This window comes from Strongylocentrotus purpuratus, unplaced genomic scaffold, assembly GCF_000002235.5.
Source record: "Strongylocentrotus purpuratus isolate Spur 01 unplaced genomic scaffold, Spur_5.0 spur5_scaffold_13, whole genome shotgun sequence".
Classification (NCBI taxonomy): domain Eukaryota; kingdom Metazoa; phylum Echinodermata; class Echinoidea; order Camarodonta; family Strongylocentrotidae; genus Strongylocentrotus; species Strongylocentrotus purpuratus.
In genome coordinates this window covers 23,603,842-23,675,930 of record NW_022145598.1, presented here as the reverse complement: position 1 = coordinate 23,675,930, position 72,089 = coordinate 23,603,842, and the positions used below count along the sequence as shown (strand labels likewise).

Genomic DNA, 72,089 nt, shown 5'->3' with positions numbered 1-72,089 from the left:
AGCTTCGATTCAAGTAATTTAATCAACTGAAATCTGCTTTATTATTTCATTCTCATTCTTAACATACTTCAACATTATCTTTCACTTTTTCTATTTTCGAAGATTAAAAGCTATTCGAATTCTCCAAACCTTATATTTTCTTTTTGTTAATCTTTCTTTCTTTTTTCCTTTTCTTTTTCATTTTTTGAGTAATCAACACAAATTCGAGCTTTTATGCTTTTTAGTGGAGTTCCTAATTTCCTTTACAATTCTACTTTAGTTATGATAATATTATGCTCATGTATCTTGTATCGTGAAATGCTTTGATCACTGATCGATATTGATATTGTATACTTACAAATATGTTTAATTTGTTATGTTATATTGCAAATATGTCATTTGATATTAGTTTCATGTTAGCATTTTTCATGTTTTGATTGAGTTATGTTATACAATTTTTTTTAGTTGAATGTTAATTTGATCTTACATAATTATCAAAAAAAGTAAAATTCTATGTTATGTTAGGTTATTAAAGCCTATCTGCACTAGTTTGGCCAGGAGGGATTATACCTCCTTGCATGGTCATTGACAGGTGGTCATCTCATCAAATCAGCTCTCAATTATCATTGAAAAAAGAGGATCATGGGGGACCGCTGGTCACCGCTTACGAATTGTTTGCTATATAGAGGGCGCAAGTAGCTACAAGCAGTGCAGTCCTACTTTAAATGGAACAGTGTCATCTGGACGAACTTGTTGGAGTAATTAATTTCTTCCGGTCAAAACTAGAACAGGCATGGGATCGGATGTTGTTAACAGGTTATCGAAGTGACGTATGATGACGTATGTCTTGGCCAGGGGTAGCCGTTATGATTATCACGATTACGAGTGATACTCCGTGGGATTCTTCTTATTGAGAGAGAGAGAGAGAGAGAGAGAGAGAGAGAGAGAGAGAGAGAGAGAGAGAGGGAGAGGCGAAGGGAGAGAAGGTGAGAGGAGGAGCGGGGAGGGAGGGGGGGGGGGGGGGTAATTAATGAGAAAAATTGGATAGGCAAAAGAGAACGTTTTGTATAAAGAATTCTCTCTCTTTTTTTTAATCCCATGAAGCCTAGAAGAAATCTTGGTAGAAATGTCCCTTGGAAAGGATCGTTCTTGAAGCAAAGAAGAAAAAATATTGAAAAAAAAATTAACTCTGCTGATGCCACATGCAACGTACAGTCTCTGTTTCCTGTGCTTTTTAATTATTATTTTTTTTAACTTAAGCAAGATTTACTTGATTTACCAATCATTGTTATAATTGAAATAATTCCGTAATCTCGCGACACTCAATAAATAGTCCTATATTTACAACATAATCATGCTACATAGTGTCTAGACAGTCTCTTTCACAATGATATCCCATGGCAACTGCTGAACATTATTTTAATTAAATCCAAAGCTATCACTGGCATGGAGTATATAACAAAAACATTCAACTCCACTGACCACAATACCAATATATCCCTATGTTATATGATTCTAAGAATAATACTTGTTGCTAATTTTGGACGGGATGGACTCATTATGTATCAATAATTTTGACAGCCTTCTCAATTCAGGCGCTGTCATTTCCAATATTTTTCTGTATCTCAATTTTTTCCATTCGCTCTCATGCCCTGATGTCCATGTACACAGGGGCGCTGCTAGAATATTATTGATGGGATAGGCGGTAGGAGATGTCGAACCAAAGTCCCCGATAAGTTAGTTAAGAATTATTGTGCAATAAGCTTTAGTAAAGTGAAGGGAATTTTCCTCACATCTTTAATCCTGCAAGCACGGACAAAAACGTATTACAAAAAAAGTTTTAAAAAGTCCTCTAACTTACTTTTTATCAAATATATAATTTTTAAATTGTAATTTTCACGTCTGTACGCCGGAGAAGAATATGAAGCTAAAGCTTAGCTATGATATGAGTTATATTTGTATTACTCCCTAGAATGTTGCATAGAATCAATTGGCTTTCATTTGTATTGTCTATAAAGTGCAAAGAGTGTAAACAAGAACTAAAATATTTACGCTAAAGAAAACAAAATCGCAAATCTTATCATTTCGTGCTTTCAACAATGCTTATCTGCTGGCAAAAATTAAATTATTACCCTTAAATCCCCACTGTCCTACATGTAGCTACTTGCTCCCTCTATATAGAAAACTTCCCCAATCGGTGCCTGTTGGTCCCCCATGATCCTCTTTTTCTTATGTTAGTTGAGAGCTGAGTTAATGAGATAGCCACCTGTCAGTGACCTCGCTGTGTGGTCTAATTCCCTCTGGCCCAGTAGTATTGACGGTCTTTATTCAATTCAATTCAATAATGGTTTTATTAAAAAAACAATGCCTCGCAGCCAAAATGCTGAATTGTGCATGTTTACATGTATACATGAGCTTCATTACATAACATTATATTTCATTTGTTACAATCATTCATTCAAACAGTATTGGTAACATTTAACAGTATTCATGTGTAGCATTTAAAACCAATCACTATATATTATTTACATTTCTAAAATCTATTAAACTTCACAATAGTAATAACAACAATTAATCAAAAGCAATACAATACATAACATACAAATAAGTAAAAAGCTAATACTGAAATTATTGCACCTGTGTCTTTAACATTAAAAGTCAGCAAAATAATGCTCTATGTTGCCTGTTCATCAACGGTAAGTACATAATTATAAATTGATGTCTCTGTAAAAAGATAAATATATTCCAGAGTGGGTTGTAAAACATGGTTTCCTACGTTAAAACTAAATCATAGTTGGGTATGTATTAAAACATTAGATAATAAACATATTTATCAAATATTGTTAATATATATATATATATACATTGTGTAAAAATACATTTCAATTATTCATTATTTAGAAGATCTATAAGGTATGGTATTGCACTCTTTCTAAATCTGTTAGTTTTGCACTTGTACTGGGTGTACTTTGTTGTTCTCCTCAAGCAGTAGCGACTTTCCTGTTTTTTAACTAGCCAATTCAATGAAAAGGGATTTTCTTCCAGATTATGAGCAAATGTAAGACATAGTTGTTTTCTTCTTTCCTCAAGAGTCACTAAGTTACATATTTCTAATGCAACATTGTATGAAGTATAACTACTACCCAGAATTATTCTACATGCTCTCTTTTGAATTGATTCAAGTGCATAGATGTGCTGTTTTGTAAGAGCTCCGTTGAACACAGGGGCACAGTACTCTACAATCGGTCTTATATATCCTCTAAATATGGTGATAAGATCTACAATAGGAAGTTTGAATGATTTCAGTCTCCTGAGTATGTACAACTTCTTGTTACTTCTCTTCAAGAGATCAGTTACGTGTTTATTCCATTTTAGGTCACTCTGTACGATCAAACCCAATATTTTGGGAGATTCTACATTGCATAGTTGGGTATCATCAATAAACAAGGCCGTCTGTTGTACAGGTTGCTTACAAAAGGAGATTTGCATAACTGAACATTTAGAGGCATTTAGTTTCATATCATTCCTATTAGACCATTCCTGTAGTTTGCGAAGTTCATCTTGTAATTTTGAAGCTTTACATATACTCCTGCTTTCTACCATTGACAAATCGTCTACGTATTTGAAATACGGTATAATGGAATCTTGGCATGCATCATTCATTAGTATCAAAAATAATAAAGGTCCAAGTTTTGTTCCTTGTGGAACTCCTGTATTTATGACATTCCAGTTTGATTTTGTTCCATTATATTTCACACACTGCAATCGATTATCCAAAAAGCTCATTATCCAGTTTATAAGGCATGGTCTGACATCAAAATTGAGAAGTTTTTGAACTAAAACATTGTGGTTTATTCTATCGAAGGCTTTCGAATAATCTGTAGTCAATATCGTTGATGTAAATTTCACCTTTTCTGCATTCTCCAATATCTGGTGTATCAAACCAATGAGGTAATGTGTCGTCGATAAGCCTTTACGATTTCCAAACTGATTAGGATCAAGATTTTTTGTTATATCTTCTAACAGCCACTTGGCAATAAACGATTCGGCTATCTTAGCAAAATAGCTTGTCAGGGCTATTGGTCTAAGGTCCAAAAGTGTCGGTGGGTGCACCTTAGGAACAGGAACTACTTCTGCTTGTTTCCATTGTAATGGAACCTCAGATTTTTGGAATGATACATTAAGAATATCTGTAAGTGGGACTGACAATTCATAGGCAAATTCGCGAATGATCCGAACAGGAATATCCCCAGTAATTCCGGATTTACCTTGACTAAGAGAACGTAGGTATGTGTACACTTGCCATGGTTGTACTAGGGGACAATTGTATTGGGCAGGCAAAAATGCAGGTAAGTGTGATCTCTGAAGCTTTGGTAAGTCTGCCGCTATAGTACAGAAATGTTCATTAATGAGGTTTGCAATTTCAAATGAACTAAAATTGTTATGTTCCACTCCCGGTATCGTAATTGGGACATGATTTTTGCAACTGTTGGTAAGTATCTTGATTCTCCTATACCAAGCTGCGGGATCGTTAGCCTTGAGGTTGCGAACTCTTGTGTTGTAGTACTGCTTCTTGGCTGCAGCTATGGATCGGATAATCTTGTTCCTCAGATAACGCCAAAGATTTTCCTTCTTATCTGTAAAAGCCCGTTGTCTTTGACGTATAAGTGACTTGATCTCACCATTAATCCACGGTTTGTCGCTTTCGTGGAAACGGATAATCTTGGGTGGGAGATGTAATTCAAGATGGGATTGGATCTCCTTCAGGAACATATCACACTTCGTAGATGGGTTATCAGCTTGAAGGACATCTTCCCAAGTATGATTAGTTATCCAACTACCGAATGCCCGGAGGCCGCTATCTGGTAAGGGTCTTACAATTTTCTTCCGAATAGTATTGCGAGTTTCTGTATTTTTCACAGGTATCCACATTACACAATTATGGTCACTGGAGGCGATGGGTGGTAGAATTATTGTGCTTGCATAGACCCTAGGAAAAAGGGAAATCGTAAAACTTACAATTTCGTGCTTCAAACAAGCCTTGGTAAAAAAAAAATCATTTAGACATATACATGGGAACTCAGCTGACATCCCAGCGGATAAATAATAGAGAAAATAATTGAGTGTAAGCTAATTGTATTGCCTGTAACTAGTGGTTTTGGAGGGCTATTAATATCCAAACTGTCAATCCCTTTTTAGAATACAAGTATTTTTAGTTGGTCAAGGCCTGATTGGTACCGAACAGTGACAGATGTATTAATTTTTGTCGAGGAATTAATTGAATTCGTCTAATTTTGGCAAGAGGAAACGTTTGAAGTATCCCGAGCTGAGTCCGACCTCCATAGTATCCTATATATTCCTATTGATATTTATATAGCGCCTTTACATAATCATGCTCAAAGCGCTTTACATTAGTATAATATAATGTAATAAAAAAACTGTGATGTCCTTTACATTAGGTCCGAAAAGGACCTGTACTACTTTATATTTTAACATAATACAGCATCCAGTGAATACAAAATGATGTTTATCTCCCTCACTATAAATATATTTGTTCAATCTCTCTTCCTGATCCTGTTCTCTCTCTCTCTCTCTCTCTTTCTCTCTCTCGCTCTCTCTTTCTCTCTCTCTCTCTCTTGCTCCTCATATTTGTATGTATATCTATCTATTCTATTTAATCTTACTTTAAAACTTGCTCATTTTCTTTTTTTCTGTAAGTGTCTTTTTTTCTATTTCGTACTATTGCTTTATCCTCCCGTCTTTAAAAAAAAAAAAAAAAAAAAAATCCCTTCAATTTCCCCCTTTTCACACTGTCTCTCTATGTCTCTCTCTCTCTCTGTCTCTCTATGTCTCTCTCTGTCTCTCTGTGTCTCTCTCTGTCTCTCTCTTTTCGCGCTCTCCCTCCCCTCTTTCTCTCTCCTTCTCTCTCTTTCTCTCTCTCTCTCTCTCTTCCCTCTATCCTTCTCTCTCTCTCTCTCTCTCTCTCTCTCTCTCTTCCCTCTATCCTTCTCTCTCTCTCTCTCTCTCTCTCTCTCTCTCCCTCTCTCTCTCACCCTCTCCCTCCCCCTCTCTCTTTCCATTTATCCCTCTCAGACCCTGACCATTTGTTTTTTAATCATTTTTAATCATTATAATCATTATAATCATTATTATCATTATCATCATTATTATCATTATCATCATCATCATTATAATCATCATTATCATCATAATTGATATTATTATCACCATTATTATTATCACTATCATTATTATTGCAACATGAAAAGCTCAATATAGGCATATTTATTGGATGAAAAGAGTATACTTTCATCTATAATTCATATAAAAAATGGTAATTGATGATATCACGCCTAGCATCCATCGAAACAAGTCTCTCTGTAAACAGAGGTTAAAATGAGTGTGAAGGGTCGCATTTATGGGGCAGGAATCCTCGAAACCTAGCACCTCGATGGATATTTTTAGAAGAAAAGGGATGTAAGACCAGACAAGCACGTACTACATTGTCTGTCAAAACTTTCTCCTACTGTGGCCTTGAGCTGGATGACGAGGTAACGGCACTTTATTACGTGATTCACTGTTTTCAACCATGCTTTAATCGATGAAAATACATAAACAGTGTAATCATACAAATATAGCGATACAGCAATGTATCTATTCAAATTTGTGTTAAACTATGTGAAAAGGAACCGCATATAATCAATATCATCATCATCACACATCTACAAATAAATCATTTAGAGAGGCATTCAGATATTGTACACGGTCTTTCTGGGCAGCAGTTGGTTTTTATGGAGAGGGAGCTGAGGAAAGCTTGGAGACAAGATTCAAGATTCAAGATTCATTGTCAGTATTATAATGATACAGAATTATGCTCACCACTTTTGTTACATACAAAGATAACATTCAAGATTCCAAATTTCAGTTTTATTGTGCATATAATTTTATAGTTATACAGAATTTCGTTTCCCATTGGTGTTATATACAATATAAACATAGGCATAAACATGATTATTGTATGCTGACGGCCAGAAGGGTATTCAAGTGGAAGTCCACCCTGATATTAAAGTTGCTCATGCGGTGGGTATATAGAGGGCAGCACAACTTGTTACGCACGGGAGCGCAATACCCGTTGGCTCAGTGTTATGTATAGTGATCGCCAACTTGCCTATTTTACGAACGACTATATAACTACGCATGAACATCTTTAAGTTGGTTTTAATAGAAGCGGAAACGTGAGAGTAACAGGTGGGAAAAAGTTTGAGCAAAAAATGATTAAAATTAAGACCGTTATGATTTGTTAAAGGTGCAACCAATCAAACACAAATTGGCTACTTTGTGACGCATCTTGCGAGCTCCCCTCCCATTTGCCCTGTAATAAACAAACTTCAAAAAGTCTATATTATCCCTTGATAGAATTTTCGATCATACATTTCCCCTACATATAATGATTGCAAATATGTTTTTACAGAGCCACTATAGGAAACAAGTCTATTCCGTCATCAATAACTACGATAAATGTAAGTTGAAGAATTGTCTGTACGGAGCAAATTGGAAAGGAGCTCGCACGCTACGTCACAGTGTTGCCAATTTGTCTTTCACTGATGATAACTTCACAAATTCATAACTTTCCTTTTTTTTTAAAATCGGACTTAGCTCAAACTTTCACTAACTTGTTTCTCTAAATTTCTGCTACAATTAAAACTAACTTTATATCAGGGTGGATGTCCCCGTTAAATTAAAGTTGAACACGAATGAGTCAACACCGTTCCAGATCTTGATCAGCAGACAATACATAATAAGAGCATTAACCTGAGTCACATCATGAAAGCATTCATACATAAAAAGCAAACCGATATGGATACCAAACAGAAAGATATATATATTTTTAAGTTGAAGCATCAGATATCAAATATTTCACATACAGGTATCCATCGAAAGTTCTGAAGATACTTTTACTATTTACATGACTGTTATATGCTGGCGAGAATACTCCCCATCTCCCTAACTGTACACAATAAAATCAAAATAGATAAACCACTTAAAAAACATCTTGTTCAAAAACTTTCGAGGGATTCTAAACAAGGCAGCGTGAAGGCCGATGGTACTCTCTTTGTGCTGGAGTATATGAAAAAAATGTTGTTATAAACATTTTAAAACGTACCTTTTCATAACCATACAAACATATCAGTAGAAATAATATTCCAGAAGCCCCATTGCGAAAATCCATTTGGACCCAATACGCTTTACATGAATAATGACATTGAAGTTATGAAGAGAAATACACAGATAGGCACAGTAGCGGAAACCGACCGGTTCGCTGCGCCTGTAATAGCAAATATGGCCTCATAGCGTTCGCGTGATCCGTTGTTTGGAGCTGGGTGGAGCGAAAGGATCTCGCATATCATCGAGTAAATGTCGACCTGCAAGTATGAATTATCGAGAAAAATGATCAAAAAACATTTTGGTGAAGATGGTGCATTTGTCCTACTTCGGAGCATATCCTGTTTATGAATAAAACACTGGGACAGTGTTCAATAAACGACATTTTTTCTTTTTCTTAAGAAAAATGTCTTAAAAGTTTACTGAATACGGGCCCTGTTATGTAATGCCCGAGGCAGAAGAGTTGTCATGTCGAGCGCGTGATTACCTACGCTAAAATAAACCTCTGTGTCTATAATTAATAGGACAATTAAAGTCTAATACTTTTTTGTTGAAGTTTAAGAAAATGTCTTAGAAGTTTACTAATTACGGCCCTGGTAATTACTGCATACGCTGGTACTGTCTATTTTGCATTCACATTTGAATACGATGTCACTGTCAATTAATGACGCGTCGAATATCGCGCATGCGCAAGTCATTGACGCAATCCTACGTCAATAAGAGACGCCTAACGTGCAAAGGGCATTGTTGAGTCAGTTTTTCATACCGATTCGAAAGGTGTGGCGCGGTGGTTCTTCTTGAAGTGCGGACCCTGGGCATAGAAAGAGGATTTCATCACCATCCATTTGTTATCGTAGCCATGGTCGGAGATAAGGAATGTATCGTTGCCTTGGATTGTCTAAGAGAGATGAAAATGAAGAAGAAAAAAATAGGACATTTTTTTTAATCGATAAATAATCAATGAAATTAGGCTCATTGCGATAACTTGAATGAATTCAGAGATTAACCAAAACAATCAGTTGTGACAATATTTGAGGAGAAAGGACGACTTAGCGAGTCATCATCATTACAAGGATTGTGTTAAGAAATAATGCAAGGTGGAAAGGTTGCATGATGTAGGACATACGAATTTGTGTATATTGTGAAGTTTTATAATGAACTAAACGAAATGAAAAACTGACAAGAAATTGACTTAGTCTTGCTTAGAATATCATGCACTGCACACAGAAAAGGGTATATGGAACTAGGACTACACTTAGATTAATGTTTAGGATACACAGGCGATGTTTTAAGGGTAATCCTCTTCAAAGAACATTTCTACTTTGATATTCTTAAAAAACCATGAGAAATCTCATAAATTTGTTTTTCTTTACTATAAAACTCATCCTTCTCTTTTATAACTGGATGGCTTCCCCCAAACAATTGTCATGGAATTTACCGTATGAAGATGCCAGCCCGGATCAACGCAGCCGAAGATATCGAGAACACGTTCGTTGTTGCCATAGTGATACCTCTCAGGTAGCTCCTCCTTCTTGTACACAGTGAGTGCTGGGTGGGCGCTCTTCAGAGTGGTGTAAACCTGGTGGAAGGATGGAATGAGAAAGAGAAAGAGACAGGGACAGAGGCAGAGAGACAGGGATAAGGGGAGGGGAGAAGGAAGAAGAGGAGGGGAGATGGGGAGAGGGAGAAGGGTAATGTGCAAGGGTGTGGGGGAAGGGGACATAAAAGGATGTGGATCGAGAAGGGAGGGAGATACAGACAATTTTAGACAGAGAGAGGAAGGTTGGGAAGAAGGGAAGGGGAAGAGGGGTAATGAGCAAGGGTGTAGACAGGAGAAAGAAAGACATGTGGATCGAGAAGGGAAGAAGATTCATTCATTTTAAGACAGAGGGAGGGATGGAGGGCGAACGTGTAGGAATATGGGAAGGATAGCAGATGGATAGAACGAGAGTGGAGAGTTGAGAGAGAGAGAAAGAGAGAGAGAGAAAAAAAAAGAGAGATAGAGGGAGAGAAAGAGAAAGAGAGAGAGAGAGAGAGAGAGAGAGAGAGAGAGAGAGAGAGAGAGACAGAGATGATTAGGGGAAGGGAGAGTTGAAAAATATACCTCTTTGTCGAATTCACGATTATATCAAAAATGTATGTTCACAAGTTCAGAAGATGGCGCTGTAACATTTTCTGGGGACCACTCATGAAGTAAACATCAATTTTGATCGTCACTCAAGACAATTTTACCAGCTTTGCCAGTAAGGAGCCTGTATATGAAAGTACTCTCTGAGCTTGTTTGTTGGTCTGTTAGTTCGTTCGTTTGTTTGTCTGTCTGCTTGTTTGCTTGTTTTTTCTCAAATTTTATTTACTTTTGTAATTTACCTCATCTTGCTTTCCATCGACCGGGTTGAGCTGAAAGCATGGACCATAGTCAGCCACAATGAACTCGACATCCGAACTGTTGATGTAGTCGTACAGCAGGACATGTTTCCCAACCTCCGAATTGATGTGCCCGTGGTCGCTGGCGATGATGACGTTGACGATGTCGGTCAGGCCTTCTTCGTCAATGCGATCGAAGAGGTAGCCGATGGCCTCGTCGACCTCGTGCAGGGTATCGAAGGTGCGCTGGTCCTCGGTACCGTAGCTGTGGAGGTTGAAGTCGGGCAGGTTGAAGTAGATGACCACGATGTCGAAATCTTCGTCCGTCATCCATGACAACGCCGTATCGATGCGATCCCCCATTGGTAATCCAAAGCTATACGACATCGGAAAAGAAAAAAGGCAATTAGCAGATTTTTACAGTAGTAGGGATGTCCCTCGACCAGTTTTGATCAAGGAAGGGTATCCGTTGCACGCGAGGCACTAGGGACTTTTCGATTTGCACGTCGACATAGTGGACTGCTACGTGTGACGTCCTTTTATTGGACTGCGCTTTAAAAGGACGTCACACGTAGCAGTCCACTATGTCGACGTGCAAATCGGAAGGTCCCTAGTTTCACTGACGTATGACTGCGTCCATCCAAGAAGGGCAAGGTCTTTGACATACCACGGCAGAGTGATAACGTACATGAAGCGAATGAACAAATGAACAGTGCAAGCATTGCGTTGGATTATTGGTGCTTACACCAATCAACTGCATACGTTTGGTTAGCGTAGCTGTGCGTCAAACGCTGCAGCCCAATTTCAGCAAAAGACACGTCGTGTATTATGAGCTTTAAAACAGCAAAATGAGAAGAAGAAGAAGAACAACAATAACAACAACAACAACAACAAAAACAAGAACAACATCAACAAAAAATAATAATTATAATATGGTTATTATTTATATAGCGCCGGTATCCGCCAGACTCTGACGCTCATGGCGCTTTACACATATTACCCTGGCTATAGCCGAGCTGCCAAAGTAACTAGCGCTCAAGCATATCAGGTACCCATTTACACCTGGGTGGAGAGTGGCAAATGTAGAACAAAAGCAACAACACGAAGAAGAAGAAGAAGAAGAAGAAGAAGAAGAAGAAGAAGAAGCTATATACCCACCATGATCCTGATAGATTAATTGGTATATTTTTTGTCGGCTGCACTCCCTTGATAGGCACATTACTCCCCGTGTACAGAATGGTACCGGCCTTGCCACCTTGCAGGATAGTCGTCACCCAAATCGGCTCTGCGCCTGTGTCAAACCACTCCGTGTAGTTCATGGTCGCCATGAATGACGGCGACTTCTCGCCTGACGTAGCGTTGAAGAACAGGTTGTGTACTGCACCATGGCTCTCAGGATACAAACCTAGAATATGACGAACATGATGATGCGTTAATATCATTGCGTCAGTACCTAGGCTAAACAATCAACGACCTCGATAGGGCGTAAATATCCCTACATAAATGAAACATGCCAATAAAAACTAAAACAACAACAACATCAACTAGTACGAAAGCCAGTAATTCAGCAAATTTTACGCACTGCCCACTATATAATCTCATGACGCATCAAACATCACATCAGGCACTGACGCATTCATAAGTCAGGCAAATGACGCATCACCTGCAACGGTCATAACAAATGAATATAAACACTTATAACGTATGGAAGAAAGTATAATGCGCCATCAATGATAGTGATTTCCTGCCTGACGTAGCATTGAAGAACAGCTTGTGTATTGCACCATGCATGGCTTTCAAGTTACAACCCTGGGGGTGTTTCATAAAGCTGTTCGTAAAGTTACGCATGACTTTACGAACGACCTGAATATGAAGTGCCAGATAGCATGCCCAAAGTATTTCCAGATGTTTTCACAACATGTGACTACATTTCCAATAACCTCAATTAAGTTATGGCAAAAAATATACTTTGTATTAACAATGTTTGTTATAATAAGAATGTTAATCTACATCTGCACAGTTCAACTTTAGTTGATGCAGTTAAAAACATTGAGCTTTCCATTTCGCGTTTCATATATAAGTCGTTCGTAAATTCATGCGTAGCTTTACGAACGGCTTTATGAAACACCCCCCTGATAATTATGATACAAAATATAATTAGGGCCCATGATAAATGAGTATGGTAAAACCGTTCACTCAAAGATCTTTTACTCTATTGGGGCACTTTATGATTATTTTTAATCGCCATTTTTTGTCTTATGGCTTCGATATTTATATCACAGACACTGATAACACGTAGGGACATAATGTATCTCAGATTTGTAAAACTGAAAACATTGTTAAGCAATGCCTTTAAAGGGCAGCTGAACATCCTTTTCGAGTACTATAACATTCCAAATATGATATTCTTTCAAATAGGAAAAAGATCAGCGTATTGGAAAGCTCTCAAATTAATCTTCACCTTTACTGACCAGGTAACACGACCTTCTCTTCAATACAATATACTTTTGAAATGATTTATCAGCAAGAGCTTCCTCCATCACTTCCTTCAACAATAGGCCTGTCATCATCAGACCGAAGTTGCAAAATAATCCGCTATTTTATCAGACTCGGGATATTCTCCCGAAGCTCGAAATTGCTCACAAACTAGCTCGGACGGGCGCCAATTAACCCGCTATTTCCCAAATATCGGGTTATTTTGGAAACAAGACCAAGATTTCTCGGGATACTTTCTCGACCAAATAGCCCGCTAATTGCAACTGCGGGCAGATGAGGACGCATATTAGCTGGCTAATTTTAGATCGGGCTAGTTAAAATAGCGGGTTATTTTTGCCACTTCGGTCTGATGAGAACAGGCCTAAAGTCATTTGATACGAGAATCATGGTCGTATCGAATGCCATGTCAATCTCAAGAGTACTATAAGGTTATTGTCCAAGGGTTGGGCGAAGGGATAAACTGTGATATTTCCCGGTGTTCAGCATACAGCCTACCCTCATCTTGATGCGAGATTACCGTTATGACAATCTATATGAAGCTTACAATAAGGTTTTTCCCTTTCTTATTGGCATTTATAAAGATGATGTGGATCCTTATCAAGTGATTGGTTGTGAGCGTACACGTGACCAGGCATTCATTTTGCCTAACACGTAATTTTACTAATGACCAAAACATCATTTTATAAAACAAATAAAACATCATCTTATAAAACAATAATACAATTCATTTTGTTCGGGCATTAATAGTATAATTACCCACACTAGGTACCTTCGAAACGGTCCAAACACCCTCGGCTATCGCCTCGGGCGTGTTAGACTGTTCCAAAGGTACCTTGTGTGGGTAATTCTTACTAATGCCGTCACCACTGTGTATTATTTGTTTAATAACACGACGGGTAACTGTTGATATGGTTAAGGCAATTTATCCAAAATTTGTTAAGGACCTTACGTACCGGACACGGATACCGGATGAAGGCATACTAACTGAAATCTGAAAAATGTATGAATCCTTATTGAGGGATCGAGGGTTTCCCATTTGCCATTTGAATATTGATAGCGAAATCAGAGGGATTTTTCAGCCTTCTCTTTTTTACGAAATAGCCTAAAATTATCTGCAAATCGTATACACGACGAACCAACATCCTATGGCCGATGTGGTCTCTTATCCCACTCAGTGTCATATCTAGGGATTGGCGCCTGAGGTAAAAAAAGAATGCGACCCCCCCCCCCCCCCAATGATTAAGAAAACTTTTACCAATTAGGCCTAATTATGATATTGGTGAAAGTTATTGACTCTGATACGAAGGGTTTCTGGGTTCGATCCTTGCCGGATGTGTGCATTTGCATTTTACCCACATTTGGACCGAGATGCATTAAACGAGTGCCTGGTAATGATTGGGTATAAATAGTTGTACAGCCCGCATGAGTAGTTGTACATAATTATGATGCGGTTACCCTCACTCGGTAGAGCAGTGGTCTCGATGCGCTAGTGCCCTCTGGTAAGGCATTAATCCTCATTACCAGGTCCCTCGGAGAGGACCTAAAGCCGTCGGCTGTCTGGTTGCTTACAAGAATGTATGCTTTCTTAGCAGTCAGGTAAAAAAGAACAACCCACCACCACCATAAATAAACCCAAATAGTTACTATTGTTATTTAGACACATTCAGGTACCCACCTGTAGCGATAGAGAACGTGCTAGGAATAGTCATGGTCATGAAGACGCCATTCAACCAATCAGCTTTTACTCCATTCTCCTCCATCTTGATGAAGTTTGGTAGGGCCTGACCGAACCGATCCCATCTTAGACCGTCAGCAAGGATGAAGATGACCTTCTCCTGGTATATTAAGAAAAAGAAGATTCTTATTTAAAGCCCAATTGCACTACCTATTGCTATACTTGCGCCCTATATATCAAACAATGCCTAAGTGGTGACCGTTGTTCCCCCATGGTCCCCTTTTCCTTATAATAATAATAAATAATAATGTAACTTATATCGCGCCAAATCCACTCTGTGGAGTGCTCAAGGCGCGTGTAATGTTAATCGAGAGCTGATTTGATGAGATAACCACCTGTCAGTGACCATGCAGGGAGGTCTAATCCCTCCTGGCCAAACTAGTGCAGATAGGATTTAAGATGAATTGACAATATCAGGTTCTTGAATAGCGCTCAGGTCTATTAGAAGTGCCACTTCTAGCGCTCCAAAATGATTGCCCCGGTTTAAACATGGCTGCCATTATGGCGCCCGAGCATTTCAAGGAATTAATTCGTGCCAGGTACCCATTTAGCTCACCTCGATCGAGTGTGGTAAATATAGATTAATGTCTTGCTAAAATGGCATTTGTTCCACAGCAGGACTGGAGCCGCGAACCACCTGGGACCCGTTTCACAAAGCCTTTTTTCAATGACAAATGAGAAATACCAGTGACAAATCTGCTGATAACCAATCAGAAGCAAGTATTTCAGTAGCTTTTAACAAAAACTGTCATTTGTTACTGATGACAAGTTCTGTGAAACACCCCCTGATCAACAGTGCGATGACATGTCCACTACATCACGACACCTCCAACTGTTTCCTTACTAAATGCGATTAAATTTCCATAATCTATTTACAAAATCGAATTGTTTATAGCAGATACCAATTGCCCTTAAAGGTACTATGTCCCATTTGCAGGCCAAAAAAAATGAAAAAGTTAAATTCCAACTGCATTTGAAAGATAATACTAATTTAGAACTCCCCTAAAAAAGGTGGGGCTTGAAAATGTCTTCAAGTGGGAAAATAACGATTATTAGTTGTCAAATCGACTTTAGGGCTATAGAGCCCAAAAGTAATAGTCTTGATTTTCAGACAATTGTACCGAATGGTCATACTTTTTATGCTGCGCAAAGATTCAATCAGTTTAATCTTGGCCATCACAAGAAGTGGGTTATTGATGTAGACAAATGATCATGTACTCTTTACAGCTCATTTTATGTATGTTATTACCAAAGAAGAAAAAGCCAGTCAGTCACTCAATAGTGTCTGACAGTGAAGTCTAGCAAGTAAACGGGTTTCCTTGCATAATTTGAATATGAGGACACTGCTAACGTTTAAATTTCACAGATAGGACATACATGACATATTCATAATTCCTGCAAAGTTCTACAGCATTTGAGGTTGGCTGCAAAAGGGACATAGTACCTTTAAGATAACGTGGACATTGATAAAACACATAGAGTGTGATGTGAATATGCATTTGCGTTTACAATGGGTTTTTCTTCCAATATTGGTTTTAATACATTATTTAATTTGAAGTTGAAGTTGAACGAATCGATTCCTTCTTATGAGAATTAAAAGGACTTTCATCCTTTCACTCCTATATCGATCATGCCTTTAGGATGTATAATTCATCTACTAGATTTTCTATATCCCCTGCAACTATAAAATGTGTTACCTCGGAAACAGACTTTTGTTTTAGATTGTAAAATGAGTACACGATGAGGTTCTCATTTCAAATTACACTTGACCATAAATATGCAGGTAGGTAAGAGGAGTTAGCATTCCTGCCAACTTTTCACAGCAAAAAGTGATCGAGGAGCATTTTATTGCCGGACCATAATTATGCCATATACAGCCTCTGGGGGGGGGGGGGTGTTACTTATCTTTATCATAAGCTAAGTCTGCTTTTTTTTAATTTTTTTTTTTTTAACTAACATTCATCGTTAAATTAGACATCTTTTTGTCACGGTCATTGTTAAGATAATTCATGAGCGATTTCCAAGATTCAAAATAACTACTTATCAAACGGACATTCCTCAGGATTCCGAATTACTGACCACTCCATAATGACATAGTACCGAAGTGTGACGTCATACTGGCAAAGTTGTCAATAAAATGTTGCCTGTTCCCGATAATTTTGTGCTAAACAATGGCGTGGTTTTCACACCAGTCCCAATTACTCTATACTTTCCCCGCTCCGGCCCGTTTTTTGAATTATTTCGCAGTAAACCTCATGCGCAGGACCATATACCCATACGTCGAGCGAATATGAGGGTTAGTACTTCGGTACTCTATACTATTGTTCATGTGTACGTAGAGGTCTTTCCCAATCCCAATCTAGGCTGTTTGACTGATCAAGGTTCAAGGAACAAACAATCGATACGATTTTCCTTTAAAATGCACACATTATGGATCAATATTTACTCGTCTTTTGTGTTTATCTTCTCATTCGTACGCTCTCTGTCACGTTTAATCTGGCCCGTCACTCATTTTTAGATATCTCTCTCTCTCTCCCTCTCTCTCTCTCTCTCTCTCTACCTCTCTCTTTCCCGTCTCTCCCTGGCCATTATATCCCAGATAACAATACGGCGTTGGGCCAACGTCGGCCACGGTCGGCAGGGTCGCAGTCGGCAAGCCAACGTTGGCTAATTGTTGGGCCATCGTCGCCATTTTTTACTGATAGATGGTGGCTATTGGTTGGCTCATTCGACGTTGGGCCAATGTTGGCTGAACGTTGGTCCATTGTCGCCATTTTCACTGATAAATGGTGGCTATTGGTTGGCTATTCGACGTTGGGCCAATGTTGGCTGAACGTTGGTCTATTGTCGCCATTTTCACTTATAAATGGTGGCTATTGGTTGGCTATTCGACGTTGGGCCAATGTTGGCTGAACGTTGGTCCATTGTCGCCATTTTCACTGATAAATGGTGGCTATTGATTGGCTATTTGACGTTGGGCCAATGTTGGCTGAACGTTGGTCCATTGTCGCCATTTTCACTGATAAATGGTGGCTTTTGGTTGGCTATTCGACGTTGGGCTATTGTTGGTTTAATGTTGGTCCATTGTCGCCATTTTCACTGATAAATGGTGGCTTTGGGTTGGCTATTCGACGTTGGGCCAATGTTGGCTAAATGTTGGTCCATCGTCTCAATTATCACTGATAAATATTGGCTATTGGTTGGCTATTCGACGTTGGGCTAACGTTGGCTCATTGTCGCCATTTTCACTGATAAATGTTGGCTTTTGGTTGGCTATTCGACGTTGGGCCAATGTTGGCTGAACGTTGGTCCATTGTCGCCATTTTCACTGATAAATGGTGGCTATTGGTTGGCTATTCGACGTTGGGCCAATGTTGGCTGAACGTTGGTCCATTGTCGCCATTTTCACTGATAAATGATGGCTATTGGTTGGCTATTCGATGTTGGGCCAATGTTGGCTGAACGTTGGTCTATTGTCGCCATTTTCACTGATAAATGGTGGCTTATGGTTGGCTATTCGACGTTGGGCTATTGTTGGTTCAATGTTGGTCCATTGTCGCCATTTTCACTGATAAATGGTGGCTTTGGGTTGGCTCTTCGACGTTGGGCCAATGTTGGCTAAATGTTGGTCCATCGTCTCAATTATCACTGATAAATGTTGGCTATTGGTTGGCTATTCGACGTTGGGCCAATGTTGGTTGAACGTTGGTCTATTGTCTCATTTATTACTGATAAATGTTGGCTTTTGGTTGGCTATTCGACGTTGGGCTAACGTTGGCTCATTGTCGCCATTTTCACTGATAAATGGTGGCTATTAGTTGGCTATTCGACGTTGGGCTAAAGTTGGCTCAACGTTGGTCCATTGTTGCCATTTTCACTGATAAATGGTGGCTATTGGTTGGCTATTCGACGTTGGGCCAATGTTGGCTGAACGTTGGTCCATTGTCTCAATTTTAACTCATAAATGTTGGCTATTGGTTGGCTATTCGGCGTTGGGCCAATGTTGGCTTCATGTTGGTCCATCGTCTCAATTTTTTTTTTTTAAATGGTGGCTTTGGGTTGGCTATTCGACGTTGGGCTTACGTCGGCTGAACGTTGGTCCATCGTCTCAATTTTAAATTTTAAATGTTGGCTTTTGGCTGGCCATTCGATGTTGGGCCAATGTTGGCTGAACGTTGGTCCATCGTCTCAATTATTACTGATAAATTGTGGCTGTTAATTGGCTATTCGACGTTTGGCTATTAACGTTGGCTCAATGTTGGTCCATCGTTTCAAATTTTACTGAGAAATGGTGGATATGTTGGCTAATATACGCGACGTTGGGCCAACCTTGGCTTAACGTTGGTCTATATCGTCTCCATCTTTACTGATAAATAGTGCATGTATATATTGGTGGGCTATATGACGTTGGGCCAACGTAGCAAATACGACCTAGTACCGCTACATCCGGGTAAAAAAAATTGCATGCGTGCGCATGCCCATGTGCTCATGCAATTGCAACGTACGTCAGCCATATCCTGTCCATTTGTCTGGATCAGTTGCCGGGGAGTACCAACACTGCATGGTAAATGAATGATTTTCTTTCTCTTTCAACGTTATTTTTGTGAGCATGTCGCGTGAAACTGATAAATTGTATAGTGTGAGAACTCCCCGTCACAAAGCGAGGGAAATAGCATGAGAAATTGTTAAAGTAATCATTGATAATTCCCTGTCCAAATGAAAGTGAAAGTGCAGTACGAGTGTACCTCTCGGCGTACGCTTAGCATGCACACCCGCTGCGTGCAATTGAAGTGTGAGTGATGGCTATGATGGCTATGATGGGGGCCGAAGTGTCGGCATCAGATGCATTGAGTGTTTGCCGTGATAAATGTTAATATGTTCCTGACTTAGAGTTAGACCTAGGTGATGTATTGATGCATCATGTTACAGCGTCCGTGACAGTGATGATGTTCATCCCAATATGCAATATCGACCATGAATCAAATGATTGTGAATCTGTTGGTGTTACAAGTGTTGAACTTAAGGTGCTGATGCATTGTTGGAAAGACCAATTGAATCAAATAGAGATGAATGGGAAGACGCATCATTTTTTTATGCATATCTAAATGATATTATAGTCTCGATCTGATACTTTCAGATTTAGAAGTAGATCTATACTATACTCTTATTCCTACTCTTCGAAAAGGAATAAATTACGAGATTGGGCTGTGAATTAAGATATCCCGCTAGTACATGTTTCTAGCCTCCTGAAATCTTAGTTTCTTACAAGGGAGTGTGCCAAGTCTGCCAAAATATGCAAGAACTTTGTATCAACACATTTAGTGGATTGTGACTGTGAGTGTGATGTGAAAGAGGTAGCTGTTGGGAATTACCCTCATTTTGGCATTTGCAATCATTTAAAGTCGCAATTGGCCAAGAACCTCAATTTGATCAAATAGTAAATAGGAAAAACTATTGGGGGCGGGGGGTAACACTGATCGATCCCATAATTTTCATTCACAATTTTCATTCACAAATTTGATTATTGCTGCATTTTTATTCTCATTTTCAAATTAGTTTTTATTGTTTATGCACATGTATATTAAATTGCTATAATTTGAACTGAAGGTAAATATTCTAATTATTTATTTTTAAAATTCTGACGTTCTTTATTAATACGTTAGCTCTTCCAAATCCCAATACTTTTTTCTCCCATAATTCCTACAATTCTGAAATTTAAATATTAAATCCTGCATTTCATATCGTCAACTTCACAACAAATTCCAGATTCCTCTACCCGTTCAGATCCAGCTACTTCTACCTCGATCATCCAGAACAGCATCAACAGCACCAAGGACCCCTTCGACATCGACCCCATCAACCTCCAGAACACTGTCGACCCCAACGACCCCACTGACCTCAACATTCAGAAATATGGGTATGTCATTTGGCATTTTATTCATTTTGTATTTAGTTATACATGTAGACAGGATAGCACTTCTTAGTATTCGTTATAGTTGTGCCCTGCACACAAAGTACAAATGTACTGGATTAATGTACGTTTGTGTAGGACATAGCTGCTAACGGATGCTAGTATCTTTTTCCTGATTATATTGAGAAACTGCATTGTGATCACTTACAAAACTATTCAACAACAACAAATCATGAAATACTGCTTATAGCAGTATTTTTTTGGAAACAATTCTGAATGCAGGGTGCCACAAAAAACAAAACACAGTCAATTGATTTGTTTCTTGTATAAGCAACTAACGATATAGCTTTGTGTTTTTGTTTCTACTTTGAAGCCCCTCGAGCTCTCTCAAGTATTGGGAGCTTACATAAATACAAAAAAAGTATTGGGAGCTTCACATTTCACTTCAATGTTATAATGATGTGAAAGAAAATGCCACTCTTCTTCAAACATTTGTCCTAAAAATTAGAAAGAATACAAGCTTACTAATAAGGGTTTTGTGTTGTATGCAGAAAACGCAAATTTTGTATTCTTTCATCCATATTCTACTTCAAACACATTTGTTAGGGCAATATTCTATTTGCAGAAGTGTCCGGGTGTTAATGACATCCTCTTTTACATCGTACCATTTAAGTGAGATTGTGCCATCTATTCTTTGGCTAATTTTGGGATCCAACACTTAAGAGGGGCTTTAAACTGTTATCAATCAAGCATCTCAACACTGAGCAAACAGATACTATAAATTGGTTCTTTCTATTGAAGAATATTACTGCCATTTTACCTCAAATGTATATTTCCTTTGTTAATAAGAGTGTTTGGTGCTATTCTAATTAAACAAGACAAAAATAAAAGAAATCCATTCCTTTCTAATTTCCATACGTCTGGGTCATTCGCTCTAAAGTTTGAACGAAGTTATTTTCATGACAAAGTACTTCTATCCATGAAATTTCATCAAAACTAGGGAGGATGTGCCACTCAGGACTATTTCCCTTGAATGCCGTACCTATTTGATTAATATCCGTACTATTTCAAGGTGATGTTTCCATGATCTGCTTTTAAATCTTGTTTGGTTTCTTTCTTCTTCTTTTTTTTGCCGCAGATGTCGAAGTTGTACCACCACAAGCTAGACAAGATTTTGATTCCGACTAACCCATTCTTTAAAGGTCCATTACCTTAGGAAATTAAAACTTTTATGTCTTGTATCAAGACCCTTTTAAAGCAACATAATAACAATTGTTTCATAAATAAACGCCTCCTTATATTTTTTACAATTTTTTGAAAACCTCTCCAAGTTGCTCGTCTAATGGTGGACCCCGCCCTTACAATTCTCAGAGTTCCTCGGAATGATTGACCAAAGGATTAGTGATGTTATATCAAGAACGATCTCCGCTTAGGCAAGCTACGGTGCTTGCTAGCCAGCTCTGCAGGCATTATGTTTTGTACACAAACATAAACAATAACTTTTGTTATTAAATAGTGTGCTATGCATCTTTACTTGTTATTTATTGTGGTGAAATTTCACTAATGGCCCAATTTTAAAAAGAGAGCTATACCATGAGTCGAAGAAGGTCGTAATTGATTTGAATGCCTGTATAACGTGTCAACTAAATACATGCTATAAAGAATTTCAAAGGTAAGAAAAAAATGTTTCATATATCTAAGTGACTGAATGTTTTTCGTACTACCTTCTTCTCAATTTAAAGAAATATTGAAAGTGGTATATCAGAGTGAAGAAACTTGTGTTTTTCCCTTTACAAGCTCTGCTCTTTCTTACTTCACTTTCAATTTTCCTCTGTTGTTATATAAACATTTAGCGATTGCTTTACTTCACACATTCAAGCAATGTATACTATCCCTCCTTAAAAAAAACAGTTTGTAGATGTGTTAACAATAGATATGGCGACGAAATGTATCAGCATCTCTGAAATGCCTAAGCATAAAAAATGTTGGCAATTTCTCTGAATTTTATTTTTTATTTTTTATGGAACATTGTTTACATTAATTGCCTAGTTCTTGGTATGCAAATGGTGGACACTTTATTAATTTCTTTATATTTTTGTGCTGTACATATGTAGAGGAATCTTGTCATAAGCAATCGTGTTCGTCTGCCAGAAAGTTTGTTTTGTTTTACTCGGGAAGTTGTGAGGATTGTTTATTATATTCGTACAATGAATTTCAGTATGTTATGTTGTGTTACGTGTAAGCGACAATTCATTTTATAACAGCTCCTATCGTCCTAGCATTCATTGATAGTAGGCCTATATTGTGACACATTGAGATACCTTGAACTTGAAACTATGTTTACATCTTTTTCGAATTCAAACGAAAATACAAAAGAAAGATGTACAATAATTGTATTCACATTTACAACAGTTTGTTTATTACACGTAAAATAAAGTATGTTTTATCACAAAATCAGTGTATTTTCCTTGTTCTTTTGTTTTGGAGGAAGGGGATGTATTCAGAGCAAATTCTAAGAAGCAAGATGGTGAACTTTTCATTAAAATGGGACAAATAAGTTGTTACCAAGTTTTGATAGTGATTAAAATGTACAAGATAATAGACATGACGAAATTAAAATAACATGTCCCTCTTGCTTCAATATTGTTATTATACTTATCTTGCAGAGGGATCTATAATGAACTTTTCTCAAATTCAGTCTAATTTTGATGAAATTGTTACTATCTTCATTTTGTGGATTTTGCTCTGTTTATTTACTTAATCCAATCTTAAACTACTTGGCTTTTCCTTGTCACGTTGTGATGCATGTGTTTGAATGATTGTACATGTCCGATGTAGTATAATCTTGACGATGTTCTTATGAACGGACGACTGATGTTGGTGTGAATATGTTTTTGAGTTGGTGTTGGTAATGTCAGAAGGATGTTGGCATGAACTGGAAAGGGGAGGTACAACGTCGGCACATGGTGGGATACGGGTTGGCATAACGTTGCTTCTACGTCGGCAAATGGTGGAGAAGAGGTTGGCATAACGTTGGTCTAGCATTGGCACATGGTGGAGGAGGGGTCGGCACTTGGTGGGAAAAGGGTTGGCATTATGTTAGGACAACGTCGGGGAGACGTCGGCACATAGTGTAAAAGGGGTTGGCATTACGTTGGTCCTACGTCAGGGAGACGTCGGCACATGGTGGAAAAGGGGTTGGCATTACGTTTGTCCTATGTCGGCATATGGTGGGATAGGGGTTGACATGACGTTGGTCATACGTCGGGGGGACGTTGGCCCGATGTTGGCTTAATGTCATTTCGTCGCTGTCGAGCCAACGTTGGCCCGCCGGCAAGAAAGCCGTTGGCCCAACATCACATTGGCGACGATGGCGCAACGTAACAGCCCACGACGTCGGCACATGGTGGGATAGGGGTTGGAATAACGTTGGCCCTACGTCGTGGAGACGTCGGCACATGGTTGAAAAGGGGTTGGTATAACGTTGGGCCAATGTCGAGGAGACGTCGGCACATGGTGGGATAAGGGTTGGCATAACGTTTATCCAATGTCGGAACAACGTCGGCACATGGTGGGATAGGGGTTGGCATAACGTTGGTCGTACGTCGGCACATGGTTAAAAAAGGGTTGGGACGACGTTGGTCCAATGTCGGAAAGACGTCGGCATACGGTGGAAAAGAGGTTGGCATAACGTTGGTTCAATGTCGGGAGGACATCGGCACAAATGGTCGGATAGGGGTCGGCATAACGTTGGCCCGATGTTGGCTTAATGTCATTTTGTCACTGTCGGGCCAACGTTGGCCCGCCGGCAAGAAAGCCGTGGGCCCAACATCATGTTGGCGACGTTGGACCAACGTAACAGCTTACGTTGGCCCCACGTTCGCGTAACGTCGTATTGTTATCTGGGATGCCCCTCGCTCTTTCAGCTTTTCCCCTTCCTCCTACCTTAATTTATAATATCCCCGTCCCCCCTCTCTCTCTCTCTTCCTCTCTCTCTCTCTCTCTCTCTGGTTTTCTCTGTGTGTGTGTCTGCCTGTATATATATATATATATATATATATATATATATATATATATATCTATCTAGCTTTCTCTCTCTCCTTATGCAGTAGGCCCACATTAAAGTATTCGTTAATATGTTAATACTATCTATTAATACTAAAGGACAGCATTATTATGGATTATTCTCAGGCTTGATACACTTTTACCTGATTTCTCTCACATTAAATTGTTCTGTATGTTTGATGCAATATTTGATGTTGCATTACAACGTAACACTCATTTGTCAACCTACATATACTTTAACGCACAATGATAATGCAATGTCATCTTTATAAATGGCAAGATTGCAGTCACCCATTGCCCCATAGCATTGCATGTTTCCTAGGCTAAAGAAACACTACGAGGTGTGGCCCATTCTGCTCCAAAGTCTACTAAACATGATAAAAACGATGGCTCATAAAGATAATGGTCTTGAAGTGGGCCGTAAATCAATATAGCTGTATAATTATCTATACCGTAAGCAAAGGGATAGTAGAAGATTATAATACATACCTTATCATTGGTAACAGAAGCTGTCTCAACTCCGATACAAACGACAAACCAAACCATCAAGGAGATTTTCGACACGGATATTCCCGCCATTTCGGACCCAACGATGAAGAAACAGCTACCTGCAGAACTGCTTACTCCGAATGTATGATCTCTTTCCGGTGTTTACATCAGAATTTTGTTTGGATCCGAGAATGTCTTGTGCGCTCGTGTGTGTAACCTACGCATTTTACGCGCTGCCCCACCTTTGAAAGTACATAGACCTTTGTTTTGTGACACATCGACCTTTTTATATGTAGTGGACCAGCCAAACTTAAAGGAAACCAAAACCTTCATACTAAGTTACTTTTATTGTAAAGTTTAAAAGATTTGAATAAAATCAGTGAAAATTTGAACAAAATTGGGCAAGGAATAAGAAAGTTAGCGCATTTTGAAATGAATAGTCACTAGAGGGCGGTATTCAATTTGATGACATCATCTGTGAACAACTCTCCATGCCTTTTGTACATCAAATTTCACAATTTTTTTGTTTTCTTCGTATTTATTTGTGTTCTTGATCCGACTTCATAACATGTGAAGCAGAATATCATTTTGCATTCTATATCTTGCTTTCAGGGGAGTACATTATCTCAATCACAAGAAAGAAGGAAAAACATGAAATTTGATGTACAAAAGGCATGGAGAGTTGTCTATAGATGATGTCATCAAATTGAATACCGCCCTCTAGTGACTAGTCATTTCAAAAAGCTCTTACTTCCTTATTCCTTGCCCGATTTTGTTCAAATTTTCACTGATATTTTTCAAATATCTTAAACTTTACAATAAAAGTAACTTAGTATGAAGGTTTTGGTTTCCTTTAACCTATTGACTACTGAATTCTCTAATTTCCATAGGCTTAATACAGGGAACACCGGTTCCCATGTACAATGGGTAAAAAGAGGCTCTAGAAAAAGACTCCGTGGCCCCCCTTTTTTTTGGGGGGGGGGGGGTAATGCATGGCATCCCTGCTAAACTCTTGTAGAAATACTAAGGAATAAGATACGGGTGGAAGCCACGCACATTAAAAAATAACGAAATGCCATTTTTCTCTCTTCAAAACTTGACAGAATATAAACCAAATCATTATTTTTGATCTTTTGACCGAATCATGTATTATTCGGTAAAGACCTTTTAATTGTTATAATTTTCATTATGAGTTTGAAGTAATAAACATGTTTAATATACATTTGAATGTTAATGATAATAATAATAATATGTCTTGTTTAACAAGGGTAGCCTCATCAGTATTCATACTGTTCTCCCTGAGGGACCTGCAATCATGTTGGATATTACACGCATACCATAAAGGTGTGATTTATTTATTTATTTTTGTATTTATTTATTTCTGATCTTTTGACAGGGTAGCCCATTCACCAACAAGTAGTGGTCTTCCATGGGGTCCTAAATAAACATGAACATATGTACATCGTTTATAACGTTAATACAAAACAGTTTTAAAAAAATATACTCATTTGCAAAACAAACATAAGTAAACAGTAATGTTAATAGGAAAATATTGATTAAGTCGCAATTATGTGAATAAGTCATGTAAATATTACAGAACATGCACGTAGTGTATGTTCGGCAGAGCCATTCACAAATTACAACTTTGTTTAAACAATCTCATGAATTGACAGAGGAAGCCGTTCTCAACGAATTATCTAGCTTATTCCATTCAAATATGGAAGAAACGATTGGGCTACACTTATAACAATCAGTGTGAATTCTAGGCACACGTAAACATCCACTGTCTATTTGCCTTGTATGATGCTCATGTACATCATTAGGATTGATTAAGCCTACCTGAAGGTAAGAAGGTGCTAAGTTATGAACGCATTTATATATCATCATAACGCGACTTAACTGAACAAATCAGCCGACGGTGTGTCATATGTCTTGTTCAATATTATTCTTGCGGCCCTCTTTTGAATTTTTTGCAGCTTAGTTGTATGAGAATGAAATCTGTTCGATCATACAACAGAGCAGTAATCTAATCGTGGCAACACTAGACTCAGACTATGGGGTTATGAAACTAATGAAACTAATTATAATTCAAAGTTCTTTACACAACAATGAAAAAACCAGTAATGTGATGGATAAGTCATTTTTTTTTTTATCCCAAATGAATTAGTGTCTTTTTACGGAATGCGCATGTTGATGGGAAACACACTGTACATGTACAGTGCATGGCAATTCCCACATATTACATTATCAATAGTCCATTGGGATCGAAATCTGAAAAGGCATACACCCCTGAGACTTAAAGGTACTATGTCTCTTTTGCAGTCAACCTCAAATTCTGTAGAACTTTGCAGGAATTATGAATATGTCATGTATGTCCTATCTGTGAAATCTAAATGTTACCAGTGTCCTCATATTCAAATTATGCAAGGAAACCCGTTTACTTGCTAGACTTCACTGTCAGACACTATTGAGTGACTGACTGGCTTTTTCTTCTTTGGTAATAACATACATAAAATGAGCTGTAAAGAGTACATGATCATTTGTCTACATCAATAACCCACTTCTTGTGATGGCCGAAATTAAACTGATTGAATCTTTGCGCAGCATAAAACGTATGACGATTCGGTACAATGGTCTGAAAATTAAGAATATTACTTATATGCTCTACAGCCCCTAAGTCGATTTGACAACTAATAGTCGTTATTTTCTCACTTGAAGACATTTTCAAGAAGTTCTAGATTTAGTATTATCTTTCAAATGCTGTTGGAATTTAACCTTTTCATTTTTGGGGCCTGCAAATGAGACATAGTACCTTTAAATTCTCAAATATTTGTTTTGTTCTGTTGGTTGTAAGGACCCTTCCCTATCAGAAAGTGCGCGTGAATGTGAACACTATAGGGCTATAAACATAATGGTAACGGATCAAGATGGTGTTTGGGCTTTGTGAATGGGCCTACTATGTGAAAACGCCATATGTACATGACCCTCCCCTTTCATATTTTACGAAAGGTCGTATAACGCGACCAGCACCTTACCGGACGCGATGACCCCATGAATCAAAGTTAGCCCCAAGGTTAAGTGTTTTGATATTACAAAGTTTTGGGAAATTTCGAAAAATGGGTGGATAGTGATTCTTTACAATTTTGATACATTGGGATGCATCTGTGGATGTATTAGCCTATAAGCACTAAAAAATTAGCCCCTAAAATACTTCTGCTTTCGAGAAAAATTGAATATAAAGATTTACCGGTGCTCCCGGTAAATTTTGATAAATTTCAAATGGCTCCTACGGCCGTACAATGGTAGCTACGACCATGAAAATCTCAGAATATGAAGTTGTGGTATATAATTTCCAAACGGGAATAGCTAATCGGTCGATTGTAGTCAAGAAACATTGTTTCATAGCTTAATTAATATATTGACCTTGAGAAGGAGCTATACAACATAAAGTGTTTATTATTTACAATTTCATAACTTTAGAGTCGATTTCGACCGCGACAACGATCACTGAATATTGTAGGATCGCATTTGCTTCCAATATGTTCACTTGAACCAAATTCACGACCCCATACCAAAACTTTGTATTACCTTTAAATATCTCGACAATAGACAGTATGCCATAAATAATCGTCTTCAAACCAACCCTTATTTCCAACTTTCCCGATTCCGGCTTATTTATTTGGTACTGTGGGATTATCATGAAGTAAACAAATTGGTTACATGATCACATTTATGTCTCATTCATTCTTTTTCTAATATTTCTCATGTGTTCAAGACACCATCATTTTCGTCGATCACAGTTTCATCTAGCATTATTCTTGTTGTAATTTAATGGCAAAACAATTTTAGCAAGTAACGATTGTTGCTGAATTTAAGCAACAATCTTTCGCCATTGCTACTTTCATTTAATGTAACGTGCACTTTGAAATAGTAAGAAATGAAATGGTCATGACAGACAGTAGAGAAAAGAAACTAGTATTATAAAAACAGAATTGTGTGCAGTAAACTACAAATAAATGCGAATTCTCGACATGCTCTACGGCCACTGAATATGTGATTCACATAATAGTTACAACAAAAACATCTATAGTGATCTAGGTTCATAAGCTTTCTGTCAAATGTCTCTTAAATGAAGACAATGATTCGTTTTACAGTTGATTCCACTGTTCGGATGATTTAGCAGAGAGAGAAAAGGATGAATATTGTCAAGGTTAACGACGATGTATTATTATTGTTATTTGTTCAACTTCTCGCTAATGTTATTTGAATAGTTTGATGACAATAATACGCCGTCGTTAACCTTGAGAATAATAGGGACTTTTAGATTTGCACGGAGACAATAGGTCTATGCTACGATCGACGTCCTTTTAATGCACTGCCGTGAATGGACGTCATCCGTATCGGTCCATGCAAATCTAAAAGTCCCTAATATTGTCAAGGTTAACGACGATGTACTATCATTATTATTTGTTCAACCTCTCGCTAATGCTATTTGAATAGTTCGATGACAATAATACGCCGCCGTTAACCTTGAGAATATTGACTCTCTCTGCTATGTCATCCGAATAGTAGAATTAGCTGTAAAGACATTTGACAGCAGGCTTATGAACCTAGATCTCTATAGTCTATAGATGTTTTGTTGTAGCTAAAATGTGAACCACATGAGACCTTTAGTGACCATAGAGCATGTCAAGAGTTCGCATTTATTTGCGATTTACTTCACACAACGATGTTTCTATGGTACTAGTTCTTTACTCTACTGTGTGTCATGGCCGTTTCATTTTATTGATATATTTTGTTTGGGAAATTGATGTTTTGCCATCGTCCTCTGTCGTTTGTTTATGTATATTGGATTGTTTTACTGTACCATTTCTAGCCCCCCCCCCCCCTTGGAAGACCAACGGCATCATAATCATATCCAGCCGTTTATTTTCTCTCTTATTTATTTATTCTATTGAATAATTGTAACTGCCAGGTGTTGAACACCAGTCATTTTGGTCGGTGGTATTCTGGTACAGAAATACAATTTCTATTCTCGAAATACAATGCACTTCACATATGAACTATATAGACGGAGCAAAATTATAACCGTAAACTAGGGTGGATCCAGGTCATTATTCGGGAGAGGGCGCACAATGTTAAACTATACTATGAGAATTCAAGCAAAAATACTTAAAAAAAATAAACGGTGACGTTGAAATCGATAGGGGGAGACATGATTCTCTTTGTGTATTTCAGGTATGTGTCGGATGGGTCGTGCAAGGGGGACACAAAATGAAAAAGGGCCATGTATTGATATCGCTGGACCATTTTAATCAGGGGGTATTTATAGGGGTGGGTTGTCGAAACAATTTTTGTTACATTTTAGCAAAAGAAAAACCCCGAAACAGTTTTTAATCCATCAGGCAAGGAAAGGTTTATCTCGAACTCTCACGAAATTCACTCATGTTTACATTCTCAATTGTTGCCCTAGCCTGGATGTAAATATTTGACATAAACGCCCCCAACGGGAAGCTAGATCCCCTGTATATAACACTGGACAGGCCCTGGGGTGACCCACTCCCGAACCTTTCCGCCTGGACACGAGATGAATAACAAAACAAATTACGTACATATACATGAAACAATCCACTTGTCTCATCCACCCTTCTCTTTGATTGATTAAAATTGGAAAATATGGGATGATATTCTTTAAAGGGATCGTTTAACATTGATAAATCTGAGATACACGGTCCCACATGTTACCTGTGTGTGATATGGTGTAATATTGAAGCGCTATAAAAAAAATCGCGCTTCAAAATGATCAAGAAGTGCCTCAAAAAAGTAAAAATCTTTGAGTGACCGGGTTTACCATGCTCGTTTTCCCCAATAGACTGTAGTGTTATGAAAACCGTTCAGCGAACGGTTTTCAAAATTTGTAATTCCAATCATTAATATATTGATAATCAGACAGGCGATCGGCTTGTAAAAGTCATGGAGTTCCTGACTGACCTAAAGGTTTATAATTATCATTGCAACATGAGCTAAATCAAAGATTATTTCTAAAGGATCTAAGACAAAGTTACCGGATCCCTTTAAAGGGATCGAGTATCCAAAATATTGGATTTAGCTCATACTGCAATCATAAATATAAACCTTTAGGTCAGTCAGGAATCCTATGACTTTAACAAGCCGTCCGCCTGTCTGATTATCAAGATTTTTATGATTGGAAATCGAAATTTCAAAAACCATTTTCCCAACGGTTTTTACAGTTTAACATTACAGTTTATTGGGGAAAATGAGTATGGTAAAACCGGTCACTCAAATTTTTCTTACTTTTTGAGGCACTTCATGATCATTTTGAAGCACAATTTTTGTAGGGCTTCAATATTACACCATATCGCAGACACTGATAACAAGAGTATGCATCTCAGATTTGGTATTGTTAAACAATGCCTTAAAAATGAAAGTCTTTTGTCACTATTTTGGTGGTTATCAAAATAACTGTTTATTGCATTTGAGTTTAGGAACCTCCGAGTTTTCATGTGTAGTTCAGCGGGCAGGTGAGCAGAGAGAACCTACAGCCTTTTTACCCACAACTAAAATTCATTGTATCTAGAGGTGATTAGTTTAAACGTGTTTAACTCAACAGTTTTAAACATGTTAAGACAATTGTCCCTGTGTGAACATCGTTTATACGATGTTCTGATAGATACGAAGTCGCGATTCATGCGCCCCTCAAAGCAGGCTGCAGATACGAAGTTCGTATCTAGAGAGCTTGACATGTTGTGTGTGTGAACGGTTTTAAACGTGTTTAAACTGGATGGAGCGTGCGCTTTGTTTGATATGACATGACCTTCAATGCGCAATGGCATTACTGCGCATTTTAAGAGCAGTAGTTAATCACGAAACGATTAACGATCGCACCGAAATTTCTGTGTGTGAATGATGTCGTATGTACAGCTGATTAGTTTAAAGCCCTTTAAACTAATCATGTTTATAGAATTTTAGCTGTGTGTGAAAAGGCTGCTAGATATCATGAGACAGGAAGGGATAGTAGGCTATTCCGAGTAAATCTAGGGATAGGCTACGAGTTGAAAAAAGTCCTGTGAACTGAAAGCATACATACATTGTTCACTTTGAGCAATATAGCACTGAAGCACGAGGCAGAATTAAACTTTAAAAGGATGTAAGACCAAATAGTACTTGGCTTCAGTGACCCATATTTGCATCATCAGCCCACATTTAGTAAAAGGTGATTTTGACAAATTGTTTTTAAAACCCGGGTGCTTGGTTATCGGTAGCAGAAAAACTATGATACGGTATCAAAACAATTTACTCTTCATCCTGAAAAGGACTTCAAGGTCACATTGGTTATGAATTTTTGTAAAAGGAGCTATCAAAGTTGGGTATACTTTTCAGTTTAAACGCACTGCACAATTTTGAAAAGTGTAGATTACGTTTCATAATAGAATAATAGATCATGGAAACTATATAGAGTCACATTGAATTGAATACTTGATTTATTTTCTCTTTCAATAAATACACTTTTTTATTCTAATATTCTATAATTGTTCATTTTTATAAACATATACATAAGTTATGGAAGATGGCAATATATATTATAGTTTCTCATAAAGTACGTCTAAAAATACTGAAAGACTCAGAACATGTATGTATATGTGTTTCTAAAAATCCTAAGCTGCAAAATTGAAAGCTCTTATAGCTTTGTCCAAAAAGTTCTTAGATACAGAATTTAGTTACTAGAATATTAACCAGCTGATATTCCAGAAGAAAAATATATATGCATAAAATTGTTCCAAAGACATGTCTTTGGAAATATACTATACTTTAATTTACTATACAAAGAGAACTAGTAAAGGTAAGAGGAAAGGTGATTTTACAGGCAGCTGAAATTACCAAAGGCTGAACATCACCACATCAACATGTTTAAAAACAATACCATGCACAATAAATAGAATCCTCGTAACTATAAAAACAAAAACAACATTTCACTTGACGGAAAGGGTGTTCCGTATTTACGTCGCGCTAATAGTTGTGTTGCTATAGCAACTTAATGTTTATCGTTATACCGGACATGTTGTGCTTATGTTCTTTGATATATTGTAAAAATACACGGACTTTTCTTCGTACAGTCGTGTGACGAACACCCGTTAAACTTCAGCCCTGTCATTTGGTATATGACCTATGACTTTGACCCCTTCCACTATAGTGACCTGAATGTCATCGCTTATCTGTCGATCCGACTGCGAATGCAAATTGAATAATAAATTGAATTTAAACTGGAAACTGAATTTATAAAAAATGGAAAAATATCTTGATGAAGTCCAAATATGAGGTCCAGAATTGTCAAATTGACATATCGAATTTCACGTTATTTTTCAGACAAGAGAACAGGAAAACAAGCTAGCAGTCGCTGGCTACACTCGTACGGCTTGTGTACGACGTCTGTGTGATTAACAGCCGTTTGAAGGTTTTTTTTTTTTTTTTTTTTTTTTTTCTTTGTATGTTTCTTTTTATAGTTTTCATTTTTTTTTTTTTTGAGGGTGGGGGTGAGTCTAGAAGGCTCAAAACTCCCAGCAGTTTCGATATCTGAATTTATATCACAGTTCTAGACCTCGATCAGCGTGAAGAATTATTTCTTTTATTATAATCCTACATTTCTTTCAAAAACCCAAATGTAGTCGTATGTATTTAGTTCGGAAGGTGCACCGTGAACTTAATAACAACCGCACCCCAAACCTGTTTGTATAATACAGCTAGCAACTAAAAATTGTCATACCCTTAACAAGTTTTGTACATTTTTAAAAATATGTGAAAAATGTGAACAATTTGATTTTCCCGATTTATGTTTCAGAAGAATTTGACATATCAAAGCTCGAATTTAAAAGTAATCAACAAAAAATACCTTATACATGTAACAACCAATAAACCTTTCTGTCTTGAATTACGCAAATCACACAAAAAACACAAAATTTACAAGGGGTATAAATGATTTAGTTATTAAGTGCATTAAGCGGTAAAATACTCATAACTTGTTGTAAGGCACATAAGTAACAGTAACAGGACAGGTATAAAAGTATCAATTTCATCTGTAGTGATAATGATATTCTAATATTTTTGTAGCATAAATATGACAAAAGGTATTACGATAATACAAAAAATCAAGGTGTGTCGAATGATGTTTCGCGATATCGTGTTTCTCCCCACAAAAAGGCGCCTTCGCCCCCTCGTACGCTTTACATATGACATGATAATTTCATGTTATTAATCATTGCAAGGTATATCCCTATCAGGCGGATATTTAATACTATAATAATTGAGAAAACTATATATACTATGAAGGGGTAAAAAATCTATAACAATGGGGGAAGAGAAACGCTTTTGTATAATATTGTGTATTCATAGTAGATAATCATTTATATGTTCCCCTGTACTCCCCCCCCCCCCTGGTTCACCAATAACCTACCCTCCGGGTAGAAAGGGGAGGCTCTCCCTTCTCAACAAAAAAATGACATAGCTCCAACTCTTGTTTGTGACCGCCGATGGCAGCACAGCGGCTGAGCGTATAGGAAACATTGATATCGTGGACCTGAATTACCGGAACTTACATGAATTAACAGTTTAAGGAACAATTTGTTCTGAACCAAAACAAAAATAAAGATTTTGTTTTAACGACGGTAAAATGATCGTGCTAATAAACATAAAGGTTCAAAGTTATGATGGTGGTTTAAACTTAAACCATAGTTCTAGACGAACAATATAATATGGACGGCCAGAGGGGTCCAAATAAAGACTAAAAACTAAATATTTTCTTCTTTTTGAGAATACCATTTTGCGAAAAAGACACTTTTTTTCTTAATGGCAAATTTTTAAAGTTAGTTTTTGTTTTTGGATTGTTTTGGTCATTACTTTGACTGTTTTGTCGTTTCCAATCTTCATTTTCGCTTTTGACCGCCCATAGTAAATCAATGTAAATCAACAAGTGTGATATTAAACTATCATCGTGAATTCAGGTTAAAGATTTGGAATAACATTAGTTATCACACTTGAGGAGTAGCTTCGGTTATTTGACCCTGCATTGTATCGTGTATAACCACAGTAAAACAAAAAAGAACAGCAACAAGAACAAAATCCACCTAAGATTAAAAGTGATCAACGCACACCTGCGCCATATACTTCTGACTACACAGATTTTTTTTGTTGCGTTCTCTCCTGAAAATAACACTTAGAATACAAAATCAAAATACAACACTCATCTTGGAAAGTTCAGAAAAAGGAAGAACATCTCGCGACTACACAACAAGCTGAGCACCGTAGCGATCGCTGCTACTCCTTCGCGTACCTCTACTAACCGTTGACATATCGGGACTACCCGGTACGTAGATCTGGTTCAGTTTTCGCGCGGTATCAGCGAAAAGAATTTTCTTGGCTGTGTCGTCCGTTCGGAAAGTCGCGTACGGATTTTCAACCGCCCTCTGCCGCTCGCCATATACACCAATGATTGAAGCGTCGTCTGCTAAAAACGCACCGTTGTCGTACGTCTCTGACTCCTCGACCCGCTGGATTCCGTTGCTGCGGACACTTCGACGCCCGTCACGATCTAGTACGATGTTGGGTGAGTAGCTATTGCCAGCAGTCGAGTGACGAGCGGCGTTGCGGAGACGCACTGCCTTTACTTCTTCCTTCTTGGCCTTCGCTCTCGGGCTGCCATGACAAAAGTAGATATATTAAGTAAATATAATCATGTGTGTCAAAGAAGAACCATTAAAGGGGCTGTAGCATGACGAAACTATGTGTTTTTCCCGTGCCCTGTCTTTAACAGTGAGCATAATTTTTTTTTTTTTTTTTTTTTTTTTTTTTGGGGGGGGGGGGGGGGGGGCCTCGTAAATTTTAAAAAATTGCACCCCCTTCCCCCACTTCGGGCGCCAGGGGGGGGGGGAATCTCAATGAAAAGGTAAAATTAATGTTTTTTTCCCAGGGGGCAGGGCCCCCCGGCTCCCCCCCCCCCCTGGGTCCGCCACTGGAGGAGGGGATAAGGGTACGTTATGACCCCAAGGTTAAGAATCAGTGACGTCGATTATCCAACTTACCTGATAACGACGAGGCAGATGACGAAGACAACGATTAGAAGAAATAGGATGATCCCTCCTAGGAGAAATCCGATGGCCACTGGCGAGTATCATAAAAGAGAGAATTTAGTAACTAGGAGATCATGTAATTATTCATCTTAAAAATGTGATGTTACTGACATTACACACAAATATGCACTGATTTGTTCAAATACAGGTCTTGTCATTCATCAAGATCTGGGCCCCGCCTTATGTGCCTCGTTGTGATTGATACCGATGGTAAATAAGTTTGGAATATTCCCAACGGTCATGACACGGGGCCCATCTATAACGGATCCGTTAGGTGGTCCAATTAAAGGCATCGTTTAACTATGTTAAATCTGAGATGCATGGCCCTACGTGCTATCAGTGTCTGTGCTATGGCCGTGTAATATTAAAGCCCTAACAAAAATTGCCATACTCATTTTCCCCAATTGACAGTAGTGTTATAAAAGCCGTTAGGGAAACGAAAAATTAAATTTCGATTTCCAATCATAAATATCTTGATAATCAGACAGGCGACCGGCTTGTAAAAGTCATGGGATTCCTGACTGATTACCTAAATGTTTATAATTATGATTGCAGCGTGTGCTAAATCCAGGATTTAGTTTCAGAATCTGAGGCAATGTTACCGAGTCACTTCAAGGAATGTAAATAACACAAGTCATTCCCATAAACGTCTATTATGGAGAGGTTGAAGAACCCGATGCTTTTTTTAAATTTCTCCTTCTTAATAAATAAGTTGACCCAGCAGTATCCTGACATGTCATTGTGTTAGATATTCCCATGTGAATTTCGAAGCTCTTTTTGGTCATAAGTTTATGACAAAATAAAGAGACAAATAGCTATTTCCTCCCAGGAATATCCAGGTTTATTTCATTTTCACATTCTTGGCCCTCTCTGTCTGATACTGTCGTCCTATCATCGAAAACTTATATTATCCCTATAATGTGGGGTTGTTTAGCTGTATGGTTAGTACTCAAATGAAGACACATAGAGAAACATCAGAGTGAAGTTGCAATCCAGCATGACTGGTTATATTGTGTATAGAAGAGCCCATACACCACAGTGTACATTAACTGTGTGTATGTGTGTATAGCAAGTAGCATTGAGTCAATGTATAAGATCACATATTACATCCCCCTTACAGAAAAATAAACTGAGTCCATAATGTCCAAACTTGAAGTATCCAAAGATGAAGTCCTATCAATAAGTCAGTTTTTCTGGCTTCTTGATTACCCGGCCACTGCGGGTGGTCTGCTGGTGGTTGGGGATTGGGACAGGGTTTGGGCCAGGGTTTGGGGCAGGGGTTGGGGCAGGAGAACCTCTGATGTCGGGCGTTGGATCAAGCGTCATCTCTTCGCGTGTATGAGGATCGGGTGTCTTGGTTACCTCCTCATCATGATGGATACGCCTGGGCTCAATATCAGCGAGGTGTTGCCGGTTTCTGCGTAGCACCCTTCCATTAGGCGTCTCGACGAGATATGACCTAGGCTCATGGCATTGCTCACGAACAGTAGCTGTTATCCAGTGACGTGATGTCTGGTCTTGGACTCTAACAAGCTGCCCAGGTGAGAGTGGTGCTAGGTCATGGGCTGATTTGTCGTGATGATACTTCTGGCTCTGCTGTCGAAGCTGCATACGATGGTTAACATCATCACGACCAGGGGAGTTGTTGCGGATTCGAGTTGGTAAGTTGTCCTTCATCTTCCTCCCGTAAAGAAGCTCAGCTGGGCTTGGAATGCGGCTGTCAATTGGAGTGGCACGGATACATAGTAGAGCCATGTTGGGGTCGATACCACTCACTTTAGCTTTCTTGAGCGTATTCTTGACAGTTTGAATCATTCGCTCAATGAAGCCATTTGACCTGGGGTAGTGGGGAGAGGATGTAACATGGCTGAATCCCCACTGTGTAGCAAAGTCTCTGTATGTTGAGGAGTCAAAATGTCTTCCGTTGTCGCTAACGATTCCTTCTGGAACTCCTTGTTCTGCGAACACCTGACGGGTCGCATTGACTACTGCAGCACTGGTACACTCTTGAGGCATTTTCCGGATGAAAGGGAATTTCGAGAAGTAATCTGCAATGATGAGATAATTGTTCCCTTCAAAGTGAAATAAGTCTGTACCTAAGACTTGCCAGGATCGTGTAGGTATCTCGTGCTGGAGAAGAGTCTCATGGGGCTGCGAGGGCTTGTACTCTTGGCAGACTGAGCAGCCTTTCACCAGGACCTCGATATCGTCATTGATTGATTCCCAGTACACAGAAGCCTTAGCCCGAAGTCGTGTCTTCTCGATACCTTGATGACCTTCGTGAAGCTTGCTCAGTATGTACTCCCTCATGGAGTGTGGAATAAGGATTCGTTCACCATTCAGGATCAGACCATCCTCAACTGCAAGTTGATCTCGAAAGGCCCAGTATCTCTGCAGCTGTCGTGGGAGCTCACGTCTCTTCTCTGGCCACCCTTTCACAATCACCTTCTGTAGTGCTGCAAACTCTGCATTCTTGGCTGTTTCCTCCTTCAACTGACTCAAACAGTCTGGAGCAAACTGTACAAAGTTGATTTGCAGGTCAAGGTGGATGTGTTCTGGAGGACCAAGAGGACGTCTGGATAGGCAGTCAGCTACTGGTACATCCTTACCAGGCTTGTAGACAATTGTCAGCTTGTATGGCTGTAGACGAAGGAGCATACGCTGGAGTCTAGGTGGAGCCGCTGCCAGGTGCTTATGCTGGATCATCTCCAGGGGCTTGTGGTCCGTCTCAACTATGAAACTTTTCCCGTACAGGAAGATGTGGAATCGTTCACAGCCGAAGACCACTGCAAGCAGCTCTCGCTCTATGTTGGCGTACCTCGTCTCTGCATCACTGAGGGCCTTTGATGCTTTAGGGAATTTAATCACCTAAATAAAAGAAATAGAAATAGATTTCTTTCCTACCTTGTCTCGTAGAAACACCTGTTGAGTACAGATACTTGGAACATATATTATATCACAAGTAGTAGTTCAAATATTGCACAGCACCCGTAGAAAGAATATGTAAGACCATGTACAAAGTAATGACGCTTCTTCGCGAATTAAGTAAAGAAGAAGAAACTTATAATCTCTATAAAGTAATAAGGCCTCAGAACCGAGTAGAGAAACAAGCGAAGAAATAGGACAAGAATTAAGATGAAGCTGAATTAGCTTTGCTGTTGATCGATCGACTCTCTAGAATAGGTGTGCTCTATATGAACAGCTCAGGAGAAGTGATCAAAATAGGTGTGGCAAATAAAGCAAGCAAGTGTAATGTCCCTGTACAGTATAAGCTATACCAGTACATTAGGTGGTTGCACATCCCAACCCATAGGGTATGGAATGTGCTTGCCAGAGTAAGTATTTGTGGCACTCTAGTAATGCAACAGGTGTCACTAAAGAAATGAGTGACAATGGAATAAAAGGCTAGACTTCAAGCCACACAATAAAGACAAGACAATAATATTTACAAATGCAAAGTTCTTCAAAGGTCAAGTCACTACAGTAGCTCCCCTCTAGATTTGTTGTCGAATGAAAAGTAGCAACAAATCGATGAGGAAATATAGACCTACATGCATGTTGACTTGAAAATACGAAAATATGGTAATACTGTTGAAACACAGTAAATTTAACATGCTTCACCCGACTTCGAAAAAATCCACGAACCTCACTGGCCATCTAACTTGACGACCAGACCTGGTCTTTCGAATCTCAGGAGTGTTCTGCTTCAGTGCAGGATCCAATGCTAACGGTGCAGGATCCAGTGCTAACGGAGCAGGATCCAGTGCTAACGGAGCAGGATCCAGTGCTAAGTCTGCGGAGTTGGATTGCCGAGGGACTTGGATAGGTGGATCTTGACCCTTCCTAGATTGAGCAGGGAGATCTTGCTCCATGAAAGTTGGTTTAAGTCTCTCAACACTGACAGTTTCACGTTTACCATTGTAATCAATAGTAAAAAACTTGTCAGAGCGTTGAAGGACTCGAAAAGGCCCCCTGTAAGGAGGTTGAAGGGGCCCCTTGACTGCATCAACCCTCAAAAAGACGTGGGATGAGGAATGCAACTCTGGGTGTACCTGTGTAGGGGTAGCTCGTTGTTTGCGAGTAGGGGTGGGATGTAATTCACGCATCAGTCTCTTCAGTCTGTGGGCGTAATTAGCTGGATCGCCAGCAGAGTCAGTCTGTGAAGGAGACACAAATTGGGCCGGTAGCATGACCGTAGTACCAAAAACGAGTTCTGCTGCGGAACATCCCAGATCAGACTTGATAGCTGTACGTATACCCAGCAATACCAAGGGAAGGACCTCAGTCCAACGGACTGTGTTATGCGCCTTGAGAGAGGCTTTGAGTTGCCTGTGAAAACGCTCAACAAGCCCATTGGCTGCTGGATGGTATGCTGTTGTGCGAATGCGTTTAGTGCCAAGAAGATTAGTGAGAGCAAGGAAGAGTGCTGACTCAAATTGTCTACCCCTGTCTGTAGTAAGAGTAGTTGGAGCACCAAACACCGCTACCCATCTGGCCACAAAAGTACGTGCTACAGTATCCGCAGTGATATCTGGGATAGGTATAGCTTCTGGCCATCTGGTGTAACGATCCACACAAGTAAGAAGGTACGTGTTACCCTCTGAAGTAGGAAGTGGGCCTACAAGATCGATGTGCACATGAGAGAAACGCGCATCAGGTGAGGTAAAAGTGCCAAGTGGAACTTTTGTGTGTTTATGCACCTTGCATCTCTGGCATTCAAGACATGTTCTGGCCCATTTCCTGATATCATGATTAATACCAGGCCAAACGAAACGTTCCGTGATGAGCTTTTGAGTGGCCCTGATCCCAGGATGGGATAGTCCGTGGAGGGCGTCAAAAATAGCTCGTCTGTGTTTGACTGGAACAAGGGGTCTAGCAACACCTGTCGAAACATCACATAGCATGGTAGTAAGAGAACCAGGAAGCGATATAGACTTGAGCTGAAGCGAGGAGTCCTGTACCTCACTATCATCCTCTTGATCTTTCGCAATGGCTGCAAAATCTATGACCGAGGATGAATCAACTCTGTCGATACACAGACGGGAGAGAGCGTCTGCTGCTGTGTTCTCCCTTCCTGCTATGTGGTGTATCTCAGATGTGTATTGGGATATGAAATCAAGCTGGCGGATTTCACGAGGTGAGTGTCGGTCAGGCTTTGAATTCAAAGCATGGGTGAGAGGTTTGTGATCTGTGTAGATGGTAAATGTGCGACCTTCAAGTAGATGTCGAAAGTGCTTTACACCGAGGTAGGCTGCTAACAGTTCCCGACCGAAAGTGCTGTACTTAGTCTCGGCAGGCTGTAGTCTCTTAGAAAAGAAAGCCAACGGTTGCCAAATACCATCTACCAGCTGTTGGATAGTTCCCCCAACTCCCACATCAGATGCATCAACCAACAGGCATAGAGGAACATCAATTCTAGGATGAACTAAAACTGCAGCGTTAGCTAACTGATCTTTAGCCTGATTGAAAGCAGAAAGTTCTTGTTCACCTAGGGTGATTGGTTGGTTCTTCTTCAATCTATTTTTCAACAGATCCGTGAGAGGCTGGAGTACTTCTGCACACCGCGGAATGAACCGTCTGTAGAAATTGATCAGCCCGAGGAACTCTCGTAGTTTGGTAAGTGATGTAGGTATCGGAAAATCACGGATGATCTTCACCTTGTCACTAAGTGGCTGTATTCCTTCCGAGTCAACTTTATGCCCTAGAAAGGACAGTAAAGGTACTCCGAACTGACACTTAGCGGGGTTGAGAATGATTCCATACTCTTGCAGGCGGTCAAAGAGTAAACGGAGATGTGTCTCGTGTTCGTCTTTGGTAGTACTAGCTACAAGAATATCGTCTAGATAAACATAGACGAAAGGAAGACCGCGAGTGACATCATCCATCAATCTTTGGAATGTCTGAGCTGCATTGCGAAGGCCAAACGGCATCCTAACAAACTCGAATAATCCAAAAGGGGTGGTTATAGCTGTCTTGTGGATATCACTAGGCTCGACTGGGATCTGATGATATGCCCTGATGAGATCAATCTTGGAAAAGATTGTCTTGCCACTAAGTGACGCAGAGAAATCTTGCAAATGAGGAATAGGGTATCTATCAGGAATAGTACGAGCATTAAGCATGCGATAATCTCCACAAGGTCGCCAGTCCCCTGGTGTCTTCTTCGGAACCATGTGCAAGGGACTTGACCAGTTGCTATCAGATTGTCTGATAATGCCGAGTTCAAGCATGTGTTCAAACTCTGCCTTGGCAATCTGCTGCCGATCTGGAGCAAGCCGACGAGGGCGAGCTGAAGCAGGTGGGCCTCGAGTTTGGATATGGTGGGTGGTTGTATGCTTGACTTCTGAGTGCTTGTACACTGGCCGGGTGATGTCAGGATACTCACGAAGAAGGGAGTGGAAACGCTCCGAAGTATCTTGCTTGACATACACCGGGCTAATGATGCCTGTGTATGTACCGACTCCCTGTACTGTAAGAGTGGTGGTGGTGTCTATCAGCCGTCGATGTTTGATGTCGACTAATAGTCCATAGTTATCAAGGAAATCGGCTCCCAAGATAGGTGTAGGTATGTCCGTGACAACAAAAATCCAACGAAAAACTCGCCGCAACCCAAGATCAAGAGTGAAAGATCTCTGGCCAAAAGTCTTAATGGGTGACTTGTTAACAGCTTGAAGTTGGATATTTGTTGCACTTACCATTGCCGATTTTCCTAACATGGATTGAGGGAAAATACTAACTTCGGCCCCAGTATCAACAAGAAAACGCGTGCCTGATTGTTTATCATGAACAAAGAAAAGGCGACTGGGTTGAATGGAATTAGTCGCCGCTATTCCTTGGCGGGCCCGTTTCCCTGGACATATCCAGGGCGGCTTTGTCCTGCTGAGTATGAACAAGGACCTATGCACTTCTGGGCTCGTTTGCCATGCTTCCAGTGGTACCAACATTCAGCCCCAGCATGTTGTTGATGCCGACTCGGGCTACGGGAAGCTGATTGGCGAGGGCCGGAATTCTTCGGGCCTCGCTGTCGACTGCGACTTCTGCGGTCCTCATGTATAGAACAAGTCAAGGCTTGCACCTGAGCAGCCAGTTGAGCAACCTGGGTAGAAAGTCGATGTACTTCACCAGAGTCATTGGGAGTAGCGCAAGCGTAAATCTGCGCTGGCACTTCTTTAGGTAAGACATGAGAAATAGTAGGCGGACCAGCAACTTCAACAATTTTGTCGGCTAATGCCGCTAGCGCAACCAAGCTGACATCATCGCTTGTGGAAGCGAGAATCAACTGTACATTGGTTGGCAGGCGTTGCAAAAATAATTGCTTAAGTATACTAGTTTCCAAAGTATTAGAGCCTAATAATTGTTGCATTCTCCTAAGGAGTTGGGAGGGCGACCTATCGCCTAACTCTTCACTCGTCAGCAATTTGTTCAGACGCTTTTGCTCAGAGACAGAAGTTCGCTTAACCAGTGCTGCTTTTAGTATCTTGTACGGCTCTGTTTGGGGAGGGGCAATTAAAATATCGCGCACCTCTAGAGCTACCTCTGGTTGTAATGAGGCGACAACATAAGCAAACTTTGTAGACTCAACTGAGACACCTCTAGTTTGAAACTGAGCCTCAACCTGAGCAAACCAAATATCAGGATCATGTGCCCAAAATGGTGGAAGCTTTAAACTAACATATGAGACTTGAGGGGATGGCTCAGAAGCCTCACTAGGTAATACATTGCTATCAGTATCAGGCATGATAATGACGATGACAAGGTAGATTAGATCAACAGAAGAAAAAAAATCTGGATCACGTCGGGGTCACCAGTTTAGGGAATTTAATCACCTAAATAAAAGAAATAGAAATAGATTTCTTTCCTACCTTGTCTCGTAGAAACACCTGTTGAGTACAGATACTTGGAACATATATTATATCACAAGTAGTAGTTCAAATATTGCACAGCACCCGTAGAAAGAATATGTAAGACCATGTACAAAGTAATGACGCTTCTTCGCGAATTAAGTAAAGAAGAAGAAACTTATAATCTCTATAAAGTAATAAGGCCTCAGAACCGAGTAGAGAAACAAGCGAAGAAATAGGACAAGAATTAAGATGAAGCTGAATTAGCTTTGCTGTTGATCGATCGACTCTCTAGAATAGGTGTGCTCTATATGAACAGCTCAGGAGAAGTGATCAAAATAGGTGTGGCAAATAAAGCAAGCAAGTGTAATGTCCCTGTACAGTATAAGCTATACCAGTACATTAGGTGGTTGCACATCCCAACCCATAGGGTATGGAATGTGCTTGCCAGAGTAAGTATTTGTGGCACTCTAGTAATGCAACAGGTGTCACTAAAGAAATGAGTGACAATGGAATAAAAGGCTAGACTTCAAGCCACACAATAAAGACAAGACAATAATATTTACAAATGCAAAGTTCTTCAAAGGTCAAGTAACTACAATGCAAACGCGATACCCTTTCCATCCTGCAGTAGAGTCGCTCCCAAGCCCTGCAGAGAAGCATCTACCTGCAGTACCGTAGGCTTGTTAACATCGAAATACGCCCGAGTTGCCTTCAATGATTTACGTGACATACCTTGTCACGTAAATCATTGAAGGCAGACTGGTGCGTTGGAGTCCATTGGAAATTTAGCGTCCTGCTTCAAAAGACCACGTAGGCTTGCAGTCTGGGCTGAAAGATTTGGTATGAATGGGCTAAGGTAGGTTATCATACCAAGAAACTCACGAAGCTGGGTCTTGTTCTCAGGTGGAGACATTGACTTGATTGCCTCGACCTTGTGAGGATCCGGATGGACGCCATCTGCATCGTAGATCATACCGAAGAAGGAAATCTGGTTGACCTTTATGCTGCACTTGCCACTGTTGAACTGCAGACCGTACTTCACAGCTTTGGACATGAGGTGGTGCAGATTCTGATCGTGCTCTGCTTCACTCTTGCCGAACACAACAATATCGTCAGCGATCCCTATTGTGCCGGGGCAACCTTCGAGGATTTCGTCCATTCGCTGCTGGAATACATCCTGAGACATTGCTAGACCGAAAGGCATCCTGAGATATCTGTACCGTCCAAAGGGACTGTTGAAGGTAGTCAGAAGTGAACTGTCATGGTCGAGCTTGATAGACCAATAACCGTTCTTGGCATCGAGTTTGCTGAAGTGTCGAGCACCTGATAGCTTGTGTATCACCTCATCTGTCGTGATAGTGCGATAATGGCAACGTCGAATAGCTCGGTTGAGATCCTTGGGATCCAAGCAGACCCGGAGTTTGCCATTACCTTCCATGTCATCAAACTCACGCTTCAGTTCATCTCGTAGGTGGATTGGGCACCGTCTAGGAGCATGGACAACAGGCTGAACGTCTGGATCAAGAACAATATGATATTCTCCTGGGAAGTTGCCAATTTTGTCAAACTGGTCTGGATACTGCCTTACTAGGTCATCAGTAGAGCTTATCTGTGCTGAATGCTTGATCTCGTTGATGCGTGTGTGTAGAGTAAGCAGCTTCAGTTTCAAGCCTGTGTCACATCCGATAATCGCTGGACCCCTGGACTCTACGATGTAGAATGTAGCATAGAGCCAAGTTGAGTTGTTGAAACGACAGGGCAGTCTCACTGAACCGTAGTGCATCACTGGTGTTTCGTTGTAAGCGAACAGCCGTGCACTTGAATTATGCACTGATTGAGGGTGAGGAACTCCATCCTTAGTGAGATGGCCAGGATACATCCCACGAAACATCCGAAGAGGAAGTGTGTTGCCCTCCGCACCGGAGTCAACCTTCGAACGCAGTTTCATTATGGTTCTCTCATCCCGTCTTACTTCCACGTACGCTATTGTTAGGTCGTCCCTGTCATCCACCTCTACAGCACTGATACCTGACACAATAATTCGATTAAATGACAGGACATCCACTGCGTCATTCAGTAGTGGGACCGCTGCTGCTGCCTCAATATTGTCGGTGCTGTGGATGGAGTGCACCTGCTTGCCTCCACGATGTGGCGTAGCGCATTTAGCTTTCTGCTTCCACTTCTGGGTACTTGAAGCTGGAGATCTCCCAGACCACTGTGTACTTGGAGCTGGAGACCGACAAACACTCCTCCAGTGATTCAACTTTCCACATCTGTTACACTTGGTGCCATAAGCCGGACATGCTTCCCGTGGACTGCGAGCATGATTACCACCACAATTAGGACACTTGTTACTAGTGTTAGTCTTCCGACGAACTACATCAATCGATGCAGGCTGAATATGTGTCTGTACTTGCGCTAGTTGAGCCATGTGCATCTGCGATGCTTCAAATGTTCTACTCAGCTCAAGCATCTGTGTAAGAGTGAGGGACTTGCTCTTCCCTAGAAGATCTTTCTGGAGCTCAGGATATCTAGTGCCTGTGATGAACTGCTCAATGATGCGTTCTTGGAGCTCAGTGTCATCACGAAATTCACAGTCATATGCCTGCAGCTTCAGGCGCGAGATATAATCATCTGCACTTTCCCTCTCTTTCTGCACATATTTCTGAAGGTATAGCCTAGCTACACGGAAATTTGCCCTTGGCCTCAGTTGTGTCTCGAACTTCTCCCAAACAACAGTTGGATTCTTCTTATCTTCACCTTCCAGACCCCACGAGTTGTAAAGCTTGATACCCGTGGCACCAGTGAACAAAAGAACATGATCCACTTGCTTACCAATCGCAACATTCTTGACTGAGAAGTATAAGTCACATTGCTGATGAAAAATCTTAACAGCATTGGCTCTGTCGGGGTCTTCCCAATTCATGCGGGGTGTAAATGATTCATTCATAGTTCATATCAGCTACTCAAACTCCAATAGTAATGCAAATATCAATGCACATTTTACTTACAGTAAAACCATCATATGGGACTGTAGAAAGGAGCACCTGTTGATCCCATGACAGTGTGTCAGTAAAGATGGCCTCCAAAATCCCTCCAAAATGATGCAAAGTTCACAAATATTGTCCAGTAGGTTCTATATCGCTGCCACCATATAATGTGGGGTTGTTTAGCTGTATGGTTAGTACTCAAATGAAGACACATAGAGAAACATCAGAGTGAAGTTGCAATCCAGCATGACTGGTTATATTGTGTATAGAATAGCCCATACACCACAGTGTACATTAACTGTGTGTATGTGTGTATAGCATGTAGCATTGAGTCAATGTATAAGATCACATATTACAATCCCATCTCTTTAATACAGAGTTGCGGATGATAAAAGATCGGAATCTACTCTGCAGTAATGCCTACGATGTCTCAACCTTCAGTTAAGAACTAAATCATGCATACCTCTTATAAATTTGATGCATTTTCTTGTAACTTGTATATAAAGTAAGGTGGACAGCTAAACTCATGGCTTTCGTTGATTACTTTTTAGATGTGAGCTTTGATGATGTAATATTCTCAAGAAACATCGATTGGGACAAATCTATTTTCACATACATACACCATTCCAAAAATTGGTGGGGGTATGAATAATTTAGTTGATAACTGTAAATCAGATGTCACTTTACTTGGCGGCCAAGGCCATCTGCCCCCCTGCAACCCCACTTTAGGGGTAACACCCTCCGTCGTAGAGGGTATCGTGGGTGTGGCTTGAGTGCTACCGTCTGGTGGTCCTGTGGTATCTACCTCCTCGACTGACGTCATCGTGCCAGCAGTACCGGTGGACTCCTGGAAGAAAAAAACAAGTTATATTGAGATCAAAGAATCGCACACTAGCTCGCCACATTCTAAAACCTGGATTATGTAATACTAGGAGGTTTAAACAAAACCTAAATAATCAGTGGCGGGTCCTGGATTGTCTTTCGGTGAGGGGGGACACAGGTCATCATGTCTTGGGTGTGCCGTTGCCGCTTTGCCGACAATATAACGTGAGAATAAGTAGACTCATAATGCCCTCATACATTCTATTCATAGCTCTGTGTGTTTCTCAGTATCCGTAATTGTTCCCTTCAGTTTGTCATACAATAATTGTAGGTCTTCTGTTTGCATATTTGTCATTTCTTTATCATGAACATCATGTGATGAACCATGCCGAAGTAAAAAAAATAAAATAATAATGAATAGACTGTTAAGTTAGTGAGAACACCTGTCAAACAATCAATCAGGTAATCAACCAGGCAATCAACCAGCAATCAATCAATGGCCTATGTAGTCCATAATCTGGTAATCTCTACCACCGCGATCTCCCTCTATACTTGCTGAAAGCCGAAGGTGACGTACGTATTCCTCGAATTTCTGCGTACGCACGGCTGGGCGTACCATCGATGCGTATATACGTTTTCGTAGATCACACCATCTTCGGCTTGCAACAGGTAAAGGATGGGAAAGATCGCAATTGCGAAATGAATCAACATATCGTCCAGATTCTGGACTATGGGTTATGCAAATAATTATGCTGTAAGACTTACATATGCTGTTGTATCTGTACTGACGTCCAGGGTGATATCCGTTTCTTCAGTAGCTTTTGTCGTTGTTGGCGGTACTTCTGTGTATTTGGAAGATAAACCTAAACCATTAGGCCAACGATTGTAAATAAACCCTTGATCAATTAAATGAATATCAAAGCCACGGGTCTAATATGTCTTTCAAATATAAAGAGAGAACGAGGGCAGATCGGAATTGTTAAAAGGGGGCTTTACCATGATTATGGACAATGAATTTACGATGCAAACTGATATCAAAGGAAGATAAGAATGGCAAATGTGGATCAATGCATTGAGTGTCATGTACCACGACACTTCCATAGATAATCATATTATGGAACATAAACGTCATCATGGTTGACTTCATTAACCTGTCTGAACAATAGGCGTCGTCATCCAGGGATTCGTGGGTGAAACGACCGACGTCGACAACGGGCTCGTTGACAATTATATTTTTCATCTAAAGAAGATAAGAAAACACTTTTAGAATTATAGGTAGTTTCCTAAATGCACCTGTAGTTATTGTATCCACCGTCGTTGTTTTGAATGTTACAGTGATATCTGTCGTTGTTTCTAAACCCTGTGTTGTTGCAACCATATCTGTTGTTATGCTGGCTTCTGTCGTTGTGACACTATTTGGAGTTGTAGTTCTTTGAATATCTGTTGTAGTTATTATAGGAAATGTCGTTGGATCTGTTGATGTGGTTGGAACAGCGGCAGTGGTCTCATCCGTAGTGAACGGTGTGGTTGTTTCTGTCGCTGTGGTCCCATCCGTAGTCAACGATGTTGGTGTTCCCGTCGTTGTGGTCCCATCTGTAGTGATCAGTGTGGTTGTTTCTGTCGTTGTGGTCCCATCTGTAGTGAGCGATGTTGGTGTTTCCATCGTTGTGGTCCCATCTGTAGTGAAGGATGTTGCTGTTTCCGCCGTTGTGGAAGCATCTGTAATTTGTGTTGTAAAGAAACCTGTCGTAGACGCATCCTCTGTTGTCGGCCCTGCTGTTGAGGGGCCGATTGTGGTTGGAATAACGGTCGGACCTGCATGCGATTCGGAACATGATTCACAAGAAATTTAATCTCACATAGTTTGAGTACGCACAGTCTAGAAAGGCGCCCTCTATATGTTTGATATGCAGATGGATACGATGAAGGCAACATTCAAAGCGATTGTGTGCAGACGGAGATGATTATGTGAAGCAAGAATGAGCGACGATGAGCAGTGAACAGTACGAATATGCCTTGCGAAAGAGCGACGTGATTGACAGTTTCGAACGAGAAAAGGGAAAATATCTCATGCATAGCCTACAGTGGCGAAAGGTGTCAACAGTAACAGCATAGACATGCATGACGAAGACGATGATGATGATAATGATGATCATGAGACGCTGAGAATGATGATGATAATGATGATGACACGCCGGCTTTAAACAGTCAAACGACGCAAATGACAGACGTCAGGCCAACATAAACTAGAATGGATGCAAGAGAGCATCTGGTTATACTTTGCGAAATGATTGAGCAACAAAAAGTTGAGGAAATTAAGCAAGCAAATCGGCACATTCTCGTAAATTGCATCCAGCCAAAATGTCGCAGTTTAAATAAAAATGAAAGGGCAATAGAACTAATTTTAACTACTGTTATATACACTTCTTTTATTAGAGAAAAAGAAGCATAACAATCGTAACATATTTTTCTTCATATCATAACACATGTCATTGTTATATTACATTTTACAGAATGTATAATCCAAATCCAAGTAAAAGATTATAGTATCATCATGTGCTTCTGTTTGTTATCGTTGAGTTAATCTTTTGAAAGCATCGTGACTGAGTCCTTTCAGATGTTCAAAAATATAGCTACTTATTTTCTGATTGTAAATGTTGCAGTCATAGAGAAACATTATCGCATTTCATTGTTAAATAGGGCATTTAATTATGAAGATACAGAACAAGTGCGGGACTAGAAATTAAAATGTTTTTCTTTTTGTTGCCAAAAGTATGGGTACGAGCTAAGCGTTTAAGAAATATCATCCCTGCTTAAGATTTTACGATTTAATTGCTTGAATCTTTTTTCAATTGTACTTTTTTAGGCGGTTGTGTGGTAGAATTATTTCATCGGCGACAAAAAAAAATCAATATTTTTGTCACTGTATGTCTTTGATTCTTCCCATTTCCTTCATAAAAACTGGCCTATTTTTCCAGAAATTCGTTGATAACATACCTAAGCACACGGGCGTATCAGCATTCCAATCAACCAACGGTGATCCGTCCACACTGAGACACTGAACGCTTTGATTCCCGGTCAGATTGTATCCCTCCGCGCAGTCAAAGGTAACCGACGCTCCATAACGGAACCAGTCCCCCTGTCGCGTTCCATACTCTGGTTCTCCTGGGTCATCACAAAATCCCAGCGTAGCTATGCAAAATAATAAAGGTATATTGTCATTTAAAGGTACTTGGTTGAAACTAGGTGTCACTTTGTAAATAGTGAGAAAAAAATAATTTCCACACAGTAGTTATTGACAGTCACTATGAACATAACGGACAAAGGAGAGGACAAAATATACAGTTCCTCATTCTACCCTCAACAATTGCTTTGGTAGACAAAGTAACATCCCTTCACTGCTATTATGTAAAAATGTGTAGAACAGGTGAAGACTGATATCATCTTTGCACTATCACAAGATATAGCGATTTGTCACAATTATCCGAGCAGGCAAACAACAAGCCAAACAGTAGCATTTAAAGGATGTTACACTACATATTATTTCAATATTTACAGAAAAAATACAAATAAGAGGGTGAAATTATATTATAGCTGTGTTAAATTTATTTGAATGATGCAGTGATACATTTGAAAGCAAATGTTCTATAAAAAGTATTTTTTTTTTTTTAATTCCGACTGCTGTGCAACAGTTAGTCTCCGGTATTGAGTCGACAGTGCTCGGACAATAGCAACAAGCCTATACTTTTAAGTATAACATTTAAACATAAGCTACCGTACGCCACTTTCCATTGATTTACAAAAATGTACGTACTGTTAAAGACTGAAATCCGCCTGTTCCCGCCGCATCGCTCCAACGTGTTTCCCGAGCAGATGTACTGACACTCCGAGTCGTCATACGTTCCTTGCGCGTCGTAACGCGTGTCCGAGTCTGCGCAGTAACACTCGCTTGCGTACTCCACACCAGCGAACGGAAAGTTCTGATTCCTACAGAAGCCGAGACAAGCATCTATGGTCATGCCAACGGGATCGTCGAAGGATGCGCCCTGGAAGAGGCGCTCGAAGGAATCACCGAAGCAGCCGATGTAACCGGGTTCTGTTGGGGGTATATAAGTGAGATTTAAAACAACACAAAACACGATCACAATGACTGTGAAAAAATCAAAGCCTATTGTATTGTCTAAAGACAAAGTGCTTGAATTACGTAATATGTCGTCGTCATATTCGCTCATTCAAATTTTTCTCTGTATAAATCAAGACGAGGATACTACAAAATATCCTCGGACAAACTCACTTACACGTATATGAATTGCCGTACGTTGATTTTTCAAAAGTCTTTGCGGTCGCGTCAAAATAGAAAAGGGAAAACAACAAGAAGATGAAAAGTCTTTGAAAGGTTACCTCAAAGGTATTTATGTATTTCTTCTTCTTCTTTTTCTCCTCCTTCTTCTTCTCCTCCTTCTTCTCATTTTCCTTTTTTATCTCACCAATTTTACTCTGTATAAATCAAGACGAGGGTACTACATAATATCCTCGGACATCCATTGCTACGAGGTCAGTATTCTCCACTAACCAATTTCCTAACTTCATCACTGGACACATCCAGGCGCGTACGCAGGAGAAAACACCCCCCTTTTGATTTTAAACCCCCCCCCCCCTTGAAAAAAATCCTGCGTACGCCACTGGACACATCTATACGACAAAACCAAACACTAACCTTGATTATAACCGTAACCTCGAACGTGATTGCAACGCTATTAAAAATGAACCCAAATATAGCTTTGGCAAAATAAAGCATGGAGTAATGGTCGCCGGACATGTCGGAGCAGATGTCGGGTCACAATGAAAAATAACCCACCTCTATGACAATGTCTTCAGGGACGTCATTCATTAAAAATGGTATTCTGTTCACTCCTGTTATCGACATTGTTTTCGAAATTAAAATGCCACAATATAAACTCAAGAGTAAGTATTTTATAAGAGACCAAATTGAAATCGCTTAAAACACCCCGAAGGAGATGCTGTGGATCATATTAGTAGAACAGAACTTGCGTTGTTTCACACTCAGGGTCGAAAGTTTCGCGGTAATTACATATTTCTTTCGTTTATCTTTAAAAAGAAGGGTTCGGCGCCCGCTGCGACATGTAAGACCGTAGATCAGCCTAGTAGGCTAGGAATATTGTGTCATTTTTTAGGTAAACGTCAAACAAATTGCAATAGAATTTTTTTCACCGGAATGCATTTCAGTAAGGTCCCCAAAATGACATACTAAAAGTCCAAAAAAATCCAAGTAGTGGAAGTGTGCCTAATTTGCATAAATCCAAAATGGCCGCTTTTTCGAAGATTTTCACCGATATCGAGTTGCATTTCTTATCATAGGTAATTGTTTTGGCACTTTAAAGCACACATTTCACATTTATATGAATGTAATATGGTGTATATATCATATACAGAAGTACATCTTGTTTAATTGTGCATCGCAGCATTCATAAATCCAAAATGGCCGCCAATATACTAAGATTTACACATAGGTTTTGTCATATGTTTCAACTTGTAGAGCTGTTGTGGCACTAATAGAGTTGGAAAAGTAATCTGCTGTACATTTGTAATCAACTAAAATACCCATATGCTACATGTACATCACACACCTCAAACAAACCCCTTCGCACACTCACACCCACACCCACACCCACACCCACACCCACACAGTCTAACATGTAATTTATGTTCAGTTTATCCCCTTTGCAGATTATATTATTTCATTATGCATGCACTAGACTATAACTAGACTGTATTAAATAAAAACAAAAATAAAATATTCAGAAAACTAGCCCTTATGAGTATCCGACAAACACAAGAGCTGTTGGTAGGGCTACATGTACATGTATGTATAGGGGAGAGGCTTTACCTAGCCGCATGGTCGTTGGATTGGTTAGAAGTTATTCACAGTGCAACAGTTTACTTTAGAGAGGTGAGAAACTTTCTCGATAGCTACAAAGGCAAGCCTACACACGTGCCTACAGCAATATGACGGGGGCTGTAGTTGCTGTAGCAGGGATTGACATGGACATAAACCATTTCAGAGGAACACATTATGAGTCTGATAAACGGTAAATTTAGCTATTTTATTAGATTTAGGCCAGCTATAGCCGTAGAAGATGTAAGGACTAAGGATTGCTCCAATGCTAGCGCTGGCCGGCCGGCTAGCGATGGCGCTAGCTTCATGGCCTTATTAGTCTTAGCGGCGGCATTGGATAGCCCTGTTGGGCCCTTCAAATGTGTTTGACAGAAAAGTATGGTGGATTTGAGATCTAGATCAGAGGGTCTTGGCTAGGCTGCCTTACTAATATTTCAGTGTCAGTTGGTCAAGCCCCAAAACAATTATGTGAGCATCGTTCCTCTCCCATACACTCTCCCATACGTTTTGTGTATAATTTTAAGAATATTATTATTCTAGTCAATTGTCAGAAAGAATTTAGTGTCACTGAATCGCTCTTGTGATTTTTTTAGTTTCTGCATAAATGACCAATATATTGTGTTACTATCTGTTTCAATTGTATGCAGGTCCCAACTGTAGAATAGACATGTTACATCTATATAGAATAGAAACCCTCATTTCAACTTGGGACATCCTTCAAATAGAAATGCAGGATAGGAGTCACCCTTCAACTGTAGAAGTCAAGCTTCCACCAGAGCAGTATTAGATACCGTTCAACTAGATAGAATGGACATTATTACTCCAAATGAATAAAGGACAATATACACCATCTAACTGTAGAATAGATACCTGCCAAGTTTAGAATAGGCACACTCCTCCAGAGCCCCGTTCAACAATGGAGTATAGACTTTTTCCAAGTGTACAGTATTCACAGCTGAAGTTTTATTGATCTTAACTGTATATATTTAGATGTCATATCATTTGCCTTATATTAAGCATTTACACCATGGAGTGCTGTTGTTTTTGCAATAAATCATTGAGTGATGGAGGGCCTACAGTTGAGCTAGGAGCTAAAGGCAGTGATGGAGTGAATCGTGCAAGCGAACAACGTGAAAGCAATATAAATGTACATCCTGGACAAGTTGTACATGTGAAATGCCGTCGAAACTACTGTGAACCAAATAGAATCGCAAAGGAGGTAGCATCAAAACATGTTAAAGTTGAAAAAGAACGTATAGGACTTCGTTCACTCCAACCACCCTTCGATTTCAGAAAGCACTGTATATTCTGTGGACAACCTGCTAAGTATGATGGGAAAAGGCGAGGATTTGACGTTTTCCCTGTCAGAACCAAAGAATTCCAGGACTCTGTTACACAGATATGCATACAAAGAAATGATACTTGGTCCCAAATTGTGTCTGGAAGACTTGCATCTATCAATGATCTTCCCGCAGCTGATGCTATATACCATAAACAATGCATGGTGAACTTTAAAACTGACAAACAAATACCAAAGGTATACTCTGTGAGCACAAGCACTTCCAAAAAGGCTAAAACTGGCCGACCTAAAGAGGAGGTGAAATTGACTGCATTCTTAAAAGTAGTTGAGTTCCTGGAGGAAAATGATGAGGAACAAACAACAGTAGTTGATCTCGTTACTAAGATGCAACAGTATTTACTGGATACAGATCACGAGGCCTACAGTGTGGTATACATGAAAAACAAAATACAGGGGCACTTTGGTGAGAGAATCGTTATAACTGAACTGAACGGAAAGCATGATGTAGTTACATTTTGTAGCACAGTTAGTGCTATTCTGTATGAATTCCACAAGCAGCCAAAGGACAACACACCAGAGCAGGAGAAAATGAGGATTATAAAGACTGCTGCCTCGCTCATAAAGAATGACGTCAAGTTAAAGAAAATTGCAAGTGACGTTTACCCAACTCCTGCTGAAATGTCGTCTACCACTGCTGCACTTGCATTTCTCCCTGATTCCCTGCAATTGCTATTAAGGAACATGTTTGTTGGCAAAAAGGTAGATGTGAAACTGGCGTCTATTGGGCAAGCCATAATGCACGCAATACGGCCAAGGGTTCTCCTTGCTCCTCTCCAGCTTGGACTTGGAATACAAATGCATCATCAATTCTCGTCTCGCTTTCTGATCGACACACTGCATGCGCAATGCTTCTCCTGCTCTTATCAAGAGGTTAAGAAATATGAAAGAAGTGCAGCAGTTTCTCAAGGAACTGAACTACCAGGCTATGAACCAGGAGAGTGCATTCAGTATATTGCAGACAATGTCGACCATAATATCGACACTCTTGATGGATCAGGTACTTTCCACGGAATGGGCATCATAGCTACCAAAACCCCAGGGACAAAGTGCTGTAAGCCTGTACCTAGAGAAACGGTAACCGCTGAGGACATCGCTGCTGTTGGACGCATCAACATTGAATATTTCAAAGCATCTACAACTGTACAACCTCTGGTCTACCAGCCGATTGTGAATTGGGGAACAGAAGATCCAACATCAAACCTTGATGTGTTGTGGAAGACATCTTTACTCCTGCGGTCCCCAAGGCCTTCTTGGTCCGGAACGATGCAGATGGTAAACAAGGGCAACTACCCTGGACAGTCATCTGTTATGTTTCTCCCCATGATTGACATGAATCCTAGTGATCCATCTTGTGTCTACTCCACTCTGCGTTTTGTCTGTGCCCATGCTAAACAGTATAATACTACACCTGTTCTGACTTTTGATCAGCCGCTTTGGTGGAAGGCACTCACAATAATCAGGAGCCAGCCAAGTGACAGTGACTTGAAGCAGATCGTTCTGAGACTTGGAGGATTGCACACTGAAATGAGCTTCCTGGGAAGTATAGGGCATTTGATGACGGGCTCAGGACTCCAGGAACTTCTTGAAGTAGTGTATGCCAGCAACTCGGTGAGCCATATGCTGGGTGGAAAAGCAATTTCTAGAGCTGTGCGGGGCCATTTCCTCGTTGATGCTGCGCTAAATACCATGCTGATAGCAGACTTGTATAACGTACAACTGCCAACTAACGAGGAGAAACCTCCGGAAGTTCCTAGTGAGCAGGATCAACACCCAGGTGTTCCATGTGGAGTAGCTAACTTCGGGGAGCAGCCCACTGGAGTTCCCTCTGGAACAACTACCAACGACCAGCAACTTCCTGATCTTCATTGTGATGTAGCAATTGAAGAAGAGCAGATTCCTGAAACCAATTGTGATGCAGCACATGTAGAACAGCAACCTCCAGAAGAGGTGCATGGAGTAGCACGTGGGGGAGACCATTCTTCTGAAGTTCAGTTTCCTTGTGGCACAGACGTAAATGAACCTGCAACAGATACCATGAAGGAACAAGATATCAAAGAAACAGATTTGGGAGAAGCACAAAAACTGTATGATAGGCTCTTGTCTGCCACAGCATTGGTGGGTGAAATTTGTTCCTCTGAAGTCATTGACCAAATTCTTAGGCAAATAAAGGCCAAGAAGGAGACCTTGACCACGCGAACAGCAGTTCTCTGGTTGCAGTATATGGACATGATAGACATTTTGCGCAAGTTTATCAAAGCTGAGAGAACAGGAAACTGGGAGCTTCATCTGCAGGCTATCCATGACATGCTACCATATTTTGCCGCTTCTGGACACATCCTGTATGCTAAATCTGCCTATGTCTACTTGCAAATGATGCGTGAACTACCACACACACACCCTGAAGTCTACATGAGATTCCGAGAAGGGTATCACGTAGTAAGGAGAAGTGATCGCTACTGGGCAGGACTGTCTACCGATCTCATCATAGAACAGGTGTTAATGAGAAGTTTAAAGACAAGTGGTGGTCTTACAAGGGGCAGTGGTATGTCCGAAATCCAACGTACAGTTTGGCTTCTGTCAATGCCAATACGTGCAGAAGTAAACGCCGCAATGCAAGATCTTACTAATGCTTACCTCTTCACAAGTGAGCAACACAAAGATGTATCAAGTGCCAGACAGAGTAGGGATGTTAGCGACACGCTGGAAATACTGAACTACCTCAGCCAACGTAATCCATTCAGTCCAGACACTACTCTGCACAGTATAGCGAATGGAATGACTGCAGATGAAACTGTAAATGTAGACCAATCCAAAGACGTCGGTAACAAGATACTGAACTCCATGGCTGGAAAGAAAGTGGATGAACATTCATTCAAAAGAAGTGATCAAGCAGTGACATTAGGTGCAAGGACTGCTGTAAAGATCGGCGATGAATCTGTTCATGTAGACCCACAGCTCCTTTTCCAGAGACTGGTCATTGTCAGTAGGGAACGTGAAGATACTTTAGCATCAGTTTTCAGCTACGAGTTATGCAGTCACCCCCCTGCTCTGTTTGAATCATCATGTCTCCCCCTACAGGCCGACAAACCAGTCCTAGCAGATGCACTTTGGAAGGTGTTTGAACATGAGCTGACACGAGAGCAGACACTACCCAGTGGTGATGTTCATTATGTTTTGGATGGTGGTGCACTACTTCACCGTTTTCCTTGGCCACGTGAGAGCACTTTCAACAACATATGCCAGCTATATGTCAATTATGTCAGCAGCAAATATGGAAGGCCAACGGTTGTTTTTGATGGCTATCAAGGCGGTCCGTCAACCAAGGACGCAACACATCTTAGACGATCAGGAGGTTGTCAAGGCCTGACTGTCAACTTTGCAGAGGACATGGTAATCAAATCCAAGAAAGACGAATTTCTTGCAAATGAAGTTAACAAGCAACGCTTCATAAACCTACTCAGTTCCAAGCTCGAAATGCATGGTTGCACTGTATCTCATGCAAGAGGAGATGCAGATCTCTTAATTGTTACTACAGCGGTAGAAGCAGCTCAGTTTAAAGACACAGTTCTTGTCGGGGATGATACAGACCTTCTCATCTTGCTGATCTACCACGCTGATCTGAATGCAAAGGACGTCTTCTTTGCACCTGAGCCCAAGGCAAACTCCAAGAAGAATCGAACATGGAATATCAAAAAGCTGAAGGAAACTCTAGGAAGTAGTGTGTGTGGCAACATTCTTTCTGTCCATGCGCTTCTGGGCTGCGACACAACGTCTCGCATATTTGGACTAGGGAAAGGCGTAGCACTGAAGAAAATCATGAAGAATGACGACTTCTGTGAGCTTGCCAAGGCATTTAGTCAGCCAGCATCAGACCTGAAGGAGACCATTGTTACAGCTGGAGAGAAGGCACTTGTATGCCTGTATGGTGGTGACTCAACAGAAGATCTAGATTCTTTGAGGTACAGAAGATATTGCGTAAAGGTATCGTCAATGTCGTCTGCCTTAGAAGCAAAGACTTTGCCCCCAACTTCAGCAGCAGCAAAGTTCCATAGTCTGCGTGTGTACTATCAGATACTAGAATGGAAAGGAATGGCAGACAAACTGACACCGGTAGACTGGGGTTGGCAGGTCACGGATGGGAAGTATCTTCCAATACAAACTGATAAACCACCAGCACCCGCATCACTCCTTAAAGTCATCAGATGTGGATGCAAGAAAGACTGTGCAACCAAGAAATGCACGTGCCGGAAGTATGGCCTCCAATGTTCAACAGCCTGCACTGATTGTCGTGGCACTAGTTGCACCAACTCACCACCACCAGACCTAGAACTTGATGATACTACTGACCAGCGTGCCACATAAATGTATGTTTGTTGGAGACTTCCAATAAGAACTGAACTCAGATTTGTGAACCAATGTATGTTATAGCTACTCTGGAATGCATTGAAAGGTGAGAAACAAAACTAAATTGAATATGTATGTGTTTATGCAAACTAAAGAACCTAATTATGATATGTTTGAAATTTAAAAATATTTTTACAACATGAACAAGTGTTGTCGAAATTATTCTGATATTACATAGGACAAGAATTATAATTATAATCAATTCTCTAAAAAAATATAAAAAATGCCTGATTTGGCAGCCATTTTGAATTTATGCAAATTAGGACACTCAATTAGGCACCTGAAACTTTGCGCGAACATAAGCATTCTTGAAAATATCTTTTTAGACATTCAAAGTACACTAAAAGTATTTTTAAAGGTATGTAATGTGAAAATTTTGACCAAATCTAGGTGAAAACAGTAGAATTGGCGCCATTTTGGATTTATGCAAATTAGACACACTTCCACTACATGGATTTTTTTGGACTTTTAGTATGTCATTTTGGGGACCTTACTGAAATGCATTCCGGTGAAAAAAATTCTATTGCAATTTGTTTGACCTCAAAACACAATATTCCTAGCCTATAGGGATATGTGCTTCATGAAGTGGCGGATTTTAGGGGCACTACCAGCTAGTGCCCATTTTGGAAACCAATGTTCACCTTTTTTAAGTGGTACGGGTGGGATTGGGGCTTGACATTTGGGGAAGGGGGAATTGTGCCGCCCTAGGGGCATTTTACAAATAATGTTTGGTACTTACTTTGACAAATTATGCCTACATCTTGCTGATGTGTGCAGCGAGAGGCTGTCTCATCGAAAATGCAGTCGTTGAGGGAGCTTTCATCTGAAAGATGGATGATAACTTCAAATAATCAATGAGCTAGTACTAATCAGGGGCATATATGTGGGAGACAAGGGGCACGTGATACCCCCTCGATTTGTGTATAGGTAAACAATGCGAAAGGGAGTGATAGAGAGAGGAGAGAGAAAGGTGAAGAGGCAAGCAAGAAGAAAACAGTATTGACACAACCCCCAATCTCATGGCTTGGTTCTTTGGGGCTGGTTCATCCACTTATATTTCCGGCAAGCCCCCACCCCACGCCCCCAGGTCAACATTGAACTATCAATGGCTAAATCATAGTTGTGATTTCTTAAACTGTCATTTTTCTTTGTCAATACATAAGTCAGAAGTTGAATCAAAAGGCAAATCCAGAAACGAAACCACGACTGATGATGAAATAAAAATGATGACATCATACATAATTCAATTGTTTGTATATTCCGGTGCATATTTCTTTTCTTTTCTTCTCGTTTTTTTTCCTCCCATACTTGTAATTTTTCCTCAATTTTTTTAAATATTTATGCATTTCTGCACGTTTAAAAACGGGATATTTGCATGTTATCTGTTAAAAATATACTTTTGGTGGAATTATGGAATAAATAAAATGAAAATTAATTGAACATACTTCCATTGCAATCTGAGTTTGTGATGAGGATAGGTGCACTTCCTTGGCCGAACGGAGAATTGGAGGAGACGAATGAGTTGGCGCCTTGAAAGCCCAGCTCACGACAGACAACCTCTGTGTCTTTGATGTCCCATCCGATGCTACAGACAGTGCCCCACCCCTGGGCGGGGTCAGACACCTCCAAACGACCCTCGTTCGGGGAGGAGCCATCTACCAGACGGATATCTGTATGTGGTTAGGCGAAATAGAATTATGGAACAATTTTTACCACATGAGTTTAACTGCTGGTAAACCGTATGAAAGATGTTCGTTGAGAATTCCGTGTAATTCCTAGCAATTATGTTCATGCCACGAAACTACATTTTAAGTGCACGGTTATTATGATATAAATGATAACCAACTCCCCTTGAAAACCCCCATTGTTCTAAACCACTTGGTATCAGGATAAACAAAATATGTCTCTAGGTTTCAAAGATGAGCTATTTAATAATTCAAAGATATATATTATAAACAATACTTTCTCTTGAAGCGAACAACAGATTTACTCCCCTCGTGATCATGATGATAACTGCTATCGACTCAAGCATTCATACTTCTGGTGTATAGTTGGCCTCTGCATTTATCTGGATTATTTGATTTACCTTCATACTCTCAAGTTTTCGGTTATATGAATGTATTTTTTAATGTATTTCAGTTGTCGCATTTTATGTAAATCAATTATTGGTGATTCAATATTTGTATTTGATTTTTCAAAAGATGCAAAAACATCTGCTTTTTCCCTTAAACTCTATGAACCTCACTGGTGTATTTTGTATTACTCTTGGACTACATTGACAATGGTACATGTTTAGCTTTATACATCATTCATTGCAATTAACTTGATGAGATACACGTATTACTTCCGAATGGATAGATTGCGCGACGGCTTGAGAATCCAATACGGCACAAAAGCAATAAACAACATGACTAACAGATATATCTATATAGGACAAGGCTGTGCGGGCTAAGGGAGCAATTTATCGAATTATGATGTTTGTTTTCAATACTAAAGAGAGTCAATAAAGAGAGTGTTCAATTAGCTTTAGTGGTAGTAGTGGCGCCTTCTCCAAACTAATATACTAATGTAAATAGCATGACGACTGTATGACTTTGTTTGCCTGCTTTCAATATATAGGATTAGATGCGCTTTACGGATGTATTTAGCAAGCGTGGCTTATTATAGGGAAAGTGAGGAAAGAGGATGAAATGTCGGGCATTTCAGGGGTAGATTATTGCCAACAGGGTTGGTAAGAATGTGACGTAGTAAGAAAAGATAGCAAAATGCTCCACCTTGTAAATATCTTTTTATTGTCGGTGTCTCCGTTTTTATTCACTTTTATTGATAAATATAGCAATCAATTGCTGTCCTCCTACCACACAAACACACGCACACACACCACCACACACACTTTCACACACGCACGCACAAGAAGCCCACCCTTTGAATCTCTTTCTCCCCCATCAATGCTCATGCTTCATTCTTATTCTCCCCCCCCCCTCTCTCCCCCCCCCCCTCTCTCTCTCTCTCTCTCTCTCTCTCTCTCTCTCCTAGCTCCCTCTCTCTCTCCTTCTCTCTCTCTCTCTCTCTCTCTGTCTCTCCCTCTCTTTCTCTATGTATATACCATCCTCTTATAGCATCGCTTTCTCATTTAGCACCTGTACTTGTAAATGTTTTAGTCTTCCTCATTCAAATACTAACGCTTTTGCTGTACTAAATGGCCTGAATTCACAAGGGAGGTTTGACGCGTTTTGACACGTTTTATACCTAGGTTTATCTCAACCTTGGTCTGAAACGCATCGAAACGCGACTTATGACGCACATAAACCTAGGTTTGTCGACAAACCTCCTTTGTGAATTCGGGCCAATATGTCTCATCCTAAATCCCTCCACTTCCTCTTCGCCCCTACCTACTCTCTCTATTTTTACCAGATTACCTGCACGAATTGAATTGTTATCAAATCAAATCAAATCAATAGAATCCATAATGTTGGATTATTATCACTTTACAAGTAATGGCGACGGCTACCATGGCTATGTCTTTGTAATTGTTGTGTTTTATTTTGTTCTCTCTCTCGCTTGCTCTTTCTCTGCCCCTCATTCTCTTTCACTCTGCTCCCATCCCTCCCCCCTCTCTCCCCTCTCTCTATCTCCCTGTCCCTCCTGCATCATCATAAATACATTTCCAATACTCTTTTTTCCCCACCAGTCCCATGTCGTGTGCGTGATGTGCCTACCTGCAATGGCGACTACCCTTGACGTGCTGGCACATATCACAGCAACAAGAATAAGGCAATGAAGTATTCGTCCTTTCTGCATCCTGTCTATTCAAAATCGATCAGGTGACAGGTGCGACGGTCACGTGACTCTACCTCCTCCAGTTAGTTAAGCGGGGATGCAGCTGGTTCTTCAGTTGTGTCTATAGAAAGATAATGGTAGAAATAAAGGGAATTAATAATTGATGATTACTGTCGAACAAAATGTGAAACTGTGTTACAACGGTAAAAGACGGCTTTGGGACCATCTTAATCAATCTAGAATCCCGATATATTGCAAAGCATGAAGGAAAACTATTCAAAACATTGTGACAAGGAAAAACAACGTGACTCCTTAAGTTTTCTACATTATCTTGTTCAAAAATATAGTTGTCAATTTCTCCAGTTTTATCTTACAAATATTGTCATGACATTAAACCAAATTAAGTAGGCAAATTTAGTATATCGAAATCTAAATACAATGTAGATCTAGTAAACTTGTATGTATAAGCTTGAAAATGAATAAACGTGTATACATTAACAAAACATCCAAGGTATATTCGGCAACAAATATGCAATGTCAAGTGACGAGAAAAATGCATTTCGGTCACTGCAATAAATCCTGTCGGAGCGTCTAGAAATGTGTGTTCATATTAAAGTTTTTTTTTTTTTTTTTTTATCTCACATTCAAAGCATGTCCCGATCGGTCGATAGGGTGTGGCCGTCAACTAGTCATTGCATCGCATACACGCACATCACATAATATTGTTTTTATTGATCTGTAGATGATTACTCCGCTTGACTGGGTCCAAGTGGAGGTATGAGTTATCTACGGTTGGATTAATTAGCTTGGTTTAAAAAATAAAAATAAAAGCATGTCTACACATACACAGGCCTATGTAAAAAATAAATAGTTTTGTAACGTAGGTATTTTTCTTTATTGCTTCATTTTGTCTTCATCTGTTTAGTTCTTAAATTCTCATGCAACAAGACGAATGAGTATGAATGAGAACAATATGCCACATGCAATTTATTCTGGGGAAACAACCATTTCAGGACTGACTTTAATTTCCCCGCCATAATTTATGAAACGACGTACAAAGACTGTTTCAATACCATCTAACAATATGGTGCATTAATGCTTTGTGTCATTATGAATGGCGGTTTCTGTTTTTAACGGCGGGGAAAACGTAACCAATTAAGTAAACAATTAATCATTGAAGGTGTTAAAATGACAATATAAAGCCGAATAGGTCAGAGTGAAGGAGAGGGAAAGAGATACACATAGAGAGAAGGAAACAGAGACTGTTAGCATGTTGAGACAAAAAGACAGAGAGACAGAGAGGCAGAGAGATAGAGACAGAGTGACAGGGACTATACAGTGCGTCCCAGAAAAAACGAAACCGAGAATTATCGATGTTTTATCATAATTTAATCACAATTATAATTAATAAATGACACATATTTTTAAAGCTTAGATCCTCTCCTTTCATTTGAACCAACTCATATGATGCATTTTCACTCATGAGTGATTAAAAACAATTTGAAGAGAGGAAGCCAAAAAAGTCATTTGGCGGGCGGTATCTGAATTTCAAAGAGAAAATAATATTTCGAGAAAGTTCAATTTCTGCCCTTCCATATAACATCTCAATCAGGAAATATGAGCCAGGAATAACAAAGTTCTGTTTGTTTAAAGTGATGCTTGCATTTCCATAATTTGATTAAACGAGTTCAGTTCCACTAGCTGCCTGCCGTAGCAACAACCAGAGTTAAGGCCCGGTCACACAGAGGGGACGCATGCGGGACGCACGGCCGGCGCATGGAAAATTTCCAATTTTGGCCAGTGCGTTGTCGTTCGCTAGGCGTGCGCCATCACTCGTTACTCGTTCGTCGAGCGCGCTGGACCAGCGCTGGACCAGCGCTATGCATTCGTCGTCATTCGCTGTGTGCGTCGGGATTTTTTGAGCATGCTCAAAAGTGTGCGTAGAGCTCGACGCATGAATGTACACGCCAAAGGCACGCCAGACGTGCGTTGAGCGCGCTAGACCAGCGCCAGACATACGCGGGGCACACGCCCTGTATACGCACAGCGCGCTAGCTACACGCTGTGCATTTTGTGTCAGCTCGCTAGCTTTTCCAAAATCATGACAAAAGTTAGGCACATGGCCTTTTCCGATTTACAATGCGCTGGCCGTGCGTCGTAGAACGCGGTGCATGCGTGGACCATTCGTCCAGCGCGCTAGCAACACGCTGTGCATTCGTGGAAGTTGTTATCATGTGCGCTCTGGGTACGGTCTGTATGCGTACTGTATGCGCCCTGTATGCGCTCAGCGCGCTAGCAACACGCTATGCATTTGGTGTCAAAAGTTGGGCGCACGACAACGCACTGGCCAAAATTGCAAATTTCCCATGCGCTGGCCGTGCGTTCCCCATGCGTCCTCCCTGTGTGACCGGGCCTTTAACAAAAGACTTAACTCCATTTTGTTGACGATCAGCCATGCACAAAGAAGACGAAAGACTCGATGCATGGCTCATCGTCAAATATAATATGAATAAGAAATTATTGGAAGGCTACATATTTTAAAAAAAATAAAGTTGTCTTTAAATAAAAGCTTATCATATATCAGTAAGCTTTCCCTTAAAGGGTACATACTTAAACATTATTAAAACTGAAGGCATAGAATTATAATTTTAACTTTTCACAAGAGTATAACAATAAACATATTGACGCTTTGATGTCAATGTATATTCCACAAATATATCTTCGTTAGAAAAGATTACTTTTCGAAACTTACACTCCTCCCTTCCATAACGACGATTTTTAAAAAGGAAAATATTACAGTAAAATCAGAAAAAGGCTATTAAAATGTGTTCACTTTGTGTGAGTTACACCCATTGCCTACCCGACAAGTAAGATTATTAAAGAAAGGTAATCAAAGACAGGCAATAAAGATACTTTTAAAAGGAATTACACAAATTCATAATTTTCCACAAATACCGTAGTATTGTCATGGAAATGTATATTGCATTTCTACTTCATGCGATTGCATTATGAAAGAAACGGTGTGAAATCGATCAGAACAAGTTGATCATGTAGCATATCAGTATTGGTGTTAACTGCGAGGTTCTAGAATCATCAAAATGATAAGAATTTGGCCCAGTCTTGATAAAAAAAAAAAAGCACTGTACACAGAAAGATGCATATGGGATTACACAAACAATGAGGCCCATCTTTTTGAGCTGCAACATGTCATATGGACAAAAATGAAGTCATTTGAAGAACCATGCTTTTCAGTGAACATTTTTACCTGTTGTACGTCCACACTTGCATGATAACAACGAAAAGGCTCACAATTTGTTTCCATGCCTCCAAGAACTCAACCATTTTTAAGAGCAAGTTTTTGAGATGAGACATGCAGTTTATCATCTTGTAAAATGCTGCATTGTGCCGTGAACTCATCTAATGGATCTTTGGCGAAAAAACTTTATTTTAATGTGCCAATTTACATGGGGGTGGGGAATTTCGCACTTACCGTATAATTACATTGCTTTTCAAACGTCATACCGGCTATTAATATTCTTTATAATTATTTTAAATGAACGTTTACCTCCTTTGATGATCAATCATCGCTAAACAATGTACTACAAGCTTGAGGACATATAATACCATTATACTAATCACATATCTATCAAAGGAAAGCTCATCATCAAATTGGCTTTTTCGGAGACATGATGGATGACAGCTAATATATTTCCTTAATCGCATAAAGTGCAACCGATTATGCCTTCAACATATTGATGGTGTTGCAAAAAAAAAAATACTTATCTGCTTAATTCTTGCTATTACCTGTTTACTAATCAATATTTTGAAGGTTGATGATCAATTTGTATAAAGAATGATGGCAGTAATATCAACGTTCCTCTTAACAAAATAAATAGCACCATAATGTTGATGATGATGGTGTTGGATCCATCACCTTTTGAACAGTTACATGATGATTACTAAAATGGTCCTTTTCCTTGGTCGCCTAAATTAGAAAAGGCAGAACCATATATGATTTATTGAACGATGATTAAGTTAACCATGTACGTACAGCCCCATATCGTGCGACCGGACAGGTTGGTTATCCAGACAGTGGGTTGATTTCAAACACTAAATTTGAAGAGGCTTAAAAGCAATATTTATTAAGATTTTAACATTTATGTCGGATAATATTCAAAAGGACAGATATTTACGATGGTTAATGTGTATATGCATATTATTCGTTGAATCCATTGGTAAAAGTGAAATCTTTAATTTGTTTAGCGTCCGGACTAACGACCCCCATCATAATTGTGTAAATACTTCAAGTAGGCACATGAGACCAAACTGTTAGCTTAGTTGAACGACGGCCTCGTGAACCATTAAGATATTTCCACGTCTACAATAGCAATGAGCTTTTATCAAAATCTTTAAACTATTTATTTAAAAGTGGGGAGCAAAATATCAGCAACGATAAAGCAAAATGACATTCCATGTAATTTGTATTTAAAAAATATCTCTTCCGTTTCACATCATGCCACAGGTGTTATTATACACTGAAAACTGGTCGGAGATCAGTTTTAATGTTAGTCACTCAAATAACAGCCTTACAATAATTAAAGGTAAAGACCAGTTATGGTCATGCGATTGCATTGTGAAAGAAACGTTGTGAAATCGATCAGAAAAGGTTGATCATCTAGCATCTAGCATCTGCAAGGTTCTGGAATCATCAAAATGATAAGAAATTTGGCCCATTCTTCGTAAAGTTACAAGTACTATACACAGAAAGATGTATATGGGACTACCCTATATCTCTCACAGACTATGAGAGAAACAAATTTACCAAATATATGAATTAGTAGGCGGTTTCCCGGCAAATTTGTTATCATCATGTATTAGTGAACGACGGCCTCGTGAACCATTAAGATATTTCCACGTCTACAATAGCAATGAGCTTTTATCAAAATCTTTAAACTATTTATTTAAAAGTGGGGAGCAAAATATCAGCAACGATAAAGCAAAATGACATTCCATGTAATTTGTATTTAAAAAATATCTCTTCCGTTTCACATCATGCCACAGGTGTTATTATACACTGAAAACTGGTCGGAGATCAGTTTTAATGTTAGTCACTCAAATAACAGCCTTACAATAATTAAAGGTAAAGACCAGTTATGGTCATGCGATTGCATTGTGAAAGAAACGTTGTGAAATCGATCAGAAAAGGTTGATCATCTAGCATCTAGCATCTGCAAGGTTCTGGAATCATCAAAATGATAAGAAATTTGGCCCATTCTTCGTAAAGTTACAAGTACTATACACAGAAAGATGTATATGGGACTACCCTATATCTCTCACAGACTATGAGAGAAACAAATTTACCAAATATATGAATTAGTAGGCGGTTTCCCGGCAAATTTGTTATCATCATGTATTAGTCAAAACATATTCTTTCACATGATTGGTAATGAGAGCTTCCATTTCATTTTTTGAAATTGGGGCGTTTCCAATACTGGTCTTTACCTTTAAGAAAACGTTGATACTGGTACAATAATACTAGATGGAAAATGTATTGTTTACACAAATGATAGACATCACCTGTATATATGGTTGGACAGAATGTACAGTCCATGGTTGAATAGAATATTAATCTCACACAAAAGGGGGAATGTTTTCATTAGCACTGCTGACGCCTGCTTTCATGAATATAGACCGCCATGCTGAAGGTTATCACTCTGATATACGATTGGACATCATTTACAGTACATACCATGCTTGAAAAGAAAATGAATGTTTTAATTTTTTATTTATTTCTATATTTCTCGCTTTCGCTCAATTTCGGATTGCCTCCTTTCATCACTATTTTTATTCGCCTCCATATATTAGCTTGGCTCTTCTTCCGTTTTCATTTTTGTGTTTCTCTTTCTTGTCTCTTGCATTATCTTTATATCCAAAGGTATACCTAGTTGGATATTCCTACATCCCATGCAATAATATTCTAACAATGATAAAGATTATAACAATAAGAGTATAATAGCAATAATGATATCGATAATAATTATAATAATGATAATGATAATATTGATGATACTGATGATGATAATAATAATAACAAAAGTATTAAAATTTACCGATAAGAATAACTATGATGATATTAATGATAACAATAATAACTAGATTTGTAATACTTGTTTGGAACAAGTATAGGTGGGCTGATCCAACAAAAAATTGAGACAAAATATGGGGTACATTTGAGATAGACGTAGATATTGCTCGCGAAAGACGGGAATGTAGAATCGAGTTTTGAGAAAAAGTCATGTCCCATAGAGAATACACGCAAAATGTAAAAAATTGACATGCCTCCTTTAATCGCAAAAATACGCCATGATGCCCTTGTCAAAATGAAGGATAGTAGTTACTGCATTTGTAGAAAATTGTCTCAGCTAGAATATATCAACATTTGGAAGAAAATCGATCAATATTTACAGAGATAAAATCAATTTTCCATAAATATGCTGACGTCATAATATGCAAATTGGAATTTTGAGTTCGGAGGCCATTATGATGACGTCATGAGTTAATTGAGGGTCAAATAAGACATGAAACAATATCTCCGAATCATACTCTATTAAAAAATGAAAAAAAATTGGGAACACCTTGCAACCTAAAGAGCTACAATGGATTTTGTATAGGCATGTTTTTGCCCATATAAGCTATGTATTACAAGAGCTCGCGCGCACGGAAATTTTTGTTAAACGGTCGATCAATCCGTTATTAATAGTCATAAAGAGACAAACTTGGTATCAATTTGTTTGTAAATATATGTGGAATATTATGAAAAAAACAAAAAAGGAAATTCTATGTTGTGCAATAGTTTTACGCGCGAAAACGCGCGCGCATGCGTGTGTGCGCGATTTTTTATAAAATGCTTAGAATGGCCTAAAACGTATGCAAAATGATTTTGAGACGATTTTGAGAATTTCAAAATTTTGCGCGCGCATGCGCGCGTTATTTGACCTGAAATTGACCGGACTGATATTGACCTTGATCATGATAAATATGAATGAGAAATACCTTTTGGTTATGAAGATATGATCATGAGTTGATTTTCGTAAAATTTTACAAAATGGCGCCTAGATGACGTCATCAGTGAAGGTCAACGTTGAAAACGTTATTGTGCTTTGTACATATGCCTATACATATGTGTGCCAAATTTCAAGGCATGTGATTGAGCCATTTCTAAGTTATCTTGCCAACAAAAAAGTGGTTAGAAATAAGAAAAATATACTAGACATATAATACTTGTTTGGAACAAGTATAGGTGGGCTGGTCAACTAAAATGTGAGACAAAATTGAGCAAAAATAAGTGAGATACTGCTAAAAAACAATGTCATGTAGATTAATGATGTGAAGGAAATTCACCTTCTATAGGCATAACACGCAACTTACGAAATTTCTGATATGTTCCCTTTAATCGTAAATTTCACTATGATGACGTCATAAAAATGAAAAATGATGTAGACTGAGCTTGTAGAGAATTGTCTTAGCTACAACATATCGAAATTTTAAAGAAAATCGATCAATATTTACAGATATACAATCAATTTTACATAAATATGCTGACTTCATAATATGCAAATTCGTATTTTGAGTTCCAAGGCCATTATGATGATGTCACGATACACTTAATGGCCAAATGAGACATGTAATCATATCTCCGACTCATACTCTATATAATTATGAAAAAAAAATTGAAGGTCACTGTACATTCCAAAGAGCTATAATGGATTTTTTTTAGGCATGTTTTTGCCCATATATGCTATGTATTAAAAGAGCCCGCGCGCACGGACATTTATCTTGAATTGAAGCTCATCTTGTTATTAATGGTCATAAAGAGAAAAACATGGTATCAAATTCCTCGAAAAATATGAGAAATATCATGAAAGATAAAAAAAATGGCGATTCTATGTTTTTTAATGGTGTTACGCGCGAAAACGCGCGCGCATGTGCGCGATTTTTTATAAAATGCTTAAAATGACCTGAAACATATGCGAAATAAATTTGAGACATTTTTGAGCATTTTAAAATTTTGCGCGCGCACTGACGCGCGGACGTATGCGCACGCACGCATTTTTTGACCTGAAATTAACCGGACCGATATTGACCTTGATCGTGCAAAATATGAATAAGAAATTACTTTCCGTTATGAAGATATTATCATAAGTTAAAATTCACAAAATGGCGCCTAGATGACGTAATCAGTCAAGGTCAAGGTTGAAAACGTTTTTTTGATTTATTTATATGCCTATACATATGTGTGTCAAATTTCAAGTTATTTGATTGAACCATTTTAAAGTTATCTTGCTAACAAAAAAGTGGGTCGAAATAAGAAAAATAAACTAGATTTGTAATACTTGTTTGGAACAAGTATAGGTGGGCTGATCCAACAAAAAATTGAGACAAAATAAAGGGTACATTTGAGATAGCTTTTTGTCTCAGCTACAACATACTCGAAGTTCAGCGTAAATGAAGCTAAAACAACGTAGATATTGCTCGCGAAAGACGGGAATGTAGAATCGAGTTTTGAGAAAAAATCATGTCCCATAGAGAATACACGCAAAATGTGAAAATTGACATGCCTCCTTTAATC

At 39.5% G+C, this 72,089-nt stretch overlaps 2 protein-coding genes across 2 annotated transcripts; both read right to left on the bottom strand.

The window, feature by feature from the left end:
* Positions 1-6,552: 6,552 nt before the first annotated feature.
* Positions 6,553-25,366, bottom strand: LOC105444871 (ectonucleotide pyrophosphatase/phosphodiesterase family member 7-like). The gene is made up of 7 exons (XM_030983189.1): positions 25,203-25,366; positions 14,678-14,837; positions 11,665-11,911; positions 10,510-10,882; positions 9,581-9,721; positions 8,909-9,040; positions 6,553-8,402 (listed from the first exon to the last, which is right to left on the bottom strand). The coding sequence occupies exons 1-7, from the start codon at positions 25,290-25,292 to the stop codon at positions 8,226-8,228; spliced, it is 1,320 nt and encodes a 439-aa protein (XP_030839049.1). The 5' UTR covers positions 25,293-25,366; the 3' UTR covers positions 6,553-8,225.
* Positions 25,367-35,218: 9,852 nt separating this feature from the next.
* Positions 35,219-63,194, bottom strand: LOC105444869. Its single transcript, XM_030983639.1, has 9 exons — positions 63,173-63,194; positions 61,126-61,350; positions 60,420-60,503; positions 51,814-52,095; positions 50,997-51,191; positions 48,765-48,841; positions 47,865-48,024; positions 36,296-36,374; positions 35,219-35,909 (listed from the first exon to the last, which is right to left on the bottom strand). The coding sequence occupies exons 1-9, from the start codon at positions 63,192-63,194 to the stop codon at positions 35,498-35,500; spliced, it is 1,536 nt and encodes a 511-aa protein (XP_030839499.1). The 3' UTR covers positions 35,219-35,497.
* Between the last annotated feature and the right edge of the window lie 8,895 nt (positions 63,195-72,089).

Coding starts and splice junctions, on each gene's coding strand:
- LOC105444871 (XM_030983189.1), bottom strand. CDS start 25,292: ATGGCGGGAATATCCGTGTCGAAAATCTCCTTGATGGTTTGGTTTGTC. Junction 14,838..25,202: donor CTTCTGTTACCAATGATAAG/GTATGTATTATA, acceptor TTAATATACCAG/GAGAAGGTCATCTTCATCCT. Junction 8,403..8,908: donor GCGCCACACCTTTCGAATCG/GTATGAAAAACT, acceptor TCATACTTGCAG/GTCGACATTTACTCGATGAT.
- LOC105444869 (XM_030983639.1), bottom strand. CDS start 63,194: ATGGTAGCCGTCGCCATTACTT. Junction 61,351..63,172: donor GGTAGCCGTCGCCATTACTT/GTAAAGTGATAA, acceptor AACCACATACAG/ATATCCGTCTGGTAGATGGC. Junction 36,375..47,864: donor CAGATGGCCTTGGCCGCCAA/GTAAAGTGACAT, acceptor GATACTCGCCAG/TGGCCATCGGATTTCTCCTA.